The following is a 72,089-nucleotide window of genomic DNA, read 5'->3' on the forward strand; positions in this document are numbered from 1 at the left end:
ATAGAGCTTCACCCATCGTATATAATTTTAGGATAATTACACTTTTCACCCTTGTAATTCTATTTAATTTCACTTTAATTCTCATTGTTTTAATTTTAAGCACTTTGATTGTTCAAGTTAAATGTTAAAATTAATAATTTTAGAACACTTGTCAACCTTTAGGGCATGTTTGATTGAGTGGATTAGAGCATGTGATTGAGATTATTAATCCGTGGGTCAAATTATCCTATGTTTGTTTTAACATTTTGATTTAGGATTAATAATCCAATGGATAATTAATCTAACAAATTTGTAGGATTATTAGTAATGGAGTAGGGGTGAGATTATTAATCCAATGGATATTAATCCAATTGGATAGTGAATACCACACTAATTTAATAGGATTATTAATACTTCACTATTAGTGTTGTGAATCAAACATGACCTTAAAGATGTATACAGGAAAAAAAAAATTAACAAAATTTGAACGAAATGACTAAATTGAAACTAGACTTGAAATGTAAAAATTGAATTACTCAAATTAAAGCAATAAGGATTAAGTAAAATTTAAGCCAAATTATAAAAGTAAAAAGTGTGGGTAAATTACAATCACTTATCTTAAGATTTGAAAAAAATACAATTAATTTCATACTTTTGACATAATTACACTCATTTTCCTCAAGATTTTAATTCGCATAATATATATAAACTTTTTTTTATCAATAATTTATTAGTCGTATTTTCCACTAAAATATATATTTATGTTTACTTACTTCAGTGTCTATTTATACTAACATTAATTTAAATAACATATTAAAAAAAAAGGATAAATTACAAATAAACCTCCTGAGATATACTTAAAATGAAGATTGTCCCCTATGATTTGAAAAATTATAAATATCTCATTTTAATTTTTTTTTATTTAACAGAATTACTTAGAAAAATGAAAGTTCTAACTGCTCTCCTATTCAATAATAAAATTATTTGAATTATTAATTAAAAATATATTTGACATTATTAAAAAATGTTAATTTATTTGATAATTTATTGATAAAATGAGCCATTTGTTATAAAATCAAAAACTTTAGAGAGTTAGATACAATTTTTAAAATCACATAAAGTAATTTGTATTTTAAACAAATATTAAGGATGTATATATACAAATAAATAGAGATATGAATCTTTTTAATTTGACTAACCAAATAATTTTTGATAAAGTGGAATAGAGAAAAATTATTCATATAAGTGATTCCATTTGATATGACTTAAAACCTAATTCAATTTAGGCCAAGTTTGGCAACTCCAATATAATCCATCTTTTTATTTTTTTTTATCACATCACTTCTTTATTTTTCTGTACATAGTTTTATAAAAAGATAAAAAATACACTTATTTAAGTCATCTCAAACGACCCTTAATTTGTATCTGAGATGTGTTTATAGTTTATATTAAAAGAAAAATTATTATACTTAATGTCGATAATTAGGTGGTTAGGTTAGACGTTAGGGAGCGAACTATCCAAGCAGTAGACCTCAGCGGTCGAATTCACATATATCATCGCCCCCATCGAACGGCTGTGGTGAAATCAAATCCTTTCACTGTCACGAATCGAGCGTGGGATCTCCAATTCTAATCGTATAAAAAACGCGTTCCGAAACGACGAACACGAACGCCATAAACGACTTCTTCGGACGTTACGAAGAAGAAGGCTAATCACAACAACAACATCAACAATAGACTTCAAATTGACTCCACACACACATTTACATTCATTCATATCAATTCATTCTCTCTCTCTCTCTCTCTCTCTCTCTCTCTCTCTCTCTTCAATTCGTGAAATTGCATCATTGACGCCAATACCTCTCTCCTCTGTTGGTCCGTCAACTTTGTTTTGTCCCTTCTCTCCCCAAGAATGAGGTTTTAGGGTTTAGTTTTCATATTTGCTTATACTTACCAGAATGTACCCCAAGCTAATTATCACGATGGGCGTTCTCTTGATTTTGCTCCTTCCGAGAGATTCAAACGCATCTCTAATCAGAACGCTCTTCAAATTGGCCCAAGATGACAGTCTCAACAACAGATCAATACAGGTTCCTCTTTTTCAAATCTATATATTTTTTTTCTTCACAATTTAGAGATTTGTGTTCTTGTTGTTAGTTTTTTTTTTTTTTGATGTATTTTCTAGGTGGCTCCTTCGCCGAGCCCCGTTTCGAGCGTTGATTCCAATTTTGGTGGAGGGAGCGGTGGGAATGGTGATCAGGTACCTCCTTCTCCTTCTCCTTCGCCGTTGGCTGAACCAAATGATGGCATCACTGATGAGAGATGTGAGATTTCATCGTCTAGATGGTGCCAAGATTTGAAGAATATGACCGCGTGCCTGCCGGGAAGTGGTAATTCACATTCATTTTATTATTGTCATGTGATTGTTTTTAGTTTTGCAATTGAGCTTCTGATAAACCAACTGCATTTTGCTTCACTAATTAGCTTAGCATTATATCTCTTGTGCAATTTAAAGATTAATTGATGCAATTGCTGAAGATAAGAAGCTTTTTAATTAGAAAAATGTTGTTTTGTCGACTATCTACAAAATGTCAATAGGAAACAGCAAGTGGGAGAGAGAGAGAGACGGTACTGGACAACTTGAAATGTGTACACAAAAGTTGGTTACACATACATGGACATGTCCTGCTCTTTCAAACGCATTAGAGCAACTCCAGTAATTATCAAACAAAAAAAAAAAAAAAGAAGCCATTTTTGGTACATCAGTAAAACTAAATCACAATCACAAGAGACTTTTTGAGGAGCAGATATAGATCTAATGGCCATTGGAGTGGTATATAAGAATCTAACCATTGGAGTTGCTCATATATTTCATTTGACATGTTGTTATATTCTTCTTGACACTGTTGGTCTCAAGCTCAGATAAATTTGGTTGTATCTTGTGTGTTAGGTAACCTGACAGTTAGTAGGGAAAAACTCCGCTGGATCCCAAATGAATATGAATATGTGAGCAAGGACTAAGGTGTTCTTTGTATGCAACGCGTTAGGCAAGGAGTGTCACATTGGTGATTGAGTGTGGTGAAAAATAGGCATGGGTCCTTGCGCTTCTCAGTATGAGCACTGGTAGAGAAACTAGTCTAGAATTGTAGGTTTAAATTAGCAAATTGAAATATAGGAACATTAACATGTTAAATAATGAAATTAGTACATGGTATGATTAAAAAGGAAAATTAGTATAACATACTTACAATAAACTAAGTTGGTGATGAGAAAGTCAAGGAGGTAAAAAATGCCGATCAAAAAAAGTCAAGGAAGTAAAACTATTGAGCATAAAATTTATTATATCGGGAAAGATAGATGTAGAAATGGTATATGAATATTGAATAGTAGTAGCTAAACACCCTAAAATTAATGTAGTAATAGTTACAAAGAAATGAGAAAAAAAAATATGTTAATTAAAATTGTAGTTAGAGAAAATGTAATTAATGTTATTAGTGCCTACGCACCCCATGTAGAATTAGATGAACATATTAAAGGACAATTTTTTGATCAAATGGATGAATTAATGCAAGAGATGCCCATAGGATAAAAGATAGTTATACGTGGAGATTTTAGCGATAATGTAGGAAGAGATAAGCAAAGGTAGTAGAGGATGTACGTATGAATGACTGATGTAGTTTCGTTGATTGCCATGAGGCTGCTAAAGGCATTTTGGATTTCGTAGTAGCATTCGGTCTTATAATAACCAACAATTTCTTTAAAAAGAGATAAGAACACTTAATAACTTTTAAAAAGTGCGTCAAATAAGAGTCAAAATAGATAATTTTCTTGTAGGAATGCAGGCCATTTAGCATGTAGATATTCCAAGGTTATTCTTGGAAAGAGTTTAACATCACAACATAGGCTAATGATACTTGATATCTATATTAAAAGGAAACATCAACCGAAAAAGATATTAGGATCTAAAAACTAGATGATGGAATCTAAACAGTGAGAAATTATAAATGTTCAAAGAAGCAACATTGAGTTTGGAAGGTAAAACTAGTAACATGCGGAATATAATGACATAATATATTAAAAAAATCATTGAACAAAGTTTTGGAGAGTTGAAAGAAAAAAAGCTCTTAAATTCAACAAAAAATTGGGGGTGGTGTGATGAGGTACAAGCCGTAGGAAAAAAAATTGAATGTGTTAAAAAGTGGCTAAAGGTTAAAAATGAAAAAATAAATAAATTATACTTAGAGCAATGATTCATACCCCCTTAAAAGTGCCACCCCCACCACCCCCACACACACGTGGGGGTTGGGGATTGGGGATTGGGAGATCAGAAAAAAAAAAAAGAAAAGAAAAGAAAAGTTAGCCAATCAAATGCAAAGGGGGTGACCCCCAAAGGGGGTCTCAACCTTTATTGTTATATTTATAAAAGATATAAATGGGCTAACAAGGAGGTTAAAAAGAATGATAGAGAAAAATAATATTTACAAGCTTGCTAACTTGAGATAAGAAAAAAAAATCAAGAGACTTTTATTATGTTGCGTATAAAAATTAAGGATTCAAGGTTGCTAGTGAATGATGAAGAGATTAAGGAAATCTAAAAAAGTTATTGCAAGAAACTGTTAAACAAAAACATTTAGAAATCTTAAGGAAGTTTGAGGTGGACATCGTAGCCTAGAAAATGAAATCAAATATGGCTTTAAGACCAAATGGTGAATGTAGAAAAAATATTATAGTATCTATATATTAAAATAAAGGAAATATCTAAAATTACAACTATAGAGGTGTTAATTGTGCATGAGAGTGATTCAACATCTCTTAAGAATTGCAATAACAATGTCATAGAATTAGTTTGGATTTATCCTTGTTGATCATTTGTGGAAGCCTAAGAAGCTCAAACATGAAAATGTGACACGACACAGACACAACGACATGAAATTTTTTAACAAACATGGAGGACATGTGCAAAATTTATAATTTTATGTATTTATTTTATGTCATATATAAAGATAAATAATTATTGTATGTTATATATATGAATACTTGAATCAAATATAATAGTTTTTTAAATCTAAAGGAGGACAATAGATATAAATTTACATTGTTTTTGTTTTGTTTCTTAGATGAAAGCAATACACTTAATATGGAGATTAATACAAAAGTATAGAGAGAAGAAGAGAGATCTCCATTTTATAGATTTAGAAAAAGTTGATACCAGGGTACTTAAAGATATATTATCGTAGTTTTTAAAATAAAAAAAACCAAAGAGGAATATTGATGTGATAAAGGACATGTATGATAAGGTAATGACTATAATATAATTAGATCACCTATAGGAGAAACAATTGAATTTTTCGTAACTATAGGATTGCATGAAAGGTTAGCCTTTCTTGCCTATCGGTTGATGAACTAAAAGACAAATAAACTCTAGATAAGAATTTGGAGAGAAGCACTTGAGTCGAAAAAAGGTTTAAAATTATTAGGACTAAAACTAAAATTATGCAATGTAATTTTGGAGCAATAGAAGTAGAAGTGATGGGAAGTGAAGATTGAAAATCAAGAGATACTATAGAGAACAATTTTGTAATCTAGATTTGATTAGTAATAAAGGATAACAAGGTTAGAGATGATGTGACTTATACAATCAAAGTAGGCTAGGCTAACTCAATTCCTTACTCCTACTAATGTGGGGCTAAGTAGCGTCTTTTCCTTATACAACTATTCATCCTTAGTATTAGTAGTCCAAAGCTTGTTAAGTCTAGTGTAAGGAAGCAAACTGTCAATGATCCAATCCAATTGTCAGAAGTTTATACTTGATTGAAAACTTCAGCCGAGCTTAGGAAGTAAAGGGATGCTTTTGGCATATTATGCAATCGACATATACCAACAAAATTGAAGGAAAATTTTATAGAATAGCTACAATGCCAGCGATGCTTCATGAGATAAAATGTTAGATAACTAAGAAATAACACATTAATAAAATAAGTGTAGTTGATACAGGGATGCTAAAATGGATTTGTGCTAAGACCGTAAAAGATAGAATTAGTAATGAATACATTCGTGAAATGATAGGAGTAATACCAATTAAAGATAAGTTGAAAACAAATTAATTATGTGAATTCATTTAATTTAACTAAACAAATAGCCTTTGACAGAGCTAGCCAACCCTAATTTATTGGGACAGAAGGCTTTGATTTCGTTTGGTAAATGGGATGTGTGGAGGAAAAGGGGTTTGCACTGCCCCCTCTTCATATGAGAAGCAATGAAAATCCTTTTATGCTGTCAAATAGCATTTTCTTTTTCTCTCATCATTGCATGTAGAGGATAGAAGAGTTCAATATGGTAATGTGTCAAGCACATAAACTGTATCATACTTGTATCCATGCCATGTTGTGTTGACCAAGTATCCCACATGCATGCATCAAGGGAAGCGCGGTGTGGGGTAAGAGTCTAAATGACATTAGTGGAGTTACATGATTTGTAGTCTACCCAAGTGTGATGATAGAACTAGCATAATAAAAATGGTTGTTTTTTGGGTTCTACCACTGGTCTTCAATATTCATAACTAACATTCCTTTGTTTATTTATTTATTTATTTTTTGTGGTTATACCTAATTTAACTGAGCATGTAGACGTTTGTAGATCGGAAAAATGAAAGAGGATTCCTATAGTCGACCCCACCTGATTGATAAATATCCAAAACCTCTTGATATTAAAACAACTTTACTGCGTCTCCTTCAGTAAGCATGTTTTCATGAAGCTGCATTGAATAACCCAATCTTCATTTTTGCTCCCCATAAAAAAGAGAGGAAAAAAAAAGAAGGAGAAGAAGAAGAAGAAGAAGCTATTCGTCTAATGCGTTTTATTTCTTTTTTTACTTCTATTTAGCATCTTCTTAATGTTGCAGCACCTAAATCTTACAAAGTCACCACTTCTTTAACCTTCTTCAGACTTTATGGAAGCTGGAAAATATGAATATTGAGGCTTTGATTCTTTCTCCTCATCATCAGAAATCCTTTCAACTGCAACATGAGGGTTTCCTTTGAAAAAAACAAAAAACAAAACTCCACTTGGGGTTTCTGATTACCAACTTTTTAAAATGACATTATTACCACAAAGATAGATCCTTTGACTATGCAAAGGGAGGGTGTGATGCACCTTGGCATTCCAACTTTGTTTCACAAAATCAGTTACGCAGTTACGGAAGCTAGTTATAGCCACAGACTTATAATTTTAGAAGTTAGTATTCAGGATTTCTATAGATATGTAAGTTATCAAAGATTTTGATGTTTTAGTATTTTTTTAATAATTGTTATTACTATAATGTCCAAATGTTTCAAGGCTCTAAGAAGGGAAATGTTTTAGTCAACTTGTTTCATTTTATTTATTTGTTTAGTTTCACACACCTTAATTTGTTAGTACAATAGGTGGGAAGAATTTTCAAAGGTTTTTTTTTTAAGTCTTTAGGGTTTTTTGGAGCCTACAAATTGGCCTTGTATGTGTAAGCCCCAAAGATGAAAAATAAATTGAAGGAGAATTGGAGGAGTCCTCTCATCTCCCATCCTTAACACCTCTCTTTCCCACTTTTCCATGGCTGAATGGGTGGGCAGGCAAAACCAAACAGAGACTATACGACAAAGAAAAACCGCGTCTTGGAAGGGACCATTTTAAAGTTGTGCTGTTGTTTTTTTTCCCCTGCTGAATTTTTCTTTCTGATGTCCACAGAATTTATTGAGTTAATTGGAAAAGTAAGCATGAGAAATCCTCATTCAGAGAAATTGGAGCCACTCAACCCTTGTAAATATGTCTTTTTTATTATTAACCCTTATACTTGTTTTGTTGGTTTTTGTTCAATCCAATCTCAGTAGGACAAACCAGGCATACAAAATAACAGAAACCAATAAACTTACCACTTACTTTTGATATGCATGTTAAATTAAAGAAACTGCAATAGTTGCAAGGACAGGGACTACCAACTCTTGGGAAGATGAAAATAAGACTCTCAATTAACTTCTAATAAGATTACAGATTGAAACATGTATGGAAATGTCAAATAAGAATTGAAGCTTTTATTAGTGCCTCTATGCTTGTTCTCCTCTAACTCTCCTTGATTTTTTGAGTTTGAATTTTTTTTTTTTTTTTCCCCAATAGGATGCACTCAATGATGTTATTATTTGATTTATCTTCTTTTCTTCCCTTGTTTGATGTATGGATTCAAATCACCTATGTACTTTCTCATCTAGCTTAAAATGGCCCCCACCCGAACAGATTTTAGTTATGATCTGTGAACCAATATTTTTGTCATCATCGATCAGGATTTATGTCATCATTCAACACCAATTTTTAGGAGATCGTCTCAATAGCGCATTCATTGATATTGACATGCTTTTCTCGACCAAATTTGATGACAATTCGTCAGCTCTCCAGTACCTTGAGTTGGAAACCCTTCCAGCAACGTCCATTTAAATATGTGGAATTGTGATGTTCCATGATGACTTAGCAATGTTCAGGAGCTAAGATGACCATCCAATGCCATGACAGATAATACCCACTGAAAATGATAAGTTTTCATTGTTTTCTACTTTGAAGCCTCTGAAGGCTTAAACTACCATTCCACATGCTGATTAAATTTTCCATACAAAATTATAATGGATAAACAATAGTAAGCCTACTAAACTTCTATTGTTAAGTTATTCCCTTGACAAGTTGACTGAGTTTAGAGCCTTTTCATTTTTAGCTATGATTGGGACCTTGCCTAGGAGAAAAGGGAACCTTTCACGCTAGGAAGCATGGATATGGGTGTGCAAGACATAGATATGATATATAGCAAGATATCAATTTTTATATTCTATATTGAAAAAGGAGTGGAGATAAAACTTCTTGATTATCTATTTTAGAAAGCATTATTCATAGACAAATTAAAATTTTAATATTTTAATATTAAAATGCTTAAAGGATGATGAATCAGTAAGTATAAATTTGCATTGTTTTGATTTTAATCATTGACTCCTAAGCTATTCTCTTCGAACTTGCAATGGGTCTCGCGTAAGTCTAAGCGATGGACACGTGTGTTTTAATAGTGCAATAGACACATTTGGACCTGCACTTGTTGGGGAGTGTTGATTGTTGGTGTCTGACACAGCTGTAACACCTTAGATGTGTCCTAGTTTGTAGGTCACACCAAATTTTTGCAATTACACAACATTCCATGCCTTAAAACATTTTTCTTGAGTTTAGTCAATTAAGCATCGTAGTCTGGTCCTACAACTTGCCTCAGAAAAACTCAAATCAATTGAACTCAGTAATGCCTTTTACCCTAGGCCAATTGTTTACTGGATTTCTGCTTGCGAGTCCTCTCAGTCAAGGCCATATGTTCTATTAAATCCATATACTGAGGTATCTTTTCTAACTAGCTTATTTGACTGTCTCATCCTTGCAGCACTGTTTTATTTATGTCGAACATTCTTCCATTTCAGCTACTGGTCATCTGTCTCAATACTTCTTTGGTGGGACACCAACTAACATTTTTTTGTTATGAATATATTCTCATTGTTTTAATTATTCTTCCTTGCACTTTTTGAGTGCTTTTTATGCATTATTAGGCTCATTTTCTAATAACTTAAGCTTTTGGGACAAATGATCACTTAATATGACATTAGAATTTTGGTTGCAGTAAGTTTTAGGTTAGGTCTTGTCATATTTTGTTGTTCCCCTTAAATGGTTGTTATTGTGCACTCTATTCTGTTGGACTCTATTTAGTTTGCTTTGTATTAATCTCTCTCTTTGTTCGGTGTGTGCTTGAGCACTTCATTTAGGCTATGTTTCTTAGGACAGATTGGATTAGATGGGATTAACATGCCTAGGATTGTTAGTCCTATTATCGATCCCTTTGGATTATATATCCTATGCAATGTTTGGATTTGCTTAGGAGAAGCGATTGACAAAATCCTAGCAATTTTACAATTTATTTATCAAAAAAAATAAAATAAAATTACAATTTAAATAATTAATCTTAACTCAACCTTAGTCCCCCATCTTGTATCCCACCCACCCCCCACCCACCCTTTGGGATTCAATAGTCTCCTATATTGGGGATACTATGTCCGGATCCCAATTTTCTCCACCAAACATCTAATTATGCATTTTGTAGGGACTATTAGTCCAATCCCAATGCCATGTCCATTCAAACAAACATGGTCTTAGTTCAGTTGATTTGTCTCTTCACATGTTAGAGAGGGTTACAAACGTGGTTTTAAAAATGGGTTGCAACTGATACGTAATGCCCATTACATAACCATATTGGTAGTAACATTACCTGTTACGGCTGCTACGGTGATGTGATTGAATTTCACAGGTGTAACGGCCCCATATCATTACGCAAGACCCGTAACAGTTACATTACAATGGCAATGGTGTCTGCTGCATTTAAAAGCTAATTGTTTGCTCAATTGTTCTCCTCTTTCAGCTTTTGTTTTTTATTTATTAACTAAACATTATCAATTAAATTTTTAAATGTAGTTGTAACTTGTGATTTGTATGTTGCCTTATGTGTATAACTTGAAGATATGAATCGTATGTTTTTTAGTTTGTTTTTAGTAAAATAACCGCAGTGATATTCACATTTATTTATTGAACATATCCAACCAGCAAATTTGACAGACATGACATTTTAAGTCTGTAACTACTAATAACAAAGTAAATAACAATAAAGCGGTGTAATAGGAATTTATGACACACACAAAAAAAAAAAAAAAAAGCCCAATTAGTACACATTAATGTTTGTTTGGGAGGGAAAAGATTGAGTACATATCTGACCTTTGGCATAATGCACAAAGTGATGGTCCCAAGACTTGAACCCATAACCTTAAGGTTATTAGGCTAAGTCATAACAATTGAACCAATGGTCACCCCTAAATCATTAAGGACACATAAAATCATTAAATGTTGAAAGGAAAATATGTCAAAATTCTTTTCATATAATGACTTAAAAATGGTAAAAATTGTATTCCATATATTGGGTCGTGTTAAGAAATATACAAAATTCTCCAAAACATTTTAAACCTCAACAAATGTGAATTTGAAATAAAAACATGTGTATTGGTAAGTTTTCATGAAGTTGTGCAAAAAATGAAAATTTTAATAGTTACCCTACGCTTGTTACACCCTGCAACAACCATTATTTGAAACCTTGGCTGCAAATGAGGCAAGGTGTGAGACTTTGATGTACATTTCTAATATCTTAAGCTTTTGGGGCAGCTGCTCACCTAGAATACCTGAATAACCTTGGCTAAATTTCAAATTGCTTGGAATGTGTGCATTAGCTTTTACCTTCTCTCTAGATGTCAAATTGGCTCTTTTTACCAGTCACTTCTGTTACTACTACTGGAAACACCTAGATCCAAGTTTGGAATCTTCCCTTACTTTTGACTAATCTATTGGATCAATGGTCTATATCATTTGTTAACTGTCATCATCAGATTGGTATTATTACCATCTTAGGTGGATCTGAGTTCATTAGTTATTCAATTATCGTTTGTTCTTACTGAATGAATTACGTATGTTGTGAAGTGGCTTTTTTTTGGTGGCTCAAGTAGCGTGTGAAGAAAAATTATACATTTGCTCGATTCTATTTGGAAAATTTTGATTTCAATAAATTAGCCATTGCATTTATTCTTGAAGATTTTATAGCTGGCTTTTTTGTTTTTTTAAGCCTTTTTTTATCTCTTTGTACATGGTTGCATTCCTGTGGGCATTCTTGAGTTAGTAATACAAATTGATGTTTACTTATCCACAAAACAAAACAAAACAAAAGTAATGAAAAAAGAAAAAGAAAAAAGATTCATTTCGTACTTTGTTCATTGCAACATTTGCTTCAGAATGTGAACCATCTATTTTTGTATTGTTCATTCACTTCGACCATCTGGACAAGAATGCTGAGAAACACTAATACTTAAACTTCTGTTTATTCTTATTGCTTTAGCTCTCTTTTGGCTTGGGCCTTTGTATTCCTAAATCAATACTGTCTATTTCATTTAGGAAGTTAATATATTGAAATATGAATTATTAGCTATGTTACATGGACTCAGGTGTTGGTGTGGGGTGCAATGCAACTATAGATGCATATGTAGGGGTCGGACACATCAAACTTCAAATTTTAGGATATACAAACTAGGCAAAAAAGGAATACGGGGATGTCCTCTAATTGGGGCAGAAGAAATTATGTATGTAAAAGTAAAATTTACCATGATATATCATATTATAAACAGTGATTTTACCATAATTGCATTTATTTGGCAATGCAAAATATATAATTTTACTATAATATGATATTCTGGCAATGATTTTACTCCAAATTTGAAAAATAAAAAATAAAAGAGCTAAGAAGTGTCCATTTCAAAACAAAATGATTGGATCCATATCTTATACCTGTACCCACGTTATGTCGTATCGACATGGGTACTTCTGAAAAAATGAAGAGTCCATGTAACATAGGTTATTAGTGATTTTCTTTTTTCTTTTCTTTTCTTTTCTTTCTTTCTTTGCTTTGCTTTATGACAGAAAAAGATACAATCATTCCCTTTTTCTTTGTAGGACCACAAGGATCATTTCTTATTGTCCAGAATGATGAAGAGAACTCACTGACAGTGAATTACACAATCTTGCCTCAGAACACTACTTTCGGGGTGATAAAACTACAGAAACATCAAGCCAAGAAGGTCCATAGTTTTCTGTCATTTCTTCTTTTTTATGCTTCTGGTTATGTTCCAAAAAGTTGGTTTACTCCATTATAGGCAGGACAAAACACAGTACAATTTAATTATAATTAAAATTGAAGCAACAAAGCGTAATCTTCTAGCTTGTTCTAAAATTTTTAGGATTGAATAATGTGTTGAATATTGTGATTTGTAACCCTCTGTTTGAAGGGGCGTAGTTTGAGGTTCAGACTTCCGCTTCTCATCGACCATTTTGCTTGTTTCATGCCAGATCAATACTAATGTTGGAGGAGGCCAGTCTGTAGTATTAAATGCTGGAAACGGGGATTGTGTAATTCACATGGGATCTCCAGCCCCAGAAGACGACATCGGTTACCATATTCCATCTGATCCCACCTATGTAAAACGAGCCACCTATGTAAAACCTATGCACGGTGCTTACCTACTGGTATTGATAGTTTTGATCAGTGGAGGGGCGTGTGCCTGCTTTAAGTTGAGAAAAAGAGAACGGCATCTTGATGGGGTTCCATATCAGGAACTTGAAATGGGACAGCCAGAATCTCTTTCAGCTGTGAAAGCGGAAACAGGAGTAGGTTGGGATCAAGATTGGGATGATGACTGGGACGAGGAAAAGGCAGTGAAATCACCTGGCAGAAAGCATTTTAGTAATGGACAGCCAAATGGCCATGCTTCAAGGCCTTCTAATGATGATGGATGGGGAAATGACTGGGATGAATAGGTGACAGTTTTTTTTTAGTTCTTTTATTTCAGTTTTGAATTTTGATTTTTTTTTTTTAAAAGAAAAGAAAAACCGATAGGAAAAATTACGCCTTTTTTTTTTTTTGGTTTTTCATGCTCCTGCTGAAAGTGGGTTTTTATTTTTTATTTTTTTGACAGATTGAATTAGTTTAAACAGATATGTTTCTGCAAAACATGTCTATAGATTTTTGTGATATACGCGGTATACTTTTTTTTTTTTTTTTTTTTCCTCTTTCTCCTTAATAGTTTATATTGTCATGCTATTTTATTTTTGACTGAATGTAATGAGGTTTGAAGATTGTTTTTTCACTCACTTGGGAATTTTCGCATTAGTAGAATTGAAAATTTACAATGCGAATGATCAAAATGACAAAATAAGGCATTTTTTAACATATCTTAGAATTAAGTGGATAAAAATGATTATTTATCAATTTAGGAGATGAGCATGTAAATGCACCCAAAAAATTCTTGTTGGACATTCCAACTTTCAAATTTTGTTAGTATCATTTTATTCCTAAATTAAATTACTAGAAAAGACAAAACTCTCTGGCCAGCTCAACTCTATCCAACCCCTCTTCAAGCCGTTCCTCACCGTCTAGTGCCACTCCTAATCCCTCTCTACCCTTTACATTGCCCCCACCTTCTCTTCTGTCGACACCCACTCATCTCATTTCTTCTTCTTCTCTCTGTGTGTGCACACTAATGTTGATAGTTAGGATTTGAGAAGAGGCGGTAGCAGGGGTGGGGAGAGAAGGTGAAGGGGTGACGAGGAAGGTAAGGGAGGGATAGTGGACGACATAGAAGGGGTGAGGGGCATTAAGAAGGGAAAGGGAGGGGCGAGGACTTGAGAGGGAATGGGAAGAGGTGGAGGCTGTTGGGGAGAAAATGAGAGGCAACGACGGATGTCACTCGGTGGAGGTGGGTGTGTGGATTGAGATTAATTGAAGTGTTTCAAAAGAAAAAATCAAATTCAAATTTGAAGGTGAAATATCTTAAGGAATGAGGTACTTAATAATTTTTTTTAGGTGCATTTAGAAGCACTCAATTAGAAGGGGTAAAAGTGAGGTTTTTCCTTATTTTTCACTCACTAGGGGATTTTTACATTGAAAGTATAATTCAAAATTTACAATACATAATGATAGTATTTAGGACAAGGATTTGAAATAGAAAGATCCATAAGCCCCCACAAAGCATAACCCAACATGACATGCTCTCAAGAACCACCCCCACTCCCACTGGTATTGTGTTGTGGTTCACAAAAGTTGGGAGAGAGAGAGAGAGAGAGAATCATTTTTGTGTGTAGACAAAGCAAAGAGAGGGCATTATAAAAAGAAGGTAATTGAGTGCAGAATCATCTATCTTTGTTCCTCTCTAAATACTTTCTCTTCGTTTCAAGATTGCTTTTTATTCTTTTCATTTACTTTATTTTTGTTTTTAACCAAAGAATGCATGATATTGATACAATTTTTATATCTTGGGTAAATTACATTTACCTCCCCTGAGGTTTCTGACAAATACGGGGACCTCCCTTGTGGTTTGAATAATTACAGTAACCTCCCCTACTTTACCTGACAATATCAAGATTCCCCCCTGCTGTCAAAAATCAGTAAACGGTGTTACTTTTTTCTTAGAAAATTACTTTATTGCCCTTCCCTTTAAAAATATTAAAAAATGTTTTTGGATTGGAGGATAAGTTTAGAGTGTTTGAACAGTATTTTTAGATTTATTTTTTAAAAATATTAAAAAATGTTTTAAAAAAATTATTTTTTATTTTAAATATATAATTTTTATTTAAATATTTTATTTTATTTTGTAAATATTTTAATATTTTAATTTTAATATTTTAAACTCAAAACACAATTTCACACTCAAATCGTAACCAAACACATAACTCAAAACTCAATTAAAAAATTATTTTCAAACCTCATAACCAAACACATAACTCAGCACTCCACACTACTTTCAAAACTCTACATTCAAATAGTAACCAAACGCATAACAAAAAAATAAAATACTTAAAAATATATTTATAAAATAAAATAAAATATTTAAAATAAAAACTATATATTTAAAATAAAAATAAAAATTTTAAAATTTTTTAATATTTAAAAAATATATTTAAAATATTAAAAAAAAATACAACACATAGATGTATGAAATATAATGCACATTAAAATAAATAAATAAATATTTAAAATATAAATATGTATCCTAAAAAAATAAATTCAAAAAATTTCAAAATTTATAAGCAAACAAATTTTTTTTTTTCAAAACTCATAACTCAAAATACAACTCCACACTCAAATCATGATTCTAAAAATAATTTTAAAAAATAAAATAAACTTTTTTTCAAATTTTTTTTCTTTTAAAATAGAGTTTTTGAAAAAGTTTGGTTTTGAGTTTTGGAAAGAGTTTTGAGTTTTGAAAAAAGTTTTGAATTGAGTTTTAAGTTTGTGTTTGGTTATGAGTTTTGAAAATAATTTTTGAATTGAGTTTTGAGTAATAAAAACATGTTCCGAATATTTTTTTTTTTTAGAAACATGTTTGGTTCTCTTTTAGAATCACAATTCCAATTACAAATTTTCAAAAAAAAATTCAAAACTCATAGTGTTAACCAAATGCACAATTCTAATTAGAAATTTTCAAAAATCTTTTCAAAACTCATAGAATCACAATTCAATTAGAAATAATTTCTTGAATTTATTTTTTTAGGGTAAATATTTTATATTTTAAATATTTATTTATTTATTTTAATGTGCATTATATTTCATACATCTATGTGTTGCATTTTGTTTGATATTTTAAATATATTTTTTAAATATTAAAAAATTTTAAAATTTTTATTTTTATTTTAAATATATAGTTTTATTTTAAATATTTTATTTTATTTTATAAATATATTTTTAAATATTTTATTTTTTTGTTATGTGTTTGATTACGATTTGAATGTAGAGTTTTAAAAATATTATGGAGTGTCGAGTTATGTGTTTGGTTATGAGGTTTGAAAATAATTTTTGAATTGAGTTTTGAGTTATGTGTTTGGTTACGATTTGAGTGTGAAATTGTGTTTTGAGTTTAAAATATTAAAATTAAAATATTAAAATATTTACAAAATAAAATAAAATATTTAAATAAAAATTATATATTTAAAATAAAAAATATATTTTTTAAAACGTTTTTTAATATTTTTAAAAAATAAATCCAAAAATACTGTTCCAAACACTCCAAACCTATCCTCCAATCCAAAAACATTTTTTAATATTTTCAAGGGAAGGGCAATAAGGTAATTTTCTAAGGAAAAAGTAACACCGTTTACTGATTTTTGACAGCAGGGGGGAATCTTGATATTGTCAGGTAAAGCAGGGGAGGTTACTGTAATTATTCAAATCACAGGGGAAGTCCCTGTATTTGTCAGAAATCTCAGGGGAGGTAAATGTAATTTACCCTTATATCTTTTATGCCCCTTACTACACTCTTTTCTTATATTAAAATTATATTAATTCTAAAGTGTTAGATTAGATATTGGATTAAACTTAAATTTTTTTTTGGTGATTGTGTCTACAACAACCCCATCATTTGAGGATGGCCAAGGTACATGATGGGTCAGAGATGTGGCCAAGATGGCCTTCTATAACTCACTAACTAGGGCTATGTCCCCCCATGTCTCTCTGGGGCTCCCAATGAATCTATTAATGGGGGAGGCAAATATTGGCTAGTTTATAAGGGTGTTTTTGATTTATTTATTTTTTATTGGGTAAATTACATTGATCATCACAATAGAGGTTTAGAAAAAAAAATATTTAGACTTATAAAAAATTTGGTATAATTACATTGATTTTTTTTAGTAAGTCTAAAACAATAGGAACTAATGTAATGTTGATGGTGTGTAGACACAAAGATAAAAGATTTATTTTTGTATAAAAGAAATAAATTTTTTTTTTTTTCATTCATATGAGTAATGAACTAACGATGAAAAGGGTGCTAAATATTATATGAATTAAAATTTAAAAGAAACTAATGTAACTATGATAAATTTGTGGAGCTTGATGTACTTTTTTCAAACCTCGAGGAAGGTTAGTGTAACTCTTTTTGGTGCACCTTATAGTTTATAAAGTAAAAATGACTTAAATATCTTTTAAAAAAAATATTATCAAGAAGTTAGAGAGGAAAAGGTATTATGTAGAGAGAACTGAGCATGAAAATATATATACATATGGCAACATATTTTATGTGTTGGATTCTATATTTCATCAAATTACTTTGGAAAAAAAGATATTTTCAACTTCATTTAGATTATCAATTTTTAAATTGGAAGAGCTACACAAAAGGGAAACTATGATCAAGATCTCAAGAACATAAGCAATGAAAACAGGATTATAACTCAAGTGGTCTATGGAGGTGGGGGGCGGCTGCTGTGCCTCCACACAACAGTTACTGTTGTGCAGTGAAATGAATCTATTTCGGGGCTCATTTTGATCCGCACAACAGTCACTATTGTGCAGTGAAATGAATCCATTTCGAGACTCATTTCGATAATCCGAGTCGTTCACATTTTAGAATATGCAAGTAAAACATGTCTGCAAAAAAATTAAGTTAATCGGATATCGTTTACCCATTCATCAACTCACATTTATATTCATTTTAATATTTTAAATCACAATTATTATTTATTTTTGTAGATACAAATATGAGTGGATGAATGGGTAAACGATATCCGATTAACTTGATTTTTTGCAGGCATGTTCTGCTTGATGTATTTTAAAATGTGAACGGGTCGAATTATCAAAATGGATCCCGAAATAGACTAATTTCACTGCACAACAGTGATTGTTGTGCCCACAGAGCAGCCACCCACACTCTGAAGGGTATTTAGTTGCAATGAATTGAGTTATCAGTAAGGTAAAATTTTAGATTCAAGTTAATATAGTAGTTTTGACCTACTGTAGTAATTTATTAACCTACTATAGTAATATTTTACCATGTGGCAAAAAAATAAATAAATAAAATAAGAAATAGAAGCAGTGGAATCTCTCCTTGTGTCACTTTCATTAATGTAGTGGACTTGATGGTCCAAATCTAAAAGAAAAGTAAGTTTAATGAGGACCCATGTGTTGCTAGTTGAAGATGAAAATGCATGCCATTAGGTGAGTTCCAATAGGGTCCAACACCAACTATTTTTAACTTGTACCTCACTGCATTAGGGACAACTCATTCTTTCTAAGAATGCACATGGACTTGGTTGTGCCAAAATTTCAATAAAAATGAAAGCCAGCACCAACCTATAGGGCTATATAGACCCCACACTCCTTTTACAATGACAAATATACCCATGTCAACTAACCATTTGTCTCTACTACACTAGGGTAGTTTTTCAAAGAGTAACAATAATAAATTCTATGTTTTTTGGAGATGGGATTGAGGAGGAGCCAACAAGTTTATCATTAGGGGATGACAATTCAACTCTTACTTAAAATGAAAGATATTGTGAAATTAGGGTTAGTTTGGTGGATGAATATGATGTTTGAATTCAATTCATATTGTTACATGATACTACTTATTTTTCTCAAATTTCCACTTATAGCAGGATCAGGTTGCTATCATATCATGATAAATACATTTTTATAGCCAAGTGTCAAGAGAAATGAGAGTTTTTACTTAAATTTGTTGAGAAAAGAAAAATGAAATGTTAAAAATATATATGTTAATAAAGACATACAAGTGTATGTATATAGTACCAAATCTTCTATTTTCAAATCTCTTATTTGTTCAAAACACCAAGAACTGCTGAATTATATTTCGAGATTCTTTTATTTGAGAATTTTCTCATGATTCAATAGGTAAATGTTTTGAAATAGAGTAATAAAGAAATTTGAAATAGAAGATCATTAATAGTCTACTAGCTGATGTGCATACCAACGTGGGTATGCTCGAAATTTTCATGTGAGTGGAACAGTTATAAATTGAATTGACAATTACAAAAGGATCTATGCTTGAATTGTTAATCACAAAAAGACAATCTAGAAATAAAAATTTTGTGACAACAAAGTATCAACACCAACTGTACCTTTTTGCATATATAATGAGACTGTTTGTTATAGCTTTTGAAGAGTGATTATAGCTTATTTTGATTTGAGAGTCTGTGTCAGATTGTTTGGTGCAACTTCTACTTATAGCTTATTAGGTAAAAATAACTTAAAAAAACTGAAAAAAGCTGATTATTTGAAAACTGAGACAGAGATACTTTTAATTTTCGCTTTATGATTATCAACTTTTAACTTAAAAAAACTTCGACAAATAGGGCCAATAGAATAGAAGAATACAGTAGGGAGAATCCATGGGAATTTGAGGCTATAAATGCAATTAGGGTTTCTCATTGGAAGAAGGAACAAGATGGCAGTATTTCAGAGAAAGAAACAAAATATGCATTTAAAGAAGTTAAAAGACTTCAACCTAAAGACATGGGTGTTCAATAACAATAATAATAAAAAAGACATGGGAGTTCCCATCAAAAAAATAAAAATAAAAAAAAAATATGACGGGAGTGTCAAAACATTAAAGGTGAATGTTAAGGAGCATTTTTTAAGCATTGTTCACTGTTAGAAAACGTGTAAAAGTGTATTGAAAATATATAAAAATATTAAAAGCTAGATTGATTTTAATAAAAATATATTGAATTTATCAAAAAAATGTATTATACTTTTAAATTTTTGTTATCAGTTATTTGTACCTTAGAGACACTTCTTAATAAAACCTAATATTAAAAAGAAAAAAGAAAATAAAATGCTTCTTTTTCCGACAGAATCATACTCCTCATTATTCTATTTCCCATTTCCATACCCCACCCTACTTTTCTTTCGTTTTCCTTCAGTTTGTGTCCTCACTTTCCATTATTGTATTCAACAACTAAGATTTATATTTTCTTGAAAGCTGGTGCTAAGAATCTTGGAGGTCTCTCACACCATCAGGTCACTTTTGACTTCACAAAACATATTTTAGTTTATTTTCAGTTTCTCAACAATTGCTGTCATTGTGTACACTTGAATTTGATAATTGGGTAAGCTTTCTCTATTAGTGTGTATGACTCAGGTTTGCCCTTTTATTAAGTAGGTGAAACATAAATCAATCAGTATGACTCAGGTTTGCCCTTTTATTAAGTAGGTGAAACATAAATCAATCAGAATAAAAAAACTTGCCTTATATGAGAGATATGTGCTCAATTTTATAATCAGTTTGTATTTTGCTGGATTTTTTTTAAACATTATCTATTACTCTTCTGATAAAGCCTTTGTCCAAAGCAGTCGGACACAAAAAAGTACAAGAAATTCAAATGAACTAACAAGATTTGACACAAAAAAAAATATATATATATATATATATTGTCTATCTATATATATATTTTGTGTCTAGTTTTTGTATTCCTAGATTATTCAGCACAAAATAACTGCAAAGAATCACAATACAAACAAGTTCCTATATATATAAGTGTACTTTTTGACTTTTTATGAAATATGAGTTGGGTTTGGATTGAGTTTGAAGTGATGTGTTACAGAAGTGATGTGACTTAAATAAGATGATGTGACTTAAATAGGATAGTGACTTTTTGACTTTTTGTCTTTTTTCAATTATGTCAAACTTAGCCTAAGTGGCACAACCATGAACAACTACAGTGGATTTGGGCAAGCACATGACAAGCTAGAAAAAGCATGAATTTTAAAGGTCTAAAACTAGTTTAAGATATCAGAAGTTAGCATCAACTATTAGTTAAACAAGATGATATCAAGAACTGGAAGAAGATGAACAAGTTCAGTAATTGGGGTAATGATATCCAGAAGGGCTCCCAAATTGGAACCCGGTGAAAAGGAATCCGGTAACCAACTGCTTAACATGGAAGAAGCAACAATAGATACTGCAAAAAAACCCACCAAGAGAAGAACCAAAACAACAAAAACAAAAGCAAAAGCAAAAAAATTACAGCCATCAAGGCTCACTTCTCTGGTTCAATAAATAAACCAACCGGATTCTTCTTCGCCGGATATGCCATCTTCATTCTTTTTTTTCCCTTTTTTCTTCTTTTTTCATCTTCTTCCCCCCCCCCCCCCCCCTTCTCTCAAATTCTAGAAGATTAGTCAAATTCATAGTTCATACCAACTCCTCATGGCCTTCAGAAGGGCATCGGATCAGCTCCAATATATTAACCACCTCTCCCATGTCTGGCCGGTTTGATGGCACTTGAGATGTGCAGATTAACCCTAATTTCATCACTGGAATCGCCTCATCAGCTGGGAAATTACCCTTGAGTCTCTCATCAACACATTCCTCCACCCTTCCTTCTTCGAGCGCTCCTCTCACCATATCACAAAGTACCACCACATCATCCTCCATGTACTCAACTGGTCTTTTCCCAGTTACCACCTCCAAAACCAAAACCCCAAACCCATAGACATCACATTTCTCTGTAATTTTCACTGTTCGGCAAGCAAATTCAGGTGCCATATAGCCAAGTGCACTCTGAATCTTGCTGCTCAAAACATAGCGATCCAACATTGGCAACAGCCTCGCCAGCCCAAAATCAGCCACTTTAGGTTCACCTGAGCTGTCAATCAGAATATTGCTTGATTTTAGATTGTAGTGGATTATGTTCATCTGGTGCAAGTGAGCCAAGCTTTTAGCTGTGCCGAGAATTATATTGAATCTATCATTCCATGAGAGGAAGTTTCCACCTAAACCCTCATGAACATGCTTATACAAAGTTCCACCGGAGACAAATTCATATATGAGGAGCTGCAATGATGGGGTCCAGTAATAGCCTTCGAGTTCCACGAGATTAGGGTGTCGGATTTTTCCCAATTTCTTAACTTCTCTTTCAAAATCTTCCTGGGATTTGACAAGACTCGAGACGGTAAGCTTCTTGATTGCAACGGGTCGCCCATCTTGAAGCATGGTCTTGTAGACCGCTCCAAATCCACCACGCCCAAGCTCACAATCCTTGTTGAGCAAAGCATGTGCTCCGGTGCTGAAGTCAGGATCCCCTGAAAACATGACAAGCTTGCCAGAGTTGGCATCTGTAGTGGGTGAACGGCTGAAATCATCACCACCAGATAATGCAAGGGTGGCAGCTGACGGAGATGTGGAAGATCGGACACGAAGGTTAAGGACAGTGATAGCAATTACACCAATGACAATCACGGCAGCTGCACCAATTGCAATGAGGGCAGAAATGCTGAGAATGATTTTCTTGTGGGCAAGGTTTGGGGGTATTGAGCCAGGTGTGGAATCGGAAGAATTGGGATTAAGGACAATTGGTTTGGGAAGGACAGTATGGCAAGTTTTATTGACTGCAGCGCCACAAAGTGATGGATTGCCTGAGACGGAAGAGGGGGCTATGGTGTTGAAAAAACCTCCAGCAGGTAGTTCGCCTTGTAGCTGGTTGTGGGAAATGTTGAAGGAGACAAGGCGGGAAAGATTTGCCAATTGCTTTGGTAGGGTTCCGGTGAGTCTGTTAACAGACAAGTCTACGATTTGAAGGTTAGCAAGGTTTCCTACAGCTGTCGGTATTGGGCCAGTAAGGCAGTTTCTAGAAAGAATCCTGCAAAATTTATGTAAAACACCAAAAGAAAAAATGTAAGAATCGTGAGAAGTTCTCATTTAACAGTACGCCAACATTTATATCAAGCATTTTAGATCATTTATAAGTTTTTTTAATAATCTTTTGCACAATTCTAAGATATTAATACAGTTCAATACCAATGAAGCACAGCAGAATTTAACAACGATATTGAAATTATCTAGTGATGTATTTTTGGCCTATCAGAGACTTAATGCAGTAAAAATATTCTCGCTTCTCTGTATATGGTCTAGATAATTATGGACAAATACTTCTACCGAAATCAACAAACATAATATGCTATGGCCAAAAGAAAATGAAGGGTAGTGAAGCTAAGTGACAAACCTAACCAAATGTGGTTTTCATTGATGAATATGGCTTATCTAATGACTAGAGTTATTTCAAACTGTTTGAGAAACTGCAACAATAGTGCTTGTCCACAGATCACTGACCCAAAATAAAAGGCAAAAAAATTAAAGCATGAAACAGAGCAAGAGATCTTACAACGACATTAGTGAAGAACATTTTTCAATGGAAGTTGGAATTGTCCCCGCCAAAGAATTCTTCTCTAGTCTCACTTCCTTTAGAGATACAGCTCCCCCGATTTCCATAGGAATGTTTCCACTTAACTGATTCTCACTCAAATCCAGAACATTCAATGTCTTTAGTTCTCCAATACTTGCCGGAATGCCACCAACGAGTGAGTTCCTAGACAAGTCCATGACCTCCAAGCTGCTAAAATCCCCGACAGCAGATGGAATTTTTCCCAACAATGCATTGCGGGATAAATCCAAGACTAGAAGTTTTTTACGCGAATTCTCAGCTGATGAAGAAAAAAGACTATCCATACTCCCACTTATCTTATTTCCTGAAAGCAAAACTTCCTGTATACCCAACTTAAATATCCAATCAGGAAGACTACCCGTCAATGAATTCTGACTGAAATCTATGACCAGAAGGTTTTTGCAGTTGATCATAGATTCTGGCAAGGTCCCGGTTAAAGCATTCATGGAAATTTTCAGCATTTTCAAAGACTGAAGATTGCCAATTGAAGTTGGAACCTGACCAGAAAATCTATTATCTGAAAGATCCAGTGTCTCAAGGCTTCCCATTTCCCCAATCCACTCAGGAACCTCACCAGCAAACGAGTTTTTGTGTAAATTTAGATCATTACACAAGGTAAGTTTCTGCATTGTGTTTGGAAGATTCCCGGATAGAGAATTCTTGCTAAAATCAATTGACCTCAAAAGCAAACAACTGCCAATTCCATCTGGAACCACCCCTGTAAACTTATTCTTCCCCAAGTTAATTCCCCTCAAGTTATTCATTGATTCAATCCCCTTTGGAATCTCTTTGTCCAGCAAATTGTTTGACAGATCAAGTGATCTAAGCCCTTGCAAAGACCAGATCCCAGACGGTAATGGACCCGAAAACTGATTGGATGAGAAGTTAATTGCAGCAAGTGTCGAGCACGAGCTTAAACTGTCTGGAATTTGGCCTGAAAACTTGTTATTAGCCAAAGAAATTGATCTTAAAGACCCACATTGCTGGAAGAAATCACCGGGTATTGAGCCAGAAAGATTGTTCTCGCTCAAATCAATAATCCGAAGGTTCACAAGTTGGGTGAGATTAGGACTTAGGCTTCCAGAAATATTGTTTTTCGCCAAAGACAACTTCCGGAGAAATTGCAATTGGAGTAGGCCTTTGCCTATCCTTCCAGAGAGAGCAAACCCATCAAGGACAAGCTCAGAGACCCTGTTAGATCTAGGATTGCATTTCACACCAACCCAATTACAAGGGCTGTCATCATCTTCATTCCAAGAAACCAATTGTCCATTGGGATCTTGGATGTCAGCTTTGAAGACTATCAAGCCCAGAACATCATCATTTAGAGATGGGTTCAAAGATCTCACAGAAATAGGAACAAAGAGAAGCAAAATGAATAGACTCAACAACTTCTTCATTTCTAATCCCCAGATGGAAATAAATAGCATTTAGTTCTCAAGTAAATGCAAACTGTCCATAATGCATATAAAGAACCAGAGAGAGAGAGAGAGAAGTTATGGTGGTGCTTGTCAAGAAAGTGAAGACATTGTTTGGTTTTGCAGAAAAACTCAATTCAAGAAAGAAATCAATGCGAAAATACAGCTGAAACAAAAGAAGAGAAACCAAACAACTTCCAAAACAGAGCTGAAATGACTTGATTTTGAACTTTAGCACTCAAAAAAAACTTCAAACAAGTACAGAACCGTCTAAATATATACAGATATTTGTATATATCAACTAGTCTGTAACGGCGAGAATTTGCGAAACCAAACAAGTAGAGAAAAAATGTGAAGAGAAATCAGAGAAGATTACAACGAAACACAACAAAACAACCACATTAGCAATTGAGAATAACCCTAGAAATCAAAAAACGTCGAGCTCAAACAAATGCGAATCTTCGGAAGGTAAAAAAAAAAAAAAAGCATTGAAAAACCCTAGAAATTGCTTTGAAAACAACCGATTCGAGCTCTAAAGAGTTGAAGGAATTGCGGAGAAAAAACGAAAACAAAGAGTTTGATTTAAAAAACCACAAAATGCGAGCTAAGCATTTGAGATATCGCCGGAAATATCACCGGAAAGAAAGAACTTGAGCAAATATCCGGCGCCGGCGAGAGAGCTAAAGCAGAGCCACCGGCGGAGATGAAGATTCCGGCCGCCGTCAGTCCGTCAGGAAGTTTCTCTCTCTAAAGCTTTCCCTCTCATCAGTGTGTGACAGGAGGAGTAATGAAATGCGATGACTTTATATTAACGGCAAAAGAAAAGAAAAGAAAAGAAAATGAAAGGGGAGAGTTGTGAGCCGTTTATTAAATTTGGACACGTGGCGTGATCTGTTCGTCTGATTAGTATCCGACGTGTCAAACACGTAGTCATTGTCAGTGATTGCTTTTGACGTGGATGTCATGAGAATGAATGAGTGGCAATGTCCCCACCATAGTCTAATTATCCCAGTATTGCGGCAATCTTACAGTTGGCGTCGGCCAAAATTTCCGTTGTGTCATTTTTTTTTTTTAAATTTAAAGAGTTATTTTCTTAAATTGTTGATATTAATTAATTTTATTTCAAATCATTAACGAGATTAATATTTTTTTGACAAAATATTATACTTGCAACACATGTGTAATTAATTGGGAAATTTAGGGGTAAGCATGGTCTGGATTGTACTGGATTGGGGTAAAATCAAAACCAATCTGTTATCTACAGTTCCTGAAAAATTAGAACCAATCCAATCCGTTTAAATCATGGAACCAATCCGAACCAATCCATTTAAATACGGATTAGATCGGCTTAGGACCACGGATTCACATAATTAAATAACAAATATATATATATATATAACACTTTAATTTCATAAAAATATAAACATAGTGCTATATTAGTTCCATAATAGGAACATGTTTTTTTTATAATAGCGACACACTGTTCTAGAATTTAAACAATCATAAAAAAATTGGTTTCACCATAAGTATTTAGACCATTACAAATTAAAGCTAAAAACTAACAAACAAAAGTAATAAAAGAAGATATTATACGGTTTTAGGTTTGAGTTTAGATTTTATATAGAATAAGAGAAGATACTATGGGGAGGATGTATAATAAAAATATAGACTATTTGTATACGGTCCGGATCGGTTCCAATCCAGAACCGTGGGGTTCAATTTGGAACCAATCCGTGGACTACGGATTTTTAATTTTTCAATCCAGAACCGAACCGCGAATTCAAAAAACCAATCCAAACCTATCGGATTGGACTGGACTGGATCGGATTACGGATTTCACGGATTCCTTACTCAGCCCTAGGGAAATTTAGTCAAAGTGGTGTTTTGAAAAGATGGTAAAAAATTAATTTTCAAAATTTTTTTGACTTTTTTGTGTAAAAAAATATAGAGGTGGTGTGACCCAAAAAAGTCAAAAAACTAAAAAAAACTAAAAAACTAATCTTCCTAAATTGCCCCAAAACCCTTCCATTGGACCCTTGTTTTGTGAAAAAGACCGTCCAATTTATTTTTCTTTATAAACTCCCTAAGGAGAAAACACATAATTAAGTAAGAACAAAATAAAAAATATATATATTTTCTTTCTTTGGTAAACTAGCAATATGCTCTGATAGTTAGACTTAATTCTCATCGAGTCTATTGAAAATAAGTCTTGGTGAAATCATCGTTAAAAATAATTTTTTTGTAACAATTTTTTACATATGTCGTTAAAAATTGACTATTAGTGACTTTTTGTTGTCATTGTTTTTATAAATTGTCGCTAAAAGTGACCTTTTTTTGTAGCAAAATTTTCAAATTGTTGATAAAAGTTGTGAATTAATGACACTTTTTTGTGACGATTTTTTTAAATTGTCGCTAAAACTTATAATTAGTGACATTTTTTGTGACAAAATCTTCATATTGTCGCTAAAAATTAACAATTGGTGACATTTTTTAATAGTATTTAATGAAAAATGTCATTAATTATCATAGGACCTATTGAATAATAAATTCACTTATTAAGACCTACGCGTAAATTTCCCAACTAAAGTAACATATTACTATCAAACAGAGTAACAGTCAAACAAAGTCACATGTTACTAGGGCTGGGTAACAAACCCACCCGCCCGTACAAACCGCCCGACCCTACCCTACCCGCAGTGCTTTGGGCTGTTTCGATGTAGGTAGGCGGGCGGGTGCGGGTCAAGAAATTCGCAAAAAGATTGGGTTCGGGTCGAACCCGATCCACCCGCAACCCGCATCTTTTTTTTTTTAAAGAAAAAATAACTAGTTATTATTATTATTATTTTTTTTTTGCATTTTGGATGGATGGAGATAACTAGTTATTATTTTTATTTTTACATTTTGGATGAAAATAAAATTTATTATATGGGCACTTATATACATTATCATGATCTAATGATATTTAAATCAGTGTTACTAGTTTGACTTTTATTTATATATATATATAAAAAAATCATTATATTCCATTAGTCTAGTAGACACAGTTAAATATGATATTTTGAATTGTCATTCTATTATCACATTATTGCATATTAAAAACTAAACAGTGAAGTTTAATCCACTATTAAAATTAGTTACTAGTTTGACTTTTAAGAGTTTGTTTTTGCATATTTAAATTAGTGTTACTAGTTTGACTTTTAAGGGTTTGTTTTTGCAAGCTAAGGAGGAAGATTAATACTATCCTCAAGCATGGTTCCATATCATCTTATCTAACATGTGGACTATTTATTATAATCATGAATTGTATATCTTGTAATTTAATTTATAACTCTTCTATAAAAAAAAAAAAAGTGTTTAGAAAGTAACAAAAAATGTCAAATTTGCTTAAGTTAAAAAAAAAAAAAAACTAAATCGCAAATCGAACCGCACCCGCCTGCACAAACCGCGAACCGCATCGCGGGCGGTTGCGGGTCCATTTTTCCCCAACCGCATAAGTGCGGGTCGGGTCGGTTTTGACCTGCACCCGGCCAAAACCGACCCGCGAGCAACCCTACATGTTACTGTAAGACAGAGTAACATGTTATTGTTATTATTTACATTAATTTCAACGGTAGTAATTTTTTTTTAAAAAAAGAATTTCATAGTTAACGTAGATCTTATTTGTTAGATTTTGATGGAAGAATTCTACAAAATATTAATTTTATTAAAAATCGATATCTATATCAAAAGTTAAATTATTTTAAAATTTAATGTTTTGATAATCGTGATATTTGTTAGACTTTTCAATTTTTTTTTTTTGTGTTTATCCTTAATACATTAAAATTTTATTATATTATGAGGGGGTTTTGACCACATCCCCCTAATTAATTTAGGATGATTCAATTTGGAAGTAGTTTACAAGTTGATTTTTTGACTTATTACAAAAAAAACGCAAAAAATAAAGAGATGGTGTGATTCAAATAAATCAAAGAAACTTAAAAAGACAAATTTTTAGATACCATGCAATAAAATAAAAAAAAATATTTTTAAAATATTCAATAAAATACAAAATACAAATAATTGTACGTAACAAATTGTTGCTTTTGGATATAACTAAAAATTAAGCAAATTACCTGTATAAGTATCCCTCTGTACCAACATGTGTGATATTTCATCAAAAAGATTAATCATATTAATCATTTATGGTAAAATGAACTAATATCAATAATTGCATAATTATTCAAATTAATAAATCAAAAGATAAAAATGACATAAATGAAATAATTTGGCCCCCCATGTTTTAGTTGGCATCCCAGTCATGTTTTTCTTTTAAACATCATAATTATATAATTCAAATGATCCACAATTTACTGGTCTCATATAAGTGGATCTATTAATGTAACCCAAAATAATTGAATTCAAATTATCATATAAGTGGATCTATTAATGTAACCCAAAATAATTGAATTCAAATTATTTAATAACAAATTATTGGTGCATAAAAGCATCTTCACTTAAATATTCAAAAATTGGTATGTCAATATTTTTTTTGAAGTTTAGGTGAAATTGAAATATGTAAATTTCACATATTTAAAAAAGACTCAACTCCATATGTCAATCTTATTTTATTATATTTTTACTTTAACCTTATTAGATTTTCATGCCAAAATTTAGGCTAAGTTTAGAAAGTCTATAAAAAATTAAAAAGTCAAAAGTTACTTAAAAAGTTAAAAAGTTAACACTATTCATTAAAAATCAACAATTACGACTGCACAACTCTCAATCTTAATTTTTCCCTACACACTAATTTATATAATTTTTTAATACATATTTTTCTATAAAAATTCAAAAAGTTAACCCAAACATCTATATTTTTTTCCTCAATTTTTTAATTCAAAAAAATAAAAAATATACTTATTTAAGACACTCTAAACAATCCTTAATAAGAACTCCTCTTAACGTGATTTTAACGGAATAAAGAAATCAAACAAAAATAATTGACATTCACTTTACCACATGCAAAATTTGACATAAGAGGCCATGTCAAATGCCACCTAGGCATTTTGACTATTTGGTTGGAATTTGTTTGGCCTAGTTTGGAAAGACTAAGGTTAAATTTGACATTTTTTAAAAAATTTAAAAAGTCAAAAAGTCATTATCCTATTTAAGTCACATCATCTTATTTAAATCACATCACCTCTCTAACACATCACTTCAAACCCAACCCAAATTCAACCCATATTTCATAAAAAGTCAAAAAGTACACTTATGTAGTCTTTCCAAACTTGGCCTAAATAAGTGTACTTTTTGACTTTTCATGAAATATGGGTTGAGTTTGAGTTGGGTTTGAAGTGATGTGTTAGAGAAATGATGTGACTTAAATAAGACGATGTGACTTAAATAGGATAGTGACTTTTTAACTTTTTATCTTTTTTCAATCATGCCAAACTTTATATTTAAAGTGTCGAATAAAATTTGAAGTATTGATTAAACAAGCTCTAATATCTCATTTATTTGGTTGTCATCTGTTCTTATAAAAATATAATCATGTAGTCCTTTAAATTAGAGTATTTTGATAGTATACTTTCAAAATACATGAACAAAACATACACCGTATAAGTGATCTAAAACAATAAAATTCTCAATTTTAAGATTTCGTTTGGGATGTGAATTGGCTTTTTAGCTATTTTAATTTGGGGTTGCTTTTTTAACTTTTGTGAAAGAAAAAATAAAATAATTATGGTTTAAATGTGACATTTTATCTTATTAGTTTTTTTAGTTTATTTTATTTTTCTGTGACTATTTTAACCAAAAAAATTTAAAAAATTATATGCCAAACGAAGACTAAATAAAGTTAGCACATTTTTTTTTTTTAAGAGAACCACTATTTTAACCTAATCAAATATTATATTTGTCTATGAAAAAGTGTAAATAAATTAATTTTCTCTAAATTGAGCCAACATAAAGTTGAACCGAGGTTCCACCCAACTACCACCTAGGCAGAGACCCTATTGCTCTAATATATATATATATATATATATAACAGACAGCATACTTGGAACAAATTTTAGGTTCATGGTCACATGCAGCTAGCCCCCTGAAATTGTATTGCTGTAAAGTGGCTTATGACAGTATTAGGGTATGTTAGGTTGTTTTTTTATTTTTATTTTTAAAAAAATATAAAATGTTGTTTAACAAATTGTTTAAAAAAAAAAAATAGTCCACTAGCTTAGAAAACATTAGAAACTTATTTTTGAATTTCTATAAAAAAAAATAAAATAAAAAATAAAGCTTCGTAGCTCGAAATAAATCGAACTCGAATGGCCCGACCTCTCTCTCTCTTTCTATTTCTTCTCTATCTCTCCTCCCTCTGCCTTGGCCTTCTTTTTCTTCCTTGTGAGAACCGCGCTAAAGGGGTTTGCGACGGTGGACTCTCTCTCTCTCCCCTCCTTTTTCTCACTTTTTTTCATCTCTCTGTTACCAGTTTCAGAAAGGGAAAAAAAAAATTTGTCAAATGTTTGGTTTTGATTTTGATTTTGGGAAAGCAATGAAACAATGAAGATTGTAAATGGAACTAGACATGTGGGAAAATAGACAATGCATGCTTTGGGTTTATATTTCATTGCAAAAGTTAGGTTCTTTCAGGGATTGGGATTCTCTATCTCAAAAAAAAAAAAAAAAATTATTTATAAACATAATTTCTATGCATAAAAATATATAATAGGATGCTATAACAATTATATTTTTGCAATTTTGAACTATAAATTTGTGTACCCCAAAAAATGGTATTTTGAGAAGACGGTTAAAAGTTGTTTTTTGGCATATATCTTCACTCATAATTACGCAATCTATTTTTATTTTTAGTTTTTGAGACATATATTTTGAGTAATGTTAGAAATTTTAAAAATTCTATTAAAATTTCTACTAAATATCTCACATGGGTGTGGGACCCGCACTATTTGAATCTCATATTTGGTAGAAATTTTAATAAAACTTTTAAATTTTCTAACATTTTTGATATATTTTCTTGCAAGGCAAGACCCTTCTGTAAACACAAGTTAGAAGAGCCCCCGATGCAGACATGAGCTTTACATGGAACATCTTTTATCAATAATGTTTGAGAGTTCTAATTTGATAGCTCTAATGCAACTCTAATGATGTAGATAGTATTCATATGAAGATGGGACCCACACTGCTCTCTCTATCTCTCTCTACTCTCTCTCTTCCGCCTTATTAGAGCTCTATTTAGAATTCTCAAATTAAAACTATATATCATTACTCATCTTTTATTTATTGGGACAGTTTTTTTTCCCAACCATGCTGGGGACGCCTAGTGGGGGGTGAACCCCGGCACTCCCATCTCCATGTGGGGGCCTGTGAGACCAAGAGTGAAAAAAAAAAATAAAAAATAAATTTTGAACCAATCAAAAAACAATGGGAGTGCACTGGGATCTAGGCCATTTTTATTTTTTTTCTTACAAGGGGCCTTGTGCAATGTAAAACTGTAAATGCATTAAATAATGGGTCGACACGGTTTTATGAATAATCGATCTCATAAAAATAGACTTAAATATTAAATAAAAGTGAGAAAATAATATGGTGGTGTTACACGCATTAATTAATATACTATTAGTGTACCAACATAATTAAGACATTATTATTTTAAAATTATGACCTTACCAATTATATAAATTACAAAGATTTAAAATCTCTAAAATTATGTTACATCATCTTTAGTACACTAATTAATATACCAATTGATACATACAGTATTATCTAAAGAGTAATGCTAAAAATATTAAATTTTCTACTAAATAAATGATCAAATATCTCATATAAATCTACACTTATGCGAGATATTTAGTCATCTATTTAGTAAAAAATTTAAAACGTATATTATTTAATGACATTGAAGGCAAAGAAGAGAATAGAAAAGGGCATATTGTGAGTAGGAAAGTTACGCAAATACCGGTAATTATAAGGGGTATAAAGAAAGAGATAGGTCCAAAGGGTAATAAAGTAAGGTAGGTGAGGGTGGGTGGAGTAATAAAGGAAGAGTGTGGGGTGTGTAAATGTGTGTTCATATTATTATTCTCTGATGATATATAAATAAAAAAAATTATACAAAATGACCTGATAAATTTGTATCTATTTATTTTAAATTAAAAGGTCTATTAAAATGATTTATGATTTTTAAAATGTTATTATTACATTAATTTTATGAGAGTTTTTATATGAATTTTTTATTTGTGAATTACTTTATTGTGAGAGGTGGTGATAGCATTAGTGGGGTGTGGTGTGGTGTGGTTGCAGAATCCACAGATTGTTTGCTTTTAAAGCTCTCTTTTTTCTTTCTGAAATCCCATTGAAGCTAAAGAGGTCCCCCCCACCCCTCCTCCTGTCTTCTCCTCACATTTGTTTGGAGGGTCTTCAATGCACCTTTTTTTCTTTTTCTTGTTTTTCACTTGTGAGTGACACTTCAACTTATATTATTATTATTTATTTTATAACAACACAAATATATCAATTAGACAAAATATTTTATTGTTTTATGTCAAATGATGAAACCATATGTTTATTAATAGGTATTATAAGAAAGTTGTGAATGTATTATGTCACTTTGTGATAAAAAATTTATGATATGAAATTCTTTAATACTGTGTTTGGTTGAGGGATTTGAGGAGGGATTTGAAAAAGGAAAGGGAGAAGGTAGGTGAAATGTGAATAAAACATGCCTAAATTTCACCTAATTTCACATACCTTTTTCCTTTTCCTTTTCATTGTTGTGGTTACATTGCAAATGGTATGGTGTAAATGTACAAACAATTTGTGGTCAAAATTATTATGACATGTGGTGTTGATTACATGACATTGTGGTTATTATCTTATGTTTAATTTGGTAAGGTACATATCATATGTCTCTTTTTAAGAGTACACATTATAACAACTCCTTTTTAAATATTAGTAATGATATACAAATATAACTTTTGTACACAAATTTCATATGAAATTATGTGATTTTTTGTGTTTCTTTTATTTTTAATCAAAACACTCATATTTGTCTTTAAAATTTTAAAAATATTATCGACACATCACTTTGAATGTATTTTCTACATAAACTTTATGTTAATAAATTGTTTTTCTTGTTAATATATTGTTTATTTGAATGAAATGATAGTTACTCACAATAATCAAGACGGTCTCGAGTTTTTATTCACACATTTTAAATTGTAAATAAATTATATTACTTTTTCTTGAGGTTTAAATTCCATTTAATATAAAAGAAGGTGATAAGAATATATAATGCTTTTATATATATAATATGCTTAAACATGAGATTGATTATACATATTTCGGAATTAAAAAAGGGGAGTAACAAAGGATGGGAGATGTGCAATACCATAAAAAATTAAATCACATATCTTATACTTTTGGTTGATATAATCAAATTTCAGATCAATAACTAAACAAAGAATATAAAAAAAAATTTAAAAAAAGTGACACTCAATTTTTTTTTTTTAATTCCACGTAGATGCACCAATATACCCTGTAAAATATATTGATAGAGATAAATTGTATGTATTATTGATTGATATATTGATTGATTGAATTGTGTATATTACAAGGATTTATATAGGAGAGGATTTGGGAGTAGGTAAAGGTGGTAGTGGAGGTGGTAGGTGGAGTGGGAGTGAAGGTGGTAGTGGAGGTGGTAGGTGGAGTGGGAGTGGTAATTTACTTTTACAATTTACATTAACAGCCCCCCTCAAACTCAAGGAGGATAGGCACTAGCCAACTTGAGTTTGGAGAGAGTCACAAAACAGAAAAATAAACTGATAAATAAAACAGGATAGGAGACACGGTATGGTCGTGTCAGACCGATGTAGCAGACAGTTTATGGGGTCATGTCGGACCGTTGTGGCAGACAGTTTACGGGGTCATGTCGGACCGTTGTAGCAGACACTGTGTGGTCGTGTCAGACCGATGTAGAAGACAGTTTATGGGGTCATGTCGGACCGATGTAGCAGGACAGTTTACGGGGTCATGTCGGACCGGTGTAGAAGACAGTTTACGGGGTCATGTCGGACCGTTGTAGCAGACAGTTTACGGGGTCATGTCGGACCGATGTAGCAGGACAGTTTACGGGGTCATGTCGGACCGTTGTAGAAGACAGTTTACGGGGTCATGTCGGACCGATGTAGAAGCTGACCGGAATCAATGTCGGGACAGTTTATGGGGTCATGTCGGACCGTTGTAGCAGACACTGTGTGGTCGTGTCAGACCGTTGTTGAAGACAGTTTATGGGGTCATGTTGGACCGTTGTAGAAGCTTGTGGTGGTGCACCAAGGGGGCGACTTAGGGAGTGCGCCATGAGTGACTTATACATGATACTGTGTATAACCCCCCCTCAAACTCAAATAGGTGTGAAGATAGAAACCTATTTGAGGTTGAAACAAAGGGATTGATAAAGCTGGCTGGTGTAGAAGACACTGTATGAGTGTGTATATAGGCTGCCCAAAAGATATACATGGATGTAGATATCGAGCCCTCAAAAGTCGTGCCCTCAAAAGGTGTGTCATCAAAAGGCGTGTCATCAAAAGACGTGCCCGAGTCATGAAAAGGTGTGCCATAAAAAGGCGTGCCAGGTTGTCGGTGTCAAAAGGCGCGCGATGCGCGTGGCTGTCTCTGGGTCATGGTCGTTATAAACCGAAGCGGAGGAGGCAGAAACTGAGACAGAAAAATTGAGAGAAACCTCTGAAAAATTCTTCATTTTGCTGAGAAAGAGAGGTCGTTTTGCTGAGAGAGATAGTCTGTAACACTCTGTTTGTGAGAGATATTCTGTAACACTCTGTTGCGAGAGAAAATGGCTTCGTCGTCCCGTGGTCTGCTGACTCTCTTTCCCGACCTGAACGAGTCCACAGGAGAGAGAACGGGTGCGGTGTCCCGTGAACCTCAACCAAACACCACTGGGTTTGCTCCGTTGAACTTTCCGATGCAGTCGGTGGAGCAAAAAATGGCAGTGCAAACGGATGTGGAGGCTAATCAGTATACATTGAAGGCATGTGTGGAATCCATGACGGCGGTCACAAATCTGTCGCACCGGCTGCAGAGTAGGACAAATGAGGTGCAGCAATTAAACTCCCAGCTGGCTCTGCTCCAACGCATGTATAAGGATGCGCGAGCAGAGATAAGCGTGCTAAGGGCAGAAAACAAGGAGCTGAAGCGGAAGGCCACCGTGATGTTCCGATTTGGAGGACCGCCATATGCTGCAGTGGAGGAGCAGGGGGTAGTGATCATGCCCAGTGGAGTGGGAAACACGGAGGCAACACCGTCAAGGGCCGCTCAGGACGGAGGCAAGAAGAAAAGACCTGCAGTAGAGTAGAGAAGGGAAAAGAAAAATCCCTCCTGGGGATGTAGTTGTTTGGTTGGTGGTTGTTTGTTTGTTTGTTTGTTTGTTTTTTTTTTTTTTTTTTTTTTTTTTTTTTTTTAATGTGGAAAATTGTCATCGGGTTTGATCCCGGCAAGAAGAAAGGATAGATTTGTTTGTTTTGTTTTGTTTTGTTTTTTTTTGTTTTTTTTTTTTTTTTTTTGTGGTAACTCTCTGGTGGGAACGTGATGGAAGTAGAGTCCGGAGATGAATAAAACAAGGTTTGGTGTGCAAATCTAGATGGGATGAATGAAATTGGAAAAAGATTAAAAAATAATGTGAAAGAAAAATAAAGAAAGAAAGAATAAGTTTTGTTTTTTTTTTTTTTTTTTTTTTTTTTTTTTTTTTTTTTTTTTCGGAATAATAATAATAATAATATATGAATGTAGAAAGTATATGCGCTTAGAAAGAAAAGAATGGGGTAGAATATGATGAGGGGAAAAATGATGATGATAAAATATGAGGAAGAGGTTAAAATAAAATAAAATAAGATAAAATAAGGCTTTGATGGGCGATGCAAAGTGGGGCGGAGCCGACCACTAAAGGAAAAGTAAGTAAAAGATATATGGAAGGAAAAGTAAACAAAAGATATATATGTATATGTAGGTTGTGGATTCGGAGTGGGTGCATAAGAATAAGAAAAGGAATGAGTGGAGAGAGGGTGTGATGTGGAAATAAAAGAAGAGTGGTGGGTGAGACATGGTGGGAACAAAGAGAATAAAAAAAAAAAAATAGTATAATAAACATATTAAAAGAAAAGAAAGTGCCCTGAATTATTATAATAAACATATTATAGGCTGCCAGGAGAGTCTGCCTCATGCTTTTGAAGCTGATACAGGAATCGAAACAGACCTTCCAGCTTCAAGATCCGTTATTGCACGCTGGTCCGGCTACGATGATGTGGGTCTATGAAGAGAGAGTGTGAGATCATGTTGTGGCTCTGGAGAAGTGGTGGAGAGAGAGAGAGAAAGACAAAATGATTGAGGGACCGTCGGTAATAGAGAGGAAGAGTGAGATGGATAACACCGCAGTAGAGAACGGAGGTACGACAGTGACAGCGGTGGTGGAGATGAGGGAACGTTGGAGGCAGAGAGGAGATCGTTGCCGACGAGGAGGTAGAGTACGCCTTCGACGAAGCAACCGTTCTTGCCGAGGACTGCGAGGGCGAAGCGGCGGCACTAGAACAGAGGTGTTTGGTTGATCGGAAAACCCAGAAACAGACCAAGGAGAGGAAGGAGAAGAAGAAGGGTTCATGTGAAACCCATTGTTGGGAATGAGGATTCTTGGCGAAGATTGAAGAAATGGGTTGGGTCTGTTGTTGTTGTTGGGGTTAGACATGGGATTGAAGGGAGAAGGAGAGGAGGGTGTTGAGGGTGTAGACGAAGTGTTCGACGAAAGTCCCAACCGAGGTTTGGCTTGGCTGATGAGGGATAACAAGAGGGTCTCAGGTCCACAGGCTAAGCCAATCATCTCCTTCTCAATATCGGAAAACCCATGATCTTTGAAGCGTTTTCTGGATCTAAACTCCGGCAACAACTACCACCACTGCCGCTGGAGAGAGGGAAGCTATTGGTGAGTGGTGAAGAAGAGTGAAGGTATGTGTTGAAAAAACTCCCGCGGGCAGCGAAGGCAAGGTTGCCGGCCGGCTGCCCGCCGGAAAGAAAGGAGTATAGCCCTAAATCTTATAGCTCTGATACCATGTAAAATATATTGATAGAGATAAATTGTATGTATTATTGATTGATATATTGATTGATTGAATTGTGTATATTACAAGGATTTATATAGGAGAGGATTTGGGAGTAGGTAAAGGTGGTAGTGGAGGTGGTAGGTGGAGTGGGAGTGAAGGTGGTAGTGGAGGTGGTAGGTGGAGTGGGAGTGGTAATTTACTTTTACAATTTACATTAACATACCCCAATCAAATATAGTATTAGAGGAAATAAATTAAGCCTCACTCTGTTAAATTTTAATTTATATGCTATTTAATTTATTTTTTTTATCCTTAATTTATTAGTCTTATGAATAAAATAATAATGATATTATTATTTTGTTTTATATTTAAATATATATTTTATATTTGTTTATCTTCAAAGTTATTTGGGAAGTGCTAATATAGCATATATTTTTTAATTTTTTTATCTGGGAAGTGCTAATATAGCATATATTTTTTAATTTTTTTATCTGCTTTGGATCATATCATTTCTCTATTATTTTTACATGTTTTTTCATAAAAGTCAAAAAGTATATTTATTTAGCACTTCTCAAATAACCACTTCATGCTTATAAATGAATTTGTATTGATTTTGATTCGGTGGTGCTACACAGTGGCGGAGGGAGTGAAGACCCAGGGGTCACATGCTCCCTAAATTTTTGAATTTTTTTTTAAAAAAATTTTGCAAACATAAACAAAATATTTTAAATAAAAAAATTACAAAAATATTATTAGAGTGAAATGTCAATGACATTTTAAAAATTATGAGAACAACAATAGTTGTTTTAATTAAAAATAAAGAGACTATTATAAATCATATTATTTATGAATTTTTTTACATATAAGAGTGATGTCATTATTATTGACATGCAAGTATAAATAATCTCACTATAAAAATATGAAATTTATTGGATTGTTAGTTACATTTGATATGTGAGATTCACTCTCTATGTGTTTATGTACTATTAATTAGTGATATCACATGTCAATGATGACATGGTATTACCATTATATTGAATTTTTCATCAAATTTTGTATAATTTTTTTTATCATTATATAATTTATTTTAAGACTTATATCTATATTTTTTTGTATTGTCCGTGATACACTAGTTACAAATAATATTATTTTTTTAATGTTTCTCGAAATCAATCGTAAAAACTTGCCTGAAATATTTTTGTAAAAATTTTCGATATTGTAATTAATAAATGTCCCATCTAATTTAATTTTCTAGTTCTGCCACTGATGCTACATGCATCAATTAATGTGCTAACTAGTATACCAACATTAGTTATGATATTATTATTTATCCCACTCATTATACAAATTATAAATATTAAATATATCTTAAATTATGTCATATCATCAATTAGTATATTAATTAATATATATATAGTATTATTTATTTGATTATTTTAATCTATTAAAAGGAAGATAATAACTATTCTAAATTTACAAAATTTTATTGTATTTTTTTAGATTTCAAAGGTAATTAATGTATTTATTCTAGGTAATTAATGTATTTATTCTAATAAATATTTAAAGTATTAATGGTGAGTAGATAAGTAACATTTATTGCAATGTTGAATTAAACGGTAACGGAGTCTCAAAAGTAGTACTTCAAAGGTGGCAAAAGCGTAACGACAAAAACAACTGTGCCGTTGGGTCCTTTCACTCTCTCTGTTTGTTTTGGTGCGAATTTCAACGTGAGTGAAGCGAGAGAATTTCCCGCCACCGCCACTGTTTGGTCAATTCTTCTCCCCCACTCATGACCTTTTTGAGTTTGGCTTCTCTTTTGTCTTCTCGAAAAAATACAAAAGAAAAGAAAAAAAATAAAAATTTTAAAGATTATAAATAAAAGGGCAAATTACAAACACCCCCTCGAGATTTAATAAAAATATAGATTTCCCCTGAGGTTTGAAAAATTACAAATTGCCCCATGAGGGTCAAATTTTCATAACAAATTAGGAAAAATTATGGGGGAATCTGTATGAAAATAAAAACCTCAGGGGGCAATTTGTTATGGAAATATAAACCTCAGGAGGCGAGATGTAATTTCTCAAACCTCAGGGGGGAATCTGTATTTTTATTAAACCTCGAGGGGGTGTTTGTAATTTGCCCTAAATAAAAATATAGTTTAATCCATGTGACAAAATAAATTAAGAATTTTTAATTTTTAATTTTTTTTAAATTTAATTTTTTGATTTTAATTTAGATTTTAAATCCAACAAGAGAAGATAATTTTAAACTATTAAACTCTACCTAGTAACCTAGTGTATAGTAGATGTCCAAAATATTTTTATTTGCTGAATTTAATAATTAAGATATATTTTTTTGGCCAATTTTACTTAATAAAAATAGATAGGTTGTTTAAATTGAAACAAATTAAAACATTATGATTAAAATTAATAAAATTAAAATATTATGATTTGAATTAATAAAATTAAAATATTGTTTAATTTTACTTAATAAAAATAGATTATGTAAAGAATGTGAATGTTCTCATTTTACTTTGATGTTTGCGTAATGAAGCTTTGTGTGGGTGATATAATTCAGAGTATATGTATCAATGTGAATGTTCACATCTTATTAATATTATATGAAGAATGTGGATGTTCTCATTTTACTTTGATGTTTGCTTAATAAGGCTATGTGTTGGTAATATAATTCAGAGTATATGTATCAATGTGAATGTTTATATCTTGTTAATGTGAAGTTATAGAGGGTTCTTTGCATGTTGTGTACTGTCACTTTAATGTGGTGGTGTCATTTTGATATTTTAAAATGTTTTATGTTGTGTAAAGATGGTGGTGATAGTTTTCATTATGGATTTAACACTTGAACTGTACACATAGGCATCTAATTTTGCATAATGTGAATTTTCATATCGTTTTGGATTATTGTTGATTGTTGTATTGTTGTGTTTTTACAGGAGATGGATACTTTTATGATGTTGGTGTGTACATATGGTTGCAGTACAACTGTAATAAATGTTACTCGTGCATTGTGTTATTCGCGCTTGGTGGAGTGCTTGTGTGAAAAATGGGGTGAGTTGCCTGCTGGTTCTATTTCATTGTTCTGTTGGCTACCTGGGATTAATAGGTGTAATTTAGACAATGAGGAAGAATTTTAGAACATGTTATTGCTTGCTAAATCAATGAGGGTATAATATGTAGAAGTTGTCATTGAGTTGAAAAGTGATATTGGTTAGTCGAGTAGCTCTAAGTCACTGCGTGTGGCGGTCGAGGAAGAAATTGATGCACTACGGAGATTTTGCCACCATAAGGAGAAGGTATTGTTGTTAGCCCCTTGGGCAAATGGTATTACGCATACAGGACAATGGTTTGTTGGAGGTGCATAAGAATTTCGTGATGTTTTATGTAAGTATGCCATCCAATGTGGGTTTCAGTTTACGTATGTCAAGAACGAGACAACAAGGGTTACTACTGTTTGTGCAATACGCGAGGAGAGAGACTGCTTGTGGGCTATACATTGTAGAGCACAGCGAGCAAATGGTTTTTTCTACATCAAGAGGTTTGGTGATGTGTATAGTTGTGGTATGGATGTCCGAACATCGAAGAATCCGCGAGTTAGTTCTGATTTGGTGTCGAGTACCATATTTGAAATTGTGAGGAACAAGCCGTTGACTTGGCCGTGTGAGGTGGTGACTATTTTAAAGAGGGATTATGAGCTAGATGTGAGTTACCACGTGGTATGATTGGGCATAGAGAAAGTAAAGGCTGTTATTCATGGAGATCACTCATTATCGTTTGACCAGCTGCGATGGTATTCAAATGCTGTGATGTATTACAATTCGGGGCGCTATGTCAATATTGACTATGATACGAGTAGCTAACAGTTTTGTCGTTTCTTTGTATCATTCGCTGCGTATATTTCTGGGTTCAATTCTTGTCGGCCTTTTATTATTCTTGGATAGAACATTCCTCAAAGGAAAGTACAAAGGTCAGCTACTTGCAGCAATGGCGAAAGATGGAAACAATGGTTAGTATTTTTTTGTAGTTGTCTATTCATGTAAATATTCACATTGAGCGGCATAATATGGACATATGACAGACGATTACACAGTGTGTTCCACATTTACACTGGTGTCAATGTTTACATCAATATACATTGATGTGAACAACAACATAATATGACTGATTGAGAAATTAACAGTAATGTGAACATTTACAACATTCACATTAGTATACACTGATGTGAATGTTCACACCAGTGTCTACTAATGTGAGTTTATCTATTAATGGACATTAATGTGAATGTTCACATCATTGATATTTACGAACCCAAATCCAAAAGCAACAATAATAACAGGGCAATGTAGATATAAACATTCACATGACCTGTTTCTTTTATATTGTTTTCCATTCACTTTGGAATATTGTGAACAGTTGTTTAATGATGTTGTATTGTAGGTCTATTTCCTGTTGCATTTACGATTGTTGATTCAGAGACCACGGCCAATTGGTTGTAGTTCTTACACGAACTTGGGAAGGTTGTTGATGGTAAGTGCTAGATTACTTTTGTTTCGGATCGTAATCTTGGTTTGTTAGAAGCTATGCCAAAGGTGTTCCCATCGGCTCACCACGGTTATTGCTTACAACACTTGAAGAGCAATTTAAGAGATCGGGTGAAAGGAATTGATAATGGATTTAGGGATCACCTAGTTAGTAGTTTGGGTGATTGTGCTTACGAGCCAACTGTGGTAGGGTTCCATGAAAAGCTTGTGAAATTAAAAGAGGAGGGTAAGTAACGAGCACATAATTTTTTCAAGGACTTGGCATCTGAGCACTGGGTAAATTCATACTTCAAGTAATAGTAGTTTACTAATGTATTCCATTTGTCAAGTTTAGAATGGTAGCGATGTAAATTTTCAGTTATGTTTTGTGGCAATGTGAAATTTCATATTCAGTTTTGAAGAAATTCAATTCTGTATTGTACAATTTTTATGATGTTGTGTAGGGGCATGTGTTATGGGGAGATGACATCTAATGCGGCAGAATCATTTAATAATTGGATTAAAAAAGCATGCAATCTTTCTATCACTCAAATGGTGGACACAATTCATACTCAGTTGATGCGGCAAATGTCTGCACGGTGTGACCAAGCAAACAAATGGAATGGGCTTATTTGTCCTACATTCGAAACAATGCTTGTGGATTCATTCAATGACAGTAGGTTTTAGCAAGTTAGCAAAGCCAATGAGGACGTGTTTGAAGTTCATTCGATACCATCTGTTACAGTTGATATTACAAGGCGTACATGTTCTTATTTCAAATGGCAAATCAACGAATTCCCATGTGACCATGCTATGATTGCTATTCAGAAGAGCCGCTACAATCTCAATGATTGTGTGGAACATTACTTTAATGTAGAGACATATCGTGCAGCCTATTCGGGTGCCATATTCCCTATACCATCGGTGAAAAAGCCGTCTTTTGATCCCACAGACTTCACTATATACCAACCAACTGTAAAAAGACCACTCAGAAGGCCGAAAAAGAATAGAATCTCATCAAGGGGTGTGAAATTGAAGCAAATAAGGTACAGAAGATGTGATAAGTTGGGAAGCTATAATCGGAAATCATGCAAGGAACCGATATAGGATGTACATTTTTCATTTCAACATCATGTTTTACATGAGATTCTTATATTGATTTTTGAAATAAGATTGTGTTGTGTTGGCAAACATTGTGTTGTAATAAGATTACGTTGTGTTGGCAAGCATAATAATGGTATGGCAAACTTAGTATTTGATTTGTGTTTTTTCTTTTTCTTTTTGGGTACCAAACTAATATTTTGTCGAAGTTTTAATGATGAATACATGATGTGGACATTCACACTTGCGTAAAAGAACCATATTATGTGAAAACTCACACATGGGTTGAACTTTTTTACATTATTGTTGTCAATGTTGACATGAATATAAACTATGATGTAAACTTTCACATGCATAGAGATTGACATGGTGTGAACATTTACAACTGTTATGAATAAGAACAAATGTGAATATTCACACATGTGTATTGTTAGACTTATTTATTTTGATGATTTATTTAATTATGTTTTAACTTATTTGAAAGAGAAAAATAGAATCCAAAATTTATTTTGATGATTTATTTAATTATATTTTAATTTATTTGAAAAAGAAAAATAGAATCCAAAATTTATTTTGATGATTTATTTAATTATGTTTTAATAGAATCCAAAATTTATTTTGATAATTTATTTAATTATGTTTTAATTTATTTGAAAGAGAAAAATAGAATCAAAATTTATTTTGTCTCATTATTTCTCACCAAAACTTTTATCATAAATATTGTTTGAATGTATATAATATTTGCTTAAATCAGGAATTCATTTCAACTCAAAAATAATGCCCAAACCAGATGTTCAAATAGCCTAAAACAAAGGTTCAAATAGCCCAGCACAGCAGCAGGCCAAAAGGTTTAAACAGCCCAGCACAGCAGTAGACCAAAAGGTTCAGACAGCCCAACACAGCAGCAGGCCAAAAGGTTCAAGTAGAAGATATTCAAATTAGTAATGATGGAGTGGAAGATATTCAAATGAATACAACAACTATAAACAACTATAAATTCAAATGAATACAACGGTTATAAACAACTATAAATTCACATGAATACAACAGCTATAAACGGCTATAAGTTTTATTATATATACCAAAGCCTCTAATGTAAACAAGTGACAAAAAAAACCAGAAAATATTCTTTGATCTATAATCACTCACATCTATTCTCTATAGAATTCTCTGAGAAGTGTTCTTCAATTTTTGTTTACATTATTTTTAAGAAATTATACACTGAGACGTATAACTTTAAGCTCATCTTTCCTGTGTGAGGTTTACAGAAAAACCAGAGCTTCATTTATATATCTATCTTTGAGAGATAATTCTTGTAAATTTCTGTGAAAGCAAAAACACCTTCTTTTCAACCTTGTAAGAGTGTAGTACACTCAGTGTTCTTGATTTAGAAAGTCTGTGTAAAATCCGTGGAGGATTGCTCCATTTGTAAAGAGGTTGCTAGCACTCCCGTGAAGCTAGAGCATAGTGGAAAATCTCAAGTGAATCTTGAGGAGTGGACGTAAGTCGAGTTGAAGACGAACCACTATAAATTTGTTTGCCTCTCTCTCCCTTGTCTCTTTATTTTATTTAAATTGTTGTAACTATATTTCACATTTTCACTGTGCTAAAATCATTAATTGACATAGTTGTTAGAACACTTGTTTTAATTATTTTTATTTCATTAACTATATTTATCTATTGTGCTAGTCATAATTTTTATTAGGGTATTATTAATTTTTAATTGTAAAAACCTAATTCACCTCCCTCTTAGGTTGTCTTTTGGGTAATAATTTGTATCAAAACCTAAACTCTTGTTTTAGATTTAACCATCTAGGAGTTTCGATCCATGATAACCTTAGCTGAATGATAAGCCACAAATAGGCCACCATTGTTTGACGGAAACAACTATAGTCATTGGAAGGATAAGATGACCCTATACCTTTAAGCCACTGATTATGCCATGTGGATTATTGTCACTAAAGGTCCAAAAATTCCTACTAAATTAGTAGACAATATTAGTGTACTTAAAATAGAAGATGAATGTGATGAGAGGGATCACAAATTATTGTAAGCCAATGCTAAAGCCAAACTCACTCTTGTTTGTGGATTAGACTCTAAGGAGTATAATAGAATTTCAAGTTGTGATTCGGCAAAAGAAATTTGGGACAAACTAGAGGTAACGTATGAAGATACAAACCAAGTGAAGGAATCTCATATTGATATGCTTGTTCATAGTTATGAATTGTTTAAAATGAACTCTGATGAATCTATTTTAAGTATGTTTACTAGATTTACTGAAATTGTAAACTCTTTAAAATCTCTTGGCAAAACTTATACTAATAGTGAGTTGGTGAGAAAAATTCTTAGGTGTTTACCGAAGAATTGGGAAGCAAAGGTCACCGTCATTATAGAAGCCAAAGATTTCTCCAACTTGGATTGGATGAGCTTATGGGTTCCTTTATGACTCATGAGATCACCATGAAAGGACATGAGGATGTTGAAAACAAAAAGAAAAGTGGAATTGCATTCAAAGCCTCATCAAATGAAGAAGAACATGAAAACTCCAGTGAGGATGAAAGCTATGCCATGTTTAATAAAAATCTCAAAAAGCACTTTAAGAAAAACAATTATGGAGGAAGAAGACCTTTAAAAAAGGAGTACAACAAAGATAACAAGAAAGAACCTATTATTTGCTATGAATACAAAAATCCTGGACATATGAAGATGGATAGCCCAAAATTGAAAAATTATGAAAAAGACTACAAAAGAAACAAGAAGGCCATGGTAGCAGCTTAGGGAGAAAGTGAAGATGAAAGCTCAAGTGATGAAATTGAAAATGAAGTAGCCAACTTGTGTCTCATGGCTCTTGAAGATGAAGACTCTACTCAAGATGAGGTAACTACTCTTTATGAAGAACTTGAAAGTGCATTCCATGAATTACAAAATGAATTTAGAAAAGTTTGTGCCAAAAATAATGTGTTAAAAAAATCTGTTGCATCTTTATCTTGTAATGTAAAAGAATTAAAGAAAGAAAAAATTGTTTTGAAAAATGATTTTGACACCATCTTTAATGAGAAAACTGCTTTAAAAAATAATGTTGATGATTTAACAAAAACACTTGAAAATTTTGTAAAAGGTAGAAATAATTTTAACACGCTTCTTAGAAATCAAAGATGTGTTTTCTACAAAGCGGGCATTGGATATGACCCTATTAAGAAACAAAAGAATCTCAATATAATTTTTGAAAAGGCACCTCTCATGACACACCATCATATTACTTGTCATTATTGTAGAAAGAAATGCCATTATATATCTTATTGTCCATTCAAAAAGAATATGAACGTGGGAATTAAAAAGATTTGGATTATTAAGGGATCTAACAAAACTAACCAAGAAGGACCCAAGAAATTATGGGTACCAAAAACCAACATTTGATTGTCATCTTATAAGTTTGCTTTAAGTCCAAAGCTAAAGAATGGAAGTGGTACCTTGATAATGGATGTTCCAGACACATGACCGGAGATAAATCATTCTTTACTAAACTATCATCGAAAGATGGAGGATTTGTTAGTTTTGAAGATAACAAGAAAGGAAAAATCATCGGTATTGGTAGCATCGGTATTTCTCCTAACCCTTCTATTGAAAATGTTTTACTTGTTGATGGACTTAAGCATAACCTACTTAGTATTAGTCAATTATGTGATAAAGGTAATCGAGTTATTTTTGATAAATCACATTGCACAATTGAAAGCACAAATGATCATAAAGCTTTATTTGTTAGTAATCGCCATGATAATGTTTATATTTTTCATCTTAATGATCTCTATGCTAATGATGTTCAATGTTTATATGTTAATAATGAAAATAGTTGGTCTTGGCATAGAAGACTTGGTCATGTTCATATGGATTTAATTGCTAAACTTTTGAGAAAGGATTTGGTCATTGGACTTCCAAAAATTAAATTAGAAAAAGATCATCTTTGTACTGCTTGTCAACAAGGAAAACAAACTAAAACATCATTTAAATCAAAATCTTATATTTCCACAACTAGACTTTTACAACTATTGCATATGGATTTATTTGGTCCCTCAAGGACATCTAGTATAGGTGGTAAACATTATTGTCTTATTATAGTTGATGATTATTCAAGATTTACATGGGTTATGTTTTTAGCACACAAAGATGAAACCTTTTCTTTTTTCACAAAACTCTGTCGTAGAATTCAAAATGAAAAAGGCTTTCTTATTACTAATATTCGAATCGACCATAGTAGAGAACTTGAAAATGAGAAATTTGAATTGTTTTGTGATGAGCATGGTATTGGAAATAATTTTTCAACACTTAGAACTCCTCAACAAAATGGTGTAGTAGAAAGGAAAAATAGAACTTTAGAAGAGATGAGTAAAACAATGCTTTGCGAAAATAATCTTCCTAAATATTTTTGGGTCGAAGCCGTTCACACCGCATGCTATATTTTAAATCGTGCATTAATTAGACCTATTCTAAAAAAGACTCCTTATGAACTTTGGTCTGATAGAAAGCCCAACATTAGTCACTTGCATGTTTTTGGTTGTAAATATTTTGTGCATAATAATGGTAAAGATAACTTAGGTAAATTTGATTTAAAATCTAATGCAGCAATTTTTCTTGGCTATTCCTTAACTAGCAAAGCTTATCGTGTTTTTAATAAAAGAACTCTTGTTGTGGAAAAATCTATACATGTGGCATTTGATGAAACTAACATATCTTCTCAAAAGCAAATTGTTAGTGATAATATAGACTTGGAACAAAATATGGAATATTCAAGTATCTACAAAGAAGAGAACCAACCATGCAAGTTGAACAAAGAGATTGAACAACCTATTCTCCCACCTCAAGAAGAAGGAGGAAACAATGATGATTTGCCAAGAGAATGGAAGTTTGTTCATAATCACCCTAGGGATTTAATCCAAGGTAACCCTACAAAAGGTATCGAAACTCGCTCTTCACTTAGAAACATTTGTAGTAACCTGGTTTTTCTCTCATAGATTGAGCCTAAAAACTTTCAAGAAGGCGAATTCGATGAACATTGGATGATAGCTATGCATAAAGAGCTTAACCAATTTGAGAGAAACAAAGTGTGGAAACTTGTACCAAAACCTAAAGATCATACCATTATCAGTACCAAATGGATCTTTCGAAACAAGCTTGATGAATCCGACACAATTATACGAAACAAGGCTAGACTTGTTGCACAAGGATACAATCAAGAAGAAGATATTGATTTCGATGAAACCTTTGCTCCGGTTGCTAGATTAGAAGCCATTCGCATGTTACTTGCATTTGCATGTTTTAGAGATTTTAAACTTTATCAAATGGATGTAAAAAGTACATTTGTTAATGGTTTTATAATTGAGGAAGTTTATGTTAAACAACCCCCAGGTTTTAAAGATTATACTTTTCCAAATCATGTTTTTATACCATCAAAAGATTTATATGGTTTGAAACAAGCACCTCGTGCATGGTATGAACGATTATGTAAATTTTTAATTGAAAATAATTTTTCTAGAGAAACGATTGACACAACACTTTTTGTTAAAACTAAAAATGATGATTTACTTATTGTGCAAATATACGTAGATGACATTATATTTGGTGCTACTAATGAAACCTTGTGTAAGGAATTTGCTAAGTGTATGCAAGGTGAGTTTGAGATGAGCATGATGGGGTCGCTAAATTATTTCCTCGAGCTTCAAATCAAACAACGTAAGGAGGAAATTTTTGTCAACCAAGCTAAGTACACAAAAGAACTACTCAAAAAGTTTGGTATGTATGACTCAAAAATAACTGGAACACCTATGAGCACATCCATTAAGCTAGACAAGGATGAAAAGGTAAGTCCATTGATCAAACAAAATATCGAGGTATGATCGGCTCACTTTTTTATTTAACTGCAAGTAGACCCGATATTATGTTTAGTGTTTGTATGTGTGCTAGATATCAATTAAATCCTAAAGAATCACATCTCAATGCTGTTAAAAGAATTTTTAGATATCTTATTGGCACTCAAAATTTGGGACTGTTTTATCCTAGAGGTGTTACATTTGATTTAATTAATTACTCGGATGCCGACTTTGCCGGATGCAAACTTGATAGAAAAAGCACCAATGGCATTTGTCACTTTTTTGGTAACTCATTAGTATCTTGGTTTAGCAAAAAGTAAAATTCTGTTACTTTATCAATGGCCGAAGCTGAATATATAGCTTCCGGAAGTTGTGCCCAAATACTTTGGATGAAACAACAATTGGAGGACTTTGATTTGCATTATGATCATATCCCTATTAAATGTGATAATACTAGTGCCATCAATTTAAACAAAAATTCGGTTCAACACTCACGAACAAAACATATTGAAATTCGACACCATTTTTTAAGAAATCATGTTCAAAAAGGGGATATTGTACTTGAATTTGTAAACACCGACAAGCAATTGGCGGATATTTTCACAAAACCCCTAAGCGAGGATCGCCTCAATTTATTCGTGGCAAGCTTGGAATGTCGATTTCTATTCAAAAAGTTTTGTTATGACTGTGAAACTTGAATTTTTGTTAAAATGATATATGTGTATTGCTACATTGATATGGAAACATTTATATCGGTTGAATGCTTTCAAGTCCTTCATACATTTATTCTCCTTAACAGTTTGCTATTCTCAACTGTGTAATTTTTTTTGGGTTCTGCATCTTGAGGTAAAATTAACTTTGCATACATTGATTTTTTTTTAAACTCTCATGGTATTTTTTTTAAATTACCATTCCAGCAACACCAACGTCCCATTAAGTTTAATTTTTGCTGGTATTATTTTATTTTAATTTTTTTTATTTTGCTATTAGGCTTAATTTCTTTTATTTTTATTTTTTTCTCATTATAATTTTTTGTTTGGGCTTAATTTTCTTTTTTTTTTTTGCTTTTTAATTCCATTTTGCAGTACTTAAACATAAAAACAAAAACAAATCAAAATACAAATATTTACATAAAAAAAAACACCCTTTATTTTTTTAAGGCCATATGCCGATCAAAATAAACATATTTACATTAAAAAAAAAACCCTTCATTTTTTACGGCCATACGCCGATCTTACTTACTCGTCTCTTCCATCGTTTTTTTCCTCTTTTTATCACCTTGGGAGGCCCTACCCCCGTACTTTCGTCGAGAGCGACGACTCCCCGCTGACTATCACAGGCCAAGAACGATGTTGCTCCAAATCGGGCCATGGAGGTGGTCTTCCGTTTAAGCTTTATTTTTGGTCTTCAATGCGCCTATCTCTGCTCACGTATCCTTGTACATGCGTTGGAGCAGAGAAAGTTGGGTGTTGACCTGATGGAGGTCACTCGTCCTGTTCTGCAGATGGTGAGCCAATTTTGTGACTACAGTCACCGTCTCCATACAGGACGTCAATGTGAAATGATTGGCTTCAATGTTTGATTGAGCTTCCATTATTTGCTCAATCGACATCATAGGAAGGTTGGAAAGAGTAAGAGCTGGGGCACTGGGTCCAGCAGTGCTTACTGGATCATTCAGGTCAGGAAAGAGAGTAAGGGGATGGGACGAGGCCATGTAGTAGGAGAGAGAGATGTAATCGAAAGAAGGGTCATTTTTGACAGCCTTTCTGCGTTGCTCAGTCTCTCTGTTCTATCTCTCTCACGCAGAAGAAGAAAGGGCTGGAAGGGAATGAGGAAGAAGAAGGCGAAGAGAGTGATTAAGAAGAAGATGAAGGAGAATAAGACAAGAGGGAGAGAGAGCCGAGGCAGTTGATTGACCCGTCTCGCTTTTGTTGGTCGACTGACGCAAAAGCGAGGCTGCGTGTCCGACGCGATTTTCGACGGAAAAGAGAGACGCGGGTGAATCATATATATATATATATATATATGTTTTGATTATCTATCTTACTCCAGACTTTGAACTTGTTGGTCAAGGTCAATAATTTTTTTAGGCGTTTCACTGGTGGGTGTTTGTCCATATCTTCAACCATTTCGACTGTATGGGGCTGTTTTTGGCCAGGTAAGTCTGGGTATTGGAAGTCAGGCAAGCGATGCTCTTTCGATCTTTCTCTTTTATACGCTTCGCCCTAGAAGGTGGGTTGAGATTGTGTTGCATTGGGGCAGGGGCTTGTTTCTACACCTCAGCCTGTGTGACAATGTGGACTGACTGGTCATCGTAAAGGTCCTGAAGAATTATTTTCTCGCATTCTAAGTCGACGACTAGTTGCGTTAAGCGCTTAATTTCTTCATTCTTCTGCTCCATGCACTTTTTTATTTCGGTATTCATGTTGGATGGGCTTGACTGGTAGAACAATTTATGTTCAAGATCAGCTATGACTCTTGCCCATAACTCCCATGAGAATTGAAGGTGTTTGTATTTTGATTCCCATTGCCTTATGATGGCCCAAGCCTTCCAATTTTCTTTGACAAGCACATCAATGATATCTGGTTGGCTTGTGTTTGCTATGACAATAGCTCTCTCATTATGTGGGCTGCTAAACGGAATGTGAATGTCCTCATTACTGTCATTTAGCTCAACTCCATCCCTAGAAAATTGCTGCCATTGGGTTGTTCTTCCTTAATGTTAGAGAGGTTGGGAGTTGCTGCCATTGTGTTGTTCTTCCTTAATGTTAGAGAGGTTGGGAGATGTGGTGGCTGGTTCATAAATTTCGGGTTCCACCTTCAATGTTGTATGCCTGAATTTTTGTAATTCTGTTGGGGTTACAAAGAGTTCGCCAACATTAACCTAAAATGAAAAAGTTATGTTACTTAACGTATATATTTGGGTGGTGTCATAATGTGAATGTTTTGATCAATAGTTGAAGGTCATACCTCATTAAAACCAATATCAGCCAAAGAGGTGGTTTTCATCTTTTTTTGTAAAGCAGTTAGATCTCACTTGACACAGCGAGGAATGGCATTGGGCTTGTGAGGTTGTAGGAGGGTTGTGTGCTCACACAACCAATACTTCAACAAAATAACAAATACATATGTTATTTAGCATTTGCATAGTAATGTCAACATATGTGAACATTAATAACAGTGGCACTGTTGTGAACATTCACATTAGTATATCATGAGTGAATATGAACATTCACATCAGTGCTACGTATGTGAACATTCACATCTATGAAAAATAACTGTATATTGTAGACACCCCATTTTTGACCGACCTTAAGACTCAGATGTCATTGATTGAACGCTCGGTGATTACGCATGTTGTGCTCGTTTCGAGGTTTCGGAGTTCTTGGCCGAGAGCCTCACCTCCGGACCTCGGGACCCTTTGTGCTTTGACTCGGTCTGTGGACTTAGTCTTGTTTTCTCTTTCCGGAGGGAGGGAGAGGTCTTATAGACCATCTCTCAGTGGTCGTAGACTACTTTTCGTGGTCATAGGCCACTGTTCCCGTTTGGAGACTAGTTTTCGGTTTTCGGAGCCGTCGGTCGTGCGCCTCGGTTTGGGACCACTTAACATTCTCTGTTTGGCACGATTTTTGGAACACACCTTATTTCCTCTGTCTAGAGGGACACTGTGGTCTGGGAGACCACTTTTGTCGCCGTACGCCACTTTTGGTGCTCAACTACCAGTTTTCGGGGCACCCGGCCGCGCGTTTTGCCCCCCAAACACTCATTTTGCATCCGTGTTGGTTCATTTTTGGCATGAACTTTGTTTCCCTTGTTTAGGAGGTGATACAAGGGTGGGAGACCACCTTTTCTCCTTGGAGACCAATTCTCCCCGCTAGCCGATTTTCTTGTCGAGAAGCTGGTTTTCTTGGTCTTTGGGCCACATTTACTGGTCTCCCACCACATCACTAGCTTGGTTTCAATGTGGAGACCACCATTTACCTTGGCCGACCAGTTTTTATCTGGGAGACCACTTGACCTGGTCGGCCGACCGGGGAAAGTGGTCGGCCGACCACCTTTTCTGGTCGGCCACCTCCCTCCTGTTTTGTCTATTTGAGTGGATGCCAGCTGGAAGGCACAGACTGTATCCTCCATACACGTGTATGGAGGATCTTGAGCCTTGTTTTTTAGCTTCTTCAAGAAGCTTTGACCTTGTTTGTCTATAAGAGAGGCCCTCCCTCTCCTTATACCAGGTTGAAAGATTGCTCTAAGGCAAAGCTTATATCTCTCTCTTTGTCTCCATATTTTAGGCTTAGAAAGTGCTTTGTTCTTGGCCTATTGCACACCACCTCATAACCATACACCTCCACCATTGTTACTGAGTTGCTGGAGGGTTTTGAGAGGTCTCAAAAGTTGGGTTTTGGTTCAGAAAAGTTGCTGGTTTTGCTGAGCTTCAAGGGTAACTCATTTTCCCTCTTTTTAAGCATTGTTTTAATCCTTCTCTTAGCCTCATTTGCATGCTTTTGAGCTTTGTTGTCGACTAAAAAAAGCTTCTTATTTAAGTATTTTTCATGTTTGTTTAAGGCTCTTTTGGTGTTGAGGGTCATCTACCCTCTTGCATGCTCTATTTAGCCTTGTTTTGTGCCATGCCATAAGGCATTCGAGCTAGTCTTTGCTTGGCCTTCCTACCACTGAAATCCAGTGGATTTTTAGTGGTGAGAATGTGGCTTTGAGGGCCTAGATCAGAGAGGGGTGACCCTCTCTCTTGTTGTCTTGTTTACTAGCATTTTTGGCCTACCAAAGGAGCATATGTTTATACCATTTGGAGGCCTAGTTAAGGCACTTTTTGGTGACTTCTAGGACCTTCCTAGGCTCTGACCATGGCTGGTTTGGTCCCCTTTTGCTTGCTTCTTGCATGTGTAGAGTAATCACCTTCATGACTTATCAAAGGAGCATGTCATTCTTGCATGTATTGGTATTGTTTCAGTGGGTTTTTGGCCATCATTTGGCATGCCATGACTCTTTTTTTGCTTGGTTTCGTAGTCCTTCACATGCTTCATATGCTTGTAGTGTAACTCATGTTCACTAGCTCACAATGCATGTTGTTTTGGCCCTCTATTCTAGCATATTTTGGCCATACTTCAAACTGATTTTGTTCATATTTTGGGCTGCCTTAGCTTCGTCTTAAGGCCTCTTGGTCGAAAAATGCTAGCCATGCATACTTGTTGTGTAATAGTATTGACTAGCTTTGAGTTTGGAGGTCCCTTGTATGCTTAACTTGAGCTATTTACATGTTTTGGCATCATTGGGCATGATATTTCAGAGCTTATAGGGGTGCTATACTTCCATATTTTCCATGCTTTAAGTGCTCTTTAGAGTTGTGCATTTATGCCCTATTTACGAGCCATTGCATGAGCTTCACTTTTGTGCCTTCCAAGCCATTATCCCAACCCATTTTGCTACTGTTTTGGGCCTGCATAGGGTCTATTTGGGGTTGGTTTCATCATTTGAGCATCGCTTTGCATGCCTATAGTGTAATGCACTTCACTAGTTTCAATGCTTGAGCCATTCAACATACGTTGTGTGAGTTGTTTGCATGATTCAGAGTCATTTTGGAGTCATGTTATATGCCATTTCAGAGCTAGAATATATGCCATTGTTCTCCATGTTTAGTCCTTTCAATGCATGTGCAAAGTTGTGTTTTTGTGCCTTAGGGTCGGGGCCATTGTATCGTGTGTGCTAGCATGAGTTTTGGAGCTTTGTTTTCATCATCTATGACCACTAATTTGGGTGTGACTGAGGCCCATCCATTTTGGTTTAAGTCCATTTTGCATCGAGTATGCCATTGTAGTTCATAGCATTGAGTGCCATGTTATTGCATGATTGATCACTGCATTGTGCGTGCCTTGTTCATCTCATTGTGTATGTTAGTTTCCATGTGCATTGCGTATGCTAGTGTCATGAGCATTATGCATGCCATGTAGTTTTAGCATTGTGTATGCTAGGTGCATGTTTACATGTTCATCCTTTGCATGTTTGCATAGCTAAGTGGCATTGCATTAGGATTGCCTGCTAGAGTTGCATCGGTGCATGCCATGTTTGTTGCATTGTGTTTGGGATAGGAGTTAGCCCAAACACGGGAAATGAAGGACGTTTCATACTCGAAGTGATGAAACATGTCTCGATTCCCGGTCATCGACACTCTTGACTACACATGATAGAGTTTAGACATTTATGTGTTCATATGTGCATTCATTCTATATTAAGTTGTGCAATTTGGTTCCTCGGCCATCATGCATTGAGATGCGTGATTGGTGGCCCGAGGGTCGAAGACTACACTCTCTAGAGCTTATGCAATGACGGGGAGAGTGGTCATGCACACATGTGTTGCAAATACCTTGTCGTGCCTCTCTCTTTCCTTTTGTTGCAGAAAAACAGAATCCAGGAGAAGAAATTGGTCAGCTGACCAGGTTTTCTGGCAGGCCGACCACCTTCTTTGGTTTCCACCACAAAAGGTGGTCGGCAGGTGGTCTCCCATGCCCATAAGCTAGTCGGCAGCCTTCCCACAGATTCATAGGGTGGGGTTTCATCTCTCTGGAGCTTTGTGCAAGTTTCTGAGATCAATTGCAAACAAAGGCAAGCCGGGGCATCGCGATGGATTTCCTGACAAGGCGACTTAAACATGCATGCATCCTTTATCATTCAAGGCAGAGCTGAGGCAGTCCACATTCATGTAGTTTGCATGCTAGTTTAATCGCTTACTTAGTTAGTTTGTTAATTAATTAGAGTTGTGTAATAATTAGCTATAATTTATTATTCATTTTGGTTGTGTAATAAATAGCTGAGAGGGTGATTTATGATCTGGAGTTGGGCCGAGGTAACGGCCGAGTAGGTTGAGAGCCCAACGGTGCATGGGGCCGAGATGATCGACTATCCGCCCAGAGATGGGCTGCCAGAACTAGGGCCGGGCAGAACTTGGGCTGAGTGTGTGCCGCCCCAGACCGTAAAGAAGCTGCTCGGCAAGGCAGTGCTCGGTCGGACCGAGCTGCTTGATCAGGGGATGGCCGAAGCCAGACAAGCTGAGTGACCGGCGCCCGGAAAGGCGTGGTCAGCCGAGGTAACTGTTTGACCGGCAGAAAGGCCAACCACAGGAGGTGCCTCGGGCTAGGCTTTGCCGAGATGCCGCCTAGCCCGGTCCTCCTTGGTCTTAGCCAGTGAAGTGCTTGAGTATGAAGCACGGCCCGGCACAACAACGGATAGAGCAGCTCGGCTGCTGAGCTCCAGCTGTGATGGCAGGCAGTTGAGATTAGGTGATGTTCAGCAAGGTTTATGCTTACAGATGGGATAGCGGAGCCACATGTCAGGAGATGACTGGGAGTAGATATGGGGCACAGAGGGTATATAAGCATGTCTGCGCCCCCCATACGCGACAGATGAACACTTTGTAAGGAATTTTTTACACTTAAACTCCTCTCTCTCTCTTTCTCCCTATCCTAAAGTGTGTGCTAACTTGATCGTCGGAGAGTTTTTTCGGCCACACACCGCCAGGTAGCTCACCATTATTTGCGCGCAGGTGATCGGACATAAACGAAGCTTGGAAGAAAGGAGTACGGGCTTGCCGGAATATTTGCTCCCCGTACAATTGGCGCCGTCTGTGGGAATCTTGACAGACAAAACCTTGTCTTCCAGGTCCATCTGATTGCCGTCCATAGCGAACAACGACGAGTTTCCGTTGTCCGCCATAGACGGAGCTACCCCGGAGTTCACCCGAAGGAGAGAAGGCCCTCCCGCCGTCCATCCAATGGCGGACTTGGGGACGCCCACTGGAGGCCAGTCAGGAGACACGCGGGATAAGCGCGGAAGAAGTCATGGACATTCACGGAGTCCAGACGGTCACCGGCGGAGGAGAGACTCACACGCCAGGCGTCTGGAAAATAAGTTGAGGGATCAAGACGCTGTCATCCGGCGAATGGCGGCGGAGATGGAGGATCTAAAGCGGCATGTCAAAGGGAAGGGTGTAGCTGGAGTGGGAGACCACAGTGAGCGCACCCCATCCCGTCATTCAGGCGGCCAGAGTCAGCGACGTACTTAGTCTATATCTATTACCAGAAGTTACCAGGTTGGTGATTCCGACGCGCATGCAGAAAAGTCTAGCGCGCAAGACATCACCTACAAACCTTCACGTCCGGCGACGGCGTCAAGGTACTCTTACTCCGCTCAGTCAGAGGATTTACGGGCGGTCTTAAAGGAGCGGGCTCGTCGGCGCGAAGCCCAGAGAATACCTGCTTTCCAGTGGCTATCCTACGGGGTTCACACCAGCGAGGAGGTCGGAATGCCTCCACCCCGCCAAGCAGTGCCACTCTTTGAAGATACGGACTTGGCTAGGCTGAGTGCCACCCCTTTTTCCCTGGAAATAGAAACAACACCGCTTCCAACAGGCTTCCACCAGCCTAAGTTCACACTTTACGACGGAAAAACCGATCCATATATGCATGTGAGCCACTTCCGACAGGTTATGGCCGGACATAGGCGCAATGACGGGCTTATGTGCCTAATCTTCCCGTCAAGTTTGGGCGAGCTGGGCTTAAAGTGGTTCGAGAGGTTGCCGGAAGGGAGCATACAAAGGTGGCATCAGCTGGCCGAGGCGTTTGTTACACGCTTCAAAACTAACACAAAGACACCCAAGGAAGTCGATCATTTGCTGAGTGTCAAGATGGAACCGAGCGACACGCTGAAGGTATACAACTCAAGGTATTGGGAAACCTTAAATGAGATCTTGGACTGCCCGGTCAACCTTGCAATAACGCAATACAAGCGTGGTCTCCCGGTCGGACATAGACTGCGGGACTCGCTTACCATGCACCAGCCGACCTCCATGGGCCAGCTCATGCAGCGCATCAATGAACACATCCGAGTAGAGGATGACGCGTCAGCTTCTACCGTGAAGGCCACTCCGGTAGCAACAGACAAGAAGACAGCAGGCAAAGTGCACGCAGTTGGGCAAGAGCTCAGCCGCTCAAGTGACCGAGCAGAGGAATCGGACCGTGGTTCGAACCGTAAAAACCGGGGTAGAGGACGTCGGAATGATCGGGATGACTACCCCCGAGATGACGTAGCGGACGCGAACAGAAGGATGAAGGCAAGGACTGGCATAACCACGGTCTTCAAGATTCCAATCTATCGCATACTTAGTGAAATCCGAGACGAGGAGTATGTCCGGTTTCCTGCTAAGTTGGGCGATGGACAAAAGGACTACAATCCGCGGTATCGTTGCACGTTCCACCGGGAGAGAGGCCACCGGACTGAGGATTGTTTGCCTTTGCGGCAACATTTAGAAGAGCTGGTTGCGGCCGGGCATCTAGACCTTTACATCGATGGCGGCGTGATGCCGAATCAGGCTCCGGTTGATCCCAGGGGATAGGATGACCGAGACGCACCACCACAGGGAGTTATTAATGTCATCCATGGCATCGTGGAACCGGAGCGCGTTTGCGAACTCCGGGGCATGATAAAAAAGGCAGAGCATATGAGGAAAGTTTTGTCGGTACAGCCTGCCATCAAAAGGGGAAAGACTGAAGAAAAAGACGTGATTAGTTTCACCTCGAGGGATCTGGAGCGTATCCAGACGCCGCACAACGATGCCCTAGTAGTAACACTACGCGTCAAGGACTTTGATGTTAAGCGGATCTTGATCGATCAGGGAAGCTCGGTCGAGATCATGTACTATGATGCGTTCAAGCAACTGAAACTCCGGGAGACGGATTTGGCTCCGGCAACTTCGCCACTGGTCGGATTCAACTCACAACCAGAGTGGCCTTTGGGAAAGATTATCCTGCCGGTCAAAGCGGTATCCGTGGTCAAACAAGTTGAGTTTTGGGTGCTGCAAGTGCCTTCGACGTACAACCTTATCCTTGGGAGGGGATGGCTACACGCCATGCAAGCTGTAGCATCGACTTATCACCAGGTGATGAGATTCCCCTCGGCTATGGGGGCAATCAAGGAGATTTGGGGCGATCAGGTCATGTCCAAGCAGTGCTTCGTGGCGGTCAACGGGAGCCAGGCTGCCAAAGGATTCGTTCAAATGATTGAGGGACCGGAGGACCAGGGTGTCCTGGATGATGTGGGCACCAAGGCCGAAGACAAGGCTGTTGAGGAATTGGTTGAGGTGCGAATTGATACAGAACAGCCGGACAAGTTCTTCTTGCTCGGCTCAAGTCTCACGGCCATAGAGAGGACCGGGATGGTTGAGTTTTTGATGGCCAACATCGAAGTCTTCGCGTGGTCGCCCTACGACATGCCTGGCCTCGATCCAAGTTTTATCTGCCATCACCTCAATGTTTTCCCTGGAGCAAAGCCAGTCATCCAGCGAACAAGGAGATCGGCACTGCATCACGCCGAGGTAGTTGCAGAGGAGATTAAGAACCTGCTGAGGCACGAGCAATTCAGGAAGTGCACTACCTTCGGTGGATTTCCAACACAGTAGTGGTGCCCAAGAATAATGGAAAGTGGCGAGTTTGTGTCGACTATAAGACAGTCAACTGAGCTTGTCCCAAAGATAGCTTCCCTTTGCCGCGCATTGACCAGCTAGTGGACTTGACGGCTGGACATAATAGGCTCAGTTTCTTGGATGCCTACCGCGGCTACCATCAGATTGCCATGCACGGGCCTGACCGAGAGATCACCTCTTTCACGACTCCAAGGGGACTCTTCTGCTACCGAGTCATGCCTTTTGGTTTGAAGAACGCCGGGGCAACCTTTCAGAGGATGGTGACTAAAATGTTTGCTCCTTTGCTTGGCCGGACAATGGAGGCTTACATCGATGATATGGTGGTAAAGAGCCGACATGAAGCAAACCATTTGTCTGACTTAGCTGAGATGTTTGCCATTCTAAAGAAGCACAAGCTGCGCTTGAATGCCTCAAAGTGTGCCTTTGGCGTGGGATCCGGAAAATTTTTGGGATTCTTAGTCACTAACCGAGGCATCGAAGCAGACCCTGCTCAGATCAAAGCCGTGCAAGAATTGAAATAGCCCAGCTCGGCTAAGGACGTGCAGCATCTGGCCGGGATGGCCGCCGCGCTTAATCGATTTATAAGCCAGTTATCAGATTGCTGCCGCCCTTTCTTTCAAGCATTGAAGTCGAAGTTCTCTTGGGACGCAGAGTGTGACCGAGCTTTGGCCGAGCTCAAGGAATATCTGTCTACTTCGCCATTGTTGGTTACACCAAAGCCGGGAGAGGAACTTTACCTTTACCTTGCCGTCTCCCAGCACGCGGTCAGTGCGGTGCTAGTCCGTGCTGAAGGAATCAAGCACTTCCCAATTTTTTATGTCAGCAAGACCTTGCTGCCGGCTGAGACGAGATATGTGCCGCTGGAAAAGCTTGCGTTGGCATTGATGATGGCTTCGAGGAAGTTGGCGCATTATTTTCACGCCCATACCATCGTCGTACTGACCGAGTTTCCTCTCAAGGCCTTGTTTGAACGGGCAGACTTTTCAGGCCGAATTCTTAAGTGGGCGGTCGAGTTGGGACAGTTTGACGAGAAGTTCCAGCCGCGCACCGCTATCAAAGCCCAGACCTTGGCAGATTTCGTCGCCGAGTTCTCACCTGGAATTCATCCGGTATGCCCGGTCGATATTACCGTGGCAGATGATGAGATGCCCCCAAGATCAACCGAGATACAACCAGTTGGAGGCGGTAGCGACGCGGAGTTTGTGCGCACCGTTGAAGCACCCACAGTTTGCACGATTTTACAACCCGGTGATGCGATGACGGAGTTAAATATCACCGAGACATCTGCTCTGTCCGGTCCCGCACCACCAAGGGGGGAAGAAATTAAACCACACAGCTCGGAACATGCGGCCGGCTTAACACCGCAACCTGATGATTTGCCTACGGACTTGAGCATTATAAATTGACTTGCTGAGTCCGGTGCCGAATCACCAATGGGAACTGAATTGGAACTGGTCAACACAGAACTTGAAACCACACAGCCAAGCAATTATGATCCCATTGCCCTTCGCAATTCTCAGGACCCATCAGACTGTTGGAAGCTTTTCGTGGGGGAAATGTGGAAGCTTTTTGTTGATGGAGCGTCCAACCGTCATGGTGCCGGCCTAGGTATCGTTCTTATCTCCCCGCATAGCCTAACCATTGAACATTCTATCACGCTTGGCTTCCCAGCATCTAACAACGAGGCTGAGTACGAGGCTCTTCTCACCGGGCTCAAGAGCGCAATTCATATGAAGGCTGTCGAGCTCCTGGTGTACAGTGATTCCCAGCTTGTGGTTAACCAAGTCTCTGGGATTTACGAAGCAAAGGACGGCAGGATGGCGAAGTACCAAGCTCTGGTCAGGGAGCATATCAAGCAGTTTGAGGTAATCAGAGTCCAACAGATTGGCCGTGAAGACAACAGCCGAGCTGATGAGCTGGCCGGCCTCGCTTCCATGGTAGATAATACGTCTCCAAACCCCCTGTTAATTGACTTTCTGCCGCGGCCAAGCATTGACGACGCCGGGCAGACGGATATTCTCTGCGCCGCGCTAGGTCCTTCCTGGATGGACCCCTTGATCTTATTCCTCAGAGACCGGATCCTACCAACTGACAAGAAAGAAGCCCACAAAATCCGAGTGAAGTCAGAGCGGTTTTGGCTCTCTCCATCTGGCGCCCTGTATAAGAAGTCCTTCACTGGTCCTTATCTAAAGTGCGTGCACCTGAATAGTGTGGAGGCCTTCTTATACGAAATTCACGAAGGCATTTGTGGCAGCCATATAGGGGGCAGGTCCTTGGCCTACCGAGCTATTTCGCAGGGATACTGGTGGCCGTGCATGCAGGCCGACGCACAGAAGTACGTCCGCAAGTGCGAAAAATGCCAGAAATTCGCCCATCAGATCCATCAGCCTGCTAGGGAACTTCTTCCCCTCACCAGTCCTTGGCCCTTCGCCATGTGGGGGCTAGATATAGTAGGACCACTGCCAACAGCACCGGGCAACCGTAAATTCTTCATCGCAGCCACAGATTACTTCACGAAATGGGTTGAAGCTGAGCCCTTGACAACCATCAAAGAGAAAGACGTGAAGCGGTTTGTCTGGCAGAACGTGGTCACGCGGTTTGGCATCCCCAAAATCTTGATCTCTGACAACGGCACCCAGTTTGATGGTCGCCTATTCAGAGGATTTTGCGAAGATTTGAAGATAGAATTCTACAACTCCACCCCGGCTTACCCGCAGTCCAATAGTCAAGCCGAGGCATCAAACAAGACTATACTGGATGGGTTGAAGAAACGGCTGGAGAACGCAAAGGGAAAATGGGCGGAGGAATTACCCAGCGTCCTTTGGGCATACTGGACAACCCCGCGACGATCTACCGGGGAAACTCCATATGCTTTGGCTTATGGCATGGAGGCGGTCATACCCCTGGAAGTTGGCATGCCCACCCTAAGAAGCGAGAGTTTCGAGCTCGAACTGAATGCCGAGGCTATTGCCTTGGAGTTGGACCTAGTGGACGAGCGTCGGGAGAAGGCCCTCATCCATGTGGCCGCCTATCAGCAAGAGCTCTCCAAGAAATACAACAAGACGGTGCACCCCAGACCATTCAAGGTTGGTGATTGGGTTTTGCGGAAGATTATGGGCAACACCCTGGTGCCAGGAGAAGGAAAATTAGGGGCAAATTGGGAAGGACCCTACAAGATCACCGGTCTGGCGGGCAAGGGGGCTTACCACTTGGAAGATTTAGAGGGAAGAGCAATACCCCGGCCATGGAATGCGGCTAACTTGAAACTGTATTATTTTTAAGCTTTTGCTTTCTTTTCTTGTGCAAAGAAATTTTTTGGCTTGCACTACAGCATGTAATTCTTTTTGTCAATTTATAGAAGTAATTTTGCTTTAGCACTTAGACTGTTGTTTTAATGTTAAGGACCGAGATGATATACTCCGGTTGGAAGAGTTGGTGTTTTGTCGAACTTCGGATTCCCAACCGAGATGATTTACTCTGGTTGGAAGAGTTGGTGTTTTGTCCAACTTTGGATTCCCAACCGAGATGATTTACTCCAGTTGGAAGAGTTAAATGTTTTGTCCAACTTCAGATTCCTAACCGAGATGATGTACTCCGGTTGGAAGAGTTGGTGTTTTGTCGAACTTCGGATTCCCAACCGAGATGATTTACTCCGGTTGGAAGAGTTTGTGTTTTGTCCAACTTTGGATTCCCAACCAAGATGATTTACTCCGGTTGGAAGAGTTAAATGTTTTGTCCAACTTCAGATTCCCAACTGAGATAATCTAATCCGGTTGGAAGTGTTGATGATTTGTTCAAACTTTGTTATTTCCAACCGAGATGGTCATTTCGGTTTATGAATTTGTTATTTTGTTCTGCTTAAGTACTTCAACCGAGTTATGAGTTCCGGTCGACGAGGTGTTTTGTTCAAACAATGATTTATACCGAGATGCTTTGCTGAAAATGGAATTGATGGCAACCGCGCAAACACTTGGCAAAATTTGGCTTTTTCATTGATAAGAAAATCAATACAAAAGGTGGGGACATAGCCCGGTTACATTAAAAGCGTTGAAGGCAAAAATACAAAAAAGAAAAGAAAACTAAACTAGGGGGGAGAGGTTGGTAAACTCGTCCTCGCCAGCATCAAGGTTGATGGTTGGACTTGCGTCTTGGGCACCGGGCTCATCATTGTCGGGCTGCTCTTGCACCTCGGCCTCCTCTGCCTCAGAATCTATCTCACCGTCTCCCTCTTCAAGTCCTTCCTCGGCCTCAGCTTGCAAAGCGCTGAAGACGTCATTTGCATAAGGCACGAGGTAGACCGGTAGCGAAGCTGGAGGAGGGTTGGCAAATACGTCGGTGTCAGAGCCCTGGCCGAGGTGTTCGCAGGCGGACTTCCAGCCAGCCTTGAAGTAGATGTCTTGTGTTGCAAAGACTTGCTTCTTGTAGCTCTGCTCGGCTTCGTTAAAGCCGGCGTTATTAGCAGCCCGTCAAGCTTTCTTCTTCGACTTTTTGAGCTCGTCTACCTCGGTCTGGAGCTCATCCCGTTTTTTCTCGGCTGCATCCAGCTGACCGAGCAGTCTGTTGCTATCGGAATTGGCCATCTCAAGCGAAGACTTAGCCCGGCCGAGCTCGGCTTAGAGGCTCTCGACTTGGCTGGCTGTGTCATTGGCCTTTTGCCGAAGTCTGTGGATGCGCTCCAAAACCAGGTGTTGTTTTTGAATGGCCTACAAAAAGCAAAGTTGATTAGAAAAGGACCGGGCAAACACTTGTGAAATTTTCAGAGGAACATTGACTTACCCTAGCCATGGACTTCACTGACGATTTGACCAATCGAGTGTCAGGGACGTGGTCGCTGCTGACCACATCGCTCGGTAATAGAAGAGCTTTGGACAGATCGAAGGCGAGCAGATGCTCTTTGTTAGCCTTGATCGAAGCCGTTGCCGGGATGTCTTGACCCCGGTGCTTCAACTGTGGACGCCACGCCGGCATTGGGACGGGGGCGTCAGATGGATGCTCGGTAGTGAGCTCGGCGACTAGCTCGGCAGATGGGTCTGCCCGAGCTCTTTTACCGGCGCGTCGTGCAGAGGGTTCTCGGCTGGATTGCCCGGTCGCTTGAGAGGCAAGGGCGACCACAGCGCCACTGGATTGATCGGCGGCTGGCGAGCGAGTTACAACGCTCGGCAGCTCGGTGGATGTGGCGGTGAGCAGGTTCTTGATTCTGCTGCGCTTGGCCATTTCTTGTTCCTCGGTCAGGCGAATGAGGGGAACGTCTGGCAGAGTAGGATCCGGTGGAGGTGTTGGAGCTCGGAGGAAGTCAGTAACTTTACTCTGGCGGGGAGCGGAGTATCTGTATGTGGGACTGTAGCCGAGCAATTGGCTGCAATCTCGGTCGCGGTAGCGAAGCGTGGTCCTGATTGCCTCTACGTTGGGGAAATTATAGTTGGCTTGCAAGGCTTGGATGGCTGCAAAAGAAACAAGGAAGAGAATGATTAAGGTACAGAAACATCAAGAAAGTGTATTAACCGAGATAATTTGCGCGGCTTACATGTGCTCCCAAAATTTTTGCTAATCATCCAGCCCGGTACCTCGGCTGTCTCGTAATTACCAGACATCCAGAAGAAATCATCATCGTGAAGATCCTTGTCTGGTGTGCCGGTCACGATTTTCTCTCTGCCCGATCTAATCTTGAGATAATAGGCGAGACCGTCGCCGGTGTGGCCTAGGGTGTATTGGCGCAGGATCTCGGCTAAACCTAGGCTAATGCCTAACTGGTTGTTTAGCTCGTGCACGCCGTTTATTATCCGGTAAGTGTTGGTAGACACTTAGGTGGGTGCTAGCCCGGTTCGACGTAGGAACTTGGTGATGAGTGGGTTCAGAGGGAAGCAGAGTCCTCCTTCGACGACCGACAGCACGGTGAAGGGGCATTGTTCTGTTATACCCCAAGGCGTGGTCTCTTCTTCTGCGAGCTCCGGGTGGACATCGGCCGGGACGCCGTACTCTTCCCTGAAAGCAGCTAGCACGGCCGGAGTATCCACTAGGAAGCGGAATTTCCCCATTTGTGGCCGGCTTAGTATCCCGGCTGAGGGGTTTGGCACTATGTAATTGGTTGCTGCTCGGTCCTGAGAGCCTCAGGAATGACAGTGGTCCCCTTGGACTCTGCAGGAAAAGGATGGTAAGTGTAAGTGTGAGCGCGGTCGTGCAAAAGGAGCTGGACTTTAGCTCGGTCATTAAGAGTGCCAAACCACCTCGGTTATCTATTCTAACTAAGGAGCCCGGTCGCCCAAGCAGACCAGATGTTAGCCCAATTGAGCGACCAAGTCCTTTTGTTATCTCGGTTTTTGCTGGGGTTGAGACAAACATGTTATTTGCTCGGTCAGATTGGTTTTTTGGATCAAAAGAAGACCAGGAGCCCGGTTCGCCCCAGTTCTTCAGTGTTCTTCAGGAAGATGTAGAACACCAAGAACAGTGGGAGGTTTGGGACGGTTTCTATGGTCTATGCCCTAAGAGCTACGTTTTTGTACCCTAATGTGTGTAATATGAAAAAAAATAGCAACTCAAGAGGGATCGAAGGTCTTACTTGTGAAAGGCAGGAGCTGTTCTTCCAATCACGAAGAATGACAGTCGAGGCTGAGAGGAAATGGCTTGAGCTCTAAAGCGTCAGATGGAAAAGAAGCAGTAGGAAGAAATTGTATAAGGGGGGTCTTGTATATGTAGGAACGAGAGGCCGCCCAAATTCAAATTCTGGCAAAAACGGCGGGTTGGCTGCTCGATGACCAATGGTAGCCCGCAACGTGTCCCCATTTATGGCGACGTCAGGACTGAAGTGACGGGTTGAAGAGTCGAAGAGCCAACCGAGCTACTTTCGAAGTAAAGGATGTCAATTGAGGAGTATAACCGGGCAAGTTTGCAGACAGTTATGTTGACTAGCCCGGTCGAGGTTTGGCATCTTGAAGACCGGAGAAATGTTATCTCGGTCGAAGTGAGTAATCCCAGTCATGCTTTCGCGGACGGAATTAAGGGGCAATTGAGAGGGTGATTTATGATCTGGAGTTGGGCCGAGGTAATGGTCGAGCAGGTTGAGAGCCCAACAGTGCATGGGGCTGAGATGATTGACTATCCGCCCAGAGATGGGCTGCCAGAACTAGGGCCGGGCAGAACTTGGGCTGAGTGTGTGCTGCCCCAGACCGTAAAGAAGCTGCTCGGCAAGGCAGTGCTCGGTCGGACCGAGCTGCTCGATCAAGGGATGGCCGAAGCCAGACAAGCTGAGTGACCGGCGCTCGGAAATGCGTGGTCAGCCGAGGTAACTGTTTGACCGGCAGAAAGGCCGACCACAGGAGGTGCCTCGGGCTAGGCTTTGCCGAGATGCCGCCTAGCCCGGTCCTCTTTGGTCTTAGCCAATGAAGTGCTTGAGTATGAAGCACGGCCCGGCACAGCAACGGATAGAGCAGCTCGGCTACCGAGCTCCAGCTGTGATGGCAGGCAGTTGAGATTAGGTGATGTTCAGCAAGGTTTATGCTTACAGATGGGATAGCGGAGCCACGTGTCAGGAGATGACTGGGAGTAGATATGGGGCACAGAGGGTATATAAGCATGTCTGCGCCCCCCATACGCGACAGATGAACACTTTGTAAGGAATTTTTTACACTTAAACTCTTCTCTCCCTCTTTCTCCTTATCCTAAAGTATGTGCTAACTTGATCGTCGGAGAGTTTTTTCGGCCACACACCGCCGGGTAGCTCACCATTATTTGCGCGCAGATGATCGGACATAAACGGAGCTTGGAAGAAAGGAGTACGGGTTTGCTGGAATATTTGCTCCCCGTACACTAGCTTAATTAGATTGGCTTAGATTAGTTAGTTGGTGTTGTATTATTTATTCGGACCCTTCGTTGAGAGGGCCAACTGTTGTAATAAGTGTGCGTGTGTGTGATGCATGTCTTCCAACACCACGTCTTTCTCCCTTTTATTTACCAACTTATGATGGTTAGTTTTAGGGCATGTTTCAATTAGCATCCTTATGCTCGCATGATTGCATCCATTCATCTGTCTTGCATGCACCGGGCTCGGCGCATCATACTAACTGTATTGTATTTCAATTCCAAGTTGAATATATGTTATTTGTAACATCTCATATGCCATTTTAGAATAGCAGAGCCTATCTTAGTTGTATCCTGCATGTGTTGCATTAGGCATCTCAGTATAGTTAGGATTCATGCATGACTTCTAATTAGCTTCTTTCTTTGGCTCGGAGTACTCGGTGAGTGTTTTTGCTTTAGCATCCTTGTATGTATGTGAGTGACTGCCATGATAGCATGCTTGCCATGAGGCTAACTAATTATGTGATATACTTGCTTGAATGCCTGTGGGTGAAGGTTGGATCACTTGAATTGGAACAATTCATTGATTGCGAGTTTTGAGCTCACTTGAGAGTGGCAAATCACCATGTTTTCTAAGCCCACTTGAGGGTGGCAAAATTCGTATTTTAGCCTACTTGCGAGTAGCAAATCGCTTTAAAAAACAAACATGAGATGTTTTGTTCCAACTTAGACAATCCAGTCTATACTTGTATGCTGTGCGCATCATGTAGCAATTCTAGGCTAATAAACCGGAATAAGAGCACATATGTTTTCAAAAACAAGATATTATGTTTAGTAGTGGCCGATCTTTGATCGGGCGAGCGGGGGTGCTCATTGCATGACTTTCCCCAATCGTACCCATGTTCCCGAGCCAAGGCAACTTTGGTGATGACGGACACGTGGCCTTAGGCACGAGTCAGGGTTTCCTAATTTCCCTCAAAATAAAATATTTAGGTGGCGACTCTGTATCTGGCAAAGCAGTCCATGTTTGGCACTTCTTTCTAAAAATCAGTTTTTCAAAACTATTTGCCGGATTTAGACTCTTTGGTAATTTATCAATCTCATATTGCACTTTGTGAGATCAGATTAAGAACCATGACATTGAGTTCGAACTGTAGTAAGTCCAATGAACAAAACGGGATTTTCTCGGGGCGTTCGGGGACGTCTATAGTTTCTGGTGACTCTGCTGGGGAGTTAAAGAACTTGACTCGAACTGATGATATCTTGTTTTGATTACACTTATGTGTCTCTTTGCATTGCATTTGCATTGGTGCGCCTAGGACACCGTGTTTGCCATCTGCTATTTCTGAATGGTTTACCGGAGGCTCGCTTTGAGAAGCGTGCCATAAGGCTGACCGGTTACGGGCTCTGCCACGATAGGAACACAAACCCTGATTTTTACCGGGGCACCCTTTTTGACCATTTGACCTAGTGCATATTCGGAATCCATAGTGACTATCCTAAACTAGGACAGGTTGCTTACCCGATTATAGGTTGTTTGAAACCGCTGTGTGTATAGTGAAACCCTAGTTCTTGACGAAACTAGGACAGGGAAACCCTACCCCAACATAGGGGTGTTTTGGCTCTCACTTGCTTGCTATGTGCTTTTAGAGTGTGTCTCTACAGGAATACATGTATCAGTTTGCAAGTCTGGGTATCAGGCCTGCGGGCATCAGTATCAGTATTTGGGAATCAGTTTTACCTGTGGGTATCAGATTCAGATTTGGGGCAGTAACTTGGAAACAACGTTCAGTGTTTGAGAACAGTATATTCAGCTTACAAATGCCAACTGTGTGTTGTTAATGACCGGCTGTGTGTTGTGTTTATTTAAGCCGTTATGCTGCCCGTTTTTCTGGTTGTTTATTTCCTTATTATGCTTTATTTATCTTTTTGCTAGGTAGTTTAGCACAATTGCTTCTGACCAAGCAGATATTCCCCAAGCACTCTGGACTAGAGGTCGCAGACTCCATTGATCTGAGGATCTGATAGACGGACAACCAGTGTTCTACTCTTTACCCCCGGTTACTAGACGGAGGTCAGTGAGGCACAGTGTATCGGTACCGCGGTTCCCAGATCAGTGCACCTTGAGCAGCCAGGTTGAGATTTCCGAGTCTATTGCAGAGGCAGATATACCGGCAGTTCAGTTAGATCAGGGCAACATAGTAGGAATGGAGGAAATGATGCGTCAACTCCAAGAAAGCATAAAACTATGCAGCAGGACGCTGTTCGTCAAGCAGAATTTGCCAAACAACAGGCTGAGGTCATGGCTCAACAGGCAGAATTAATTGCCAAGCTACAACAGCAAACCGGAGCATCCGCTTCACACCAAGCTCCTCCCCCACCAAGAGTCCTAATACCCAGGGAGACGGCGAATGTCCAGAATGTCCAGGAGGATACAGACATCCCAACGGGGCCACCTTCGCCCCTGATTCTACCTCAACTATCCAAGGCACCCACGTCTATCAATCTACCGAATTCTCCCTTCGAGTTCGAGGTGGACCCCACGGCATTAAAGGTGAGCAAGCTTGAGAAGCTGTTAAAGAAATCTCAAGGTGTGATGTCCATTCCAGACATTGAGGACGGGTATACCAATGCGGCCGTGACTTTACCGGACCGGTTTAAGATGCCACATATTGACCGCTTTGACGGGTCTGGAGATCCTATGGTGCATCTGCGGCTGTTTTCAGACATATTAAGGCCGATGGGCCTCTCCAGATTACAGAAGCTTTCCTTGTTTAACCGAACCCTGTCGGGTGTAGCGGCCATTTGGTATGCAAAATTGGAGGATTCCGTCAAGAGAAACTGGGAGGAGATGGCCGAGACCTTCGTAGCTCAATACTCCTACAACACACAGATCGAGATCACAACTCGTGATCTTAAGATGACTAGACAGGACCCGAAGGAGAGCTTTTCTGACTTCGTAACTCGTTGGAGGGCCAAGGCCTCGATGATGACCATTAGGCCAACTGACAAAGATCAAATACGGATGGTTGTGCGCAACCTCCAGCCCAAGCTCATGCAAAAGATGATCGTCCTCCCTCTCCCCACTTTTGGAGATCTACATGAGATTGGAGTGCAGATCGAGGACGCTCTGAAACAGGGTCTGATTGACAATGACAGAGAGCAGCCTAGGAGAACCTTCAACCGCAACAACAATGTAGGCACGAGCAGTGCTGCAACTGCTAGAGCCTCAGAAGTACGCATGGTCACCACCACCCCCGCAAGAACCCTTACAACTACACCATTCACCGGTGCGTCCGGAAGCAACTCACAAACAACCAAGTACCAACCTCGAGGCCAAAGAACCTTCACCCCATTATACATGCCCCTGTCCAAAGCTCTAGGGGTTTTGATCAAGAAAGGGCACTTGAAGCCCCTGGAGCCGCGGCCATTGCCGGAAACACTTCTCCCCTCCCATAACCCAGCCAAATATTGCACCTTTCACCAGCAACATGGTCACGACACCGACCATTGCTTCAGATTGCGTCACGAGATTCAGGATCTCGTCGACAACAGGGTGATCATGCCTCCAGAGAAGCCGAACGTCACAACCAACCCTCTCCCATCACATAACCAAGCTCCACCTCCCAAATGCATCAACTCAATCCAAACTGGGGTCGTGTCATACGACCCTAGCATATATATCACCCCGTCTTACCTACCCAAGCTGGAGATGTTCATTCCTGACAGCACTGACTTGTGCATGTTGGATATCTCCCGAGCCCAACCTGAACCAATGGTGGTGATCATCGAAGATAGAACAGGGTTGATTTCGGAGGAAAGTGGGGCTGATGATTCAGGATCCGAGGAAATTGGGAGCTGTGTTGAGGAGGTATATGATCCGAGTGGCTACATTGTATCAGCAGGTCAGGTTAGGCCAAATCCGAAATTGCCAGCAGGGGCAGAACTTTGTGTAATACGGGGGAAAGGACTTGATTAGGGGATAGATGACTTAACAGCTCTGGAAGGGGACATTGCTAACCTTCAGTTTTTCAACGAACAAGATCTGGGAGACATGACAGTCAACTGGTTTGATTTTGAGGAGTCAGCAAAGGTTACCGGGTGGCTTGATGACCAACCAGATATTGTTGAAGAATCTTAGCTGGAAAAGGGCTTGTCAGGGGTAAGGACATCAATTGT

The 72,089-nt window shown here is 37.2% G+C and overlaps 2 protein-coding genes across 2 annotated transcripts; one reads left to right on the top strand and one right to left on the bottom strand.

Annotated features, from left to right (window-relative positions):
- The first annotated feature begins 1,476 nt into the window (after positions 1–1,476).
- LOC114276579 (uncharacterized) lies at positions 1,477–13,717 on the top strand. Its single transcript, XM_028218358.2, has 4 exons — positions 1,477–2,069; positions 2,165–2,369; positions 12,565–12,689; positions 12,958–13,717. The coding sequence occupies exons 1-4, from the start codon at positions 1,938–1,940 to the stop codon at positions 13,423–13,425; spliced, it is 930 nt and encodes a 309-aa protein (XP_028074159.2). The 5' UTR covers positions 1,477–1,937; the 3' UTR covers positions 13,426–13,717.
- A 7,530-nt stretch (positions 13,718–21,247) lies between these two features.
- On the bottom strand, positions 21,248–25,827 carry LOC114276578 (Leucine-rich repeat protein kinase family protein). The gene is made up of 2 exons (XM_028218357.2): positions 23,554–25,827; positions 21,248–23,031 (listed from the first exon to the last, which is right to left on the bottom strand). The coding sequence occupies exons 1-2, from the start codon at positions 25,041–25,043 to the stop codon at positions 21,585–21,587; spliced, it is 2,937 nt and encodes a 978-aa protein (XP_028074158.1). The 5' UTR covers positions 25,044–25,827; the 3' UTR covers positions 21,248–21,584.
- Positions 25,828–72,089: the final 46,262 nt, after the last annotated feature.

The sequence above is a fragment of the Camellia sinensis genome, chromosome 1 (assembly GCF_055761805.1).
Source record: "Camellia sinensis isolate YWXY chromosome 1, ASM5576180v1, whole genome shotgun sequence".
Classification (NCBI taxonomy): domain Eukaryota; kingdom Viridiplantae; phylum Streptophyta; class Magnoliopsida; order Ericales; family Theaceae; genus Camellia; species Camellia sinensis.

Bases quoted from the DNA above. Each gene is read 5' to 3' on its own strand.
- LOC114276579 (XM_028218358.2), top strand. From the start codon at position 1,938: ATGTACCCCAAGCTAATTATCACGATGGGCGTTCTCTTGATTTTGCTC. The intron at 2,070-2,164 runs GTTCCTCTTTTT...TGTATTTTCTAG, and splicing joins TCAACAACAGATCAATACAG to GTGGCTCCTTCGCCGAGCCC. The intron at 2,370-12,564 runs GTAATTCACATT...TTTTCTTTGTAG, and splicing joins CGCGTGCCTGCCGGGAAGTG to GACCACAAGGATCATTTCTT.
- LOC114276578 (XM_028218357.2), bottom strand. From the start codon at position 25,043: ATGCTATTTATTTCCATCTGGGGATTAGAAATGAAGAAGTTGTTGAGT. The intron at 23,032-23,553 runs GTAAGATCTCTT...TAAATTTTGCAG, and splicing joins TGTTCTTCACTAATGTCGTT to GATTCTTTCTAGAAACTGCC.